Source organism: Nannobrachium achirus, assembly GCF_963921795.1.
Source record: "Nannobrachium achirus genome assembly, chromosome: 19".
Taxonomy (NCBI): Eukaryota; Metazoa; Chordata; class Actinopteri; order Myctophiformes; family Myctophidae; genus Nannobrachium; species Nannobrachium achirus.
The window spans coordinates 29822192-29894280 of record NC_137826.1 but is presented as its reverse complement, the minus strand read 5'-3'; the positions used below and the strand labels follow the sequence as shown (position 1 = coordinate 29894280).

The window sequence follows — 72089 nt, the reverse complement described above, 5'->3', positions numbered from 1 at the left end:
CTCCCTTTAAAAAAAGAATCCGCAAATCATGAACACCACATGCCTTTTCTTTGCAATTAGCCATGCACATTCCCTCAACACATAAGCATACATGCCACTTAAAATCTTCACATTTACCTGCACATAGGCCTCTTCTAGCGCCACCATGTGGCAGATTCTTGCAAAACACCCCGTTACAGCTAAATCTAATTTTCAGGCCCTATACCTAAGCAATACATTTGCCAAGCACATCCAGGCCAATTTGTGTATACATGCGACCTGGCAGTCGCTTATCTCCCGATTAGGGAGTCTTACTGGTAATGAACCACTTAACCCTCACCTATGGTCATGAGTGTGGGTCATGACCGAAAGTAAGGTCGCGGGTGCAAGCGGCCGAAATGGGTTTCCTCAGACGGGTGGCTGGTATCTCCCTTAGAGATAGGGTGAGAAGTTCAGTCACCCGAGAGAGACTTGGAGTAGAACCGCTGCTCCTACACTTGCAAAGGAGTCAGCTTAGGTGGTTCGGGCATCTACGGATGCCCCTCGAGCGCCTTCCTAGGAAGGTCCTCGATGCACGTCCCACTGGGAGGAGACCCCGTGGCAGACCAGGTGGAAGGATTACATCTCCAAACTGACTTGGGAAGCCTCAGTATACTCCCTGAGGGAGTGGAGGAAGTTGCTCGAGATAAGGAAATCTGGAAGTCTCAGTTGGAGACTTCAACAAGCTCACAGATGCAATTGTTGCTGACTTTTGTGTGTGTGTGTGTGTGTGTGTGTGTGTGTGTGTGTGTGTGTGTGTGTGTGTGTGTGTGTGTGTGTGTGTGTGTGTGTGTGTGTGTGTGGCTCATGCCGCGTGCATGCCGTGCGTGCGTGCATGCATGCAGTGTGCGTGCGTTCGTGCATACGGTAAATGTTCACCTACTCAAAATAGGGAGGGGTTACAGGGGTTAATAAATCATGAAAGTACTCATTTAAACAAAATAAATCACAATGAAGTCAATATTACATCACAAATAACACCAATTTACCGTAACACCATGTTGTTGACTTAACGTATGCCAAACCTATAATGAAAGGACTTGTGACATGATGACACACTGTCTGTGGTGCTATGGCTGCACCAAGTCAAGCCTTCAAAGCCATATAGTTTATGTGTTTGCATTGTTGAGAACCACCGCTAATTTATAAATGAGAGTAGTTCCTGCCAGGCACTTTTATTGAACAAACAGATGTTTCATCCATGTTTTATGAGCCCGTAAAAGCATACCTATCATCTTTATTTGCCTTGTAAAGTATGTGCGGAGAAATTTGACCCCATGTGCTTACATGGCCCTGCCATTACACGGACCTCAGTACGTTACATGGTTGGACATCAGCTCATATGAAAAGCATAGAGCGATGAATTTGCACATTCCTATAGCCTCTGCCATGCAGGCCAAATACTTTGACGTACGACGGTGTCACATGTGTTGTTTTTTTGTAACCCTTTTAAATTATTATACCACGATTTTGTAACCCATTTTTCACCCAGTGCCAATTGTCTAATGTAATCCTGGGCGCTACTCTCCCTCTACCAACCGGGGGAGAGCAACGGACTGACCTCATGCTTCCTTCAATGCACGAGGAGTCCAAGCCGCTTCTTTTCACCTGGCAGAGGGGAGTTTCCTCAGCTGGACGTAGCGTGTGGAAGGAACACGCTATTCCAACCATCTCTTTTTCCCTCCATCAGCTGAGGCATTATTGAGACCATGGGATTACTGCATGTTTTTGTAAGGGTATACAGTACCTACCCTAGGGGACATGGGGAGAACATGCAAACTCCACACCTAAAGGCCCTTTCGCCAACCCCACAGTGCAGGGCACTGTGCAGGACCTTCTAGCTGTGAGTACAGCGCTACCGACTGCACTTTTGACTGCACCATTTTGACTTTTGACTGCGCCATTTTGAATTAGTTTTAGACAGTCTTTTGAATACATTTCTGTTTAGTTTTAGACATATTTTAGTCATCTAGAAAGTGTTAGTCTAGTCTAGATTTTAGATTTTACTAAAATGTATTTTGGCAGGCCTTGATGGCTTTGTAATGACTGACAACACTCGAGCACAACCAAACATAAAATAACTTCTCCGCTAGTCCCTCCTTAACATTTTAGTAGAAATTGCCAATATATTTAGTTTTAGTCATCATAGGCTTAGCGTAGTTTTTATTTAGTTTTTATTCCATTTTCGCAAGTGAAAAAAGAAAAAACTTTAATAATTTCGTCATAGTTTTAGTCAACAGAATCAACACTGGTGTCACGTGCAGAAAACAGAATCCAGTGTGCGACTCCGACTTAGACAGTAGAAAATGAAAATGAGCACAGCTTTGCACACAGGACTGTTGTGTTTTTTCCGTTTGCTGCATGATTAAAACGCATTGGATTTGGTGTGCAAGGCTGTGCGGAATCCACACTGCGGATGCGAAAAGGAGTCATAAAAGGAGTCAATGAGTTTTTACCGCATGCGACAAGACGCACAAATCGTACTGGGTTAGATCGGGAAAAAAACGCACTGCCACATGGCAAATTTGGAGCCGGTGTGCATGAGGTCATAGAGAATCATTGTTTTCTTAAAAAAAACAAAATTGTACGTTTTTTCCGTGCGGGAAAAGAAAAACGTGTCTCTGTGCAAAGCCCTTTAGTCTGTATATGACGCAGTTTGCCGGGTGCTCCGATGTCCTTGTGGTACTATTAATTCATAGATGCACGGACACCATACACAAATGCGTTTTGTGCGTCAAGCCTTCCTCAGTGTGTGCAATGACTCGTACGACATCTGGGTGGCATGAAGGGAGAACATGTGAACGCCACCTGGGTTCAATTTGCAGCAGCGATACCTCCAGCTTGGCCGGGCACTCCCAACAAACACAATTGGCAGTGTTAGTGGGCAGGGATACATTATTGTGTCCATGTTGCTGCTCAATACTGACTCCTACAGGTTGGTCAGTGAGCGCACAGTGTAGGGGGGGGGGGGGTACATGGTGTTACAATACATGGTTCTCTACGCCCTCCCCAGACTAACAGTGCTCTGTTAGTAGCAACAGAGCCCAAAGTACACATGGGGGAATAGGCTACCGGTATATGCATATACGCCATTTTGTTCTACTTCCGGGCCTCTTTCGACTTCCTTCACAGGTGTTACCGATGATACTACTAATGAAGGGTCTGTTCCATTCTGCTCAAACAGGTCAGGGTGGTGATATTGTGCATGTTGGCTCACTGGAAACACTCACTGGAAACACTCAGCCTTAATTAGTATCACCACCAGTAACACCTGTGAAGGAAGTCGAAAGAGGCCCGGAAGTAGAACAAAATGCCGCATATGCATATAGCCTATTGGTAAACGACTAAATTGGGAGACAATTTGAAATAATTTCTATTTTATTTTATTTTATTTTATTACAGAGCAACAGTGCATGAGATTATGAGGGTTTCTCTAGTCGGTTTGCAATAATCAAAAGTGAAAACTGTTGCGATTGTGTAATAATCAGACAAAAGAGAGGCAGACACAATAATACAGCAACGTTGTTTGAATACAGCACTGGACATTCTTTTCCCAGTGGCTAATAAAACTGAATGCTCTCTCTCTCTCCCTCTCACACACACACGCACGCGCATGCACGCACGCACGCACGCACGCACGCACACACACACACACACACACACACACACACACACACACACACCCCTAATTCTACGCAAGGGTGTCCTGTGGTGTTTGGTGGTTACTTAGTCATGTTGAGGGAGAGCTAAGTAAACTATGTGTTTTCCTGTCGTACGTTAGCTCCCCGCAGACGTCTGTCATCGCCTGAGACGATGTGTCTTAACCTTGCCTGTTTGTCTCCCGACACTTCACTCCTCACAGGATGTGCATGGGAAAGCCATGTGGGTCAGGGCAGCCCCGCCGCAGGCTCGTTGTGTATTTTCCATCGCTAAAGTTAGTTCTGTCGGTGGATCAACTGCAGCTAAACACACATGTTCTGTATTCATTTACCACACGTACTGTCTGTGGCTGTGAAAGGAATTTGAGAATGTGTCATCATGAGCTGGACTAGATGTTACTGTGTGGAGTAATACAGACGCATGGAACAACACACTAACCTTTCCTTCAATCACTCTCTTTTGTTCCTTTGTGGCACTTCCTCTATCAGCAACCACATGAACCCTACCTAGCGTAGGCCTATTCTGGGCATGTCATGATAGGCGAAAATAGGTGAAAAATAGACTATTGCACTGTGAGCAGACCGGCTATTGTTGCAAAGAGATTTGTTGTGGAGGACGACATGAGCCACGGCCGCTTCACATTTTGGCCTACAATATAACTCTTAAACCATAGGTCGTACAACAAAAAAAAAACATATTCCCTGGATTCTTTGGATCAACTTTTGCTACACTCCCACATAATTTAAAAACTTACATAAATCAGAGTACATTATTTCTGGAGTCATGTGATGAGCATAAATCATTTTAGATTTTGGATCATATTCCATTCCGTTATGATTGTGGGCCGGGCCCATTTTACAGACATTTTTTATCACACAGTCATTAACACATTGGATGCCCTGTCTTGCATCTTCATTTTGGTGTGCTGCTTTTTCCACTTCTGTGGATCCTTGAGTTCAGTTGTACCTTCAGTAGAGCCGAGCACCCACTGCCCAAATCAGTGGCAGCAATCAGAGGAAGCGCACCTGTTCTCTTCTCCTTAAGTATTTTCTTTCACTCAGAAAATAAAAATGACAATCTCGGCCATCAGTGCTTTTGTAACGGCTGGTAGAGATTAGAGAAGGGCTCGATTTAAACATGAACGTGATCTGGAGTTTGATTACGAGATAAATCCACTTTTGTGAATCTCATAACACTGGCTTGTATTAGGAAACCGGATTTCCTGATCATGTTATCTCCCGCTATCTCCCGCATTCTGGGAAGAGTGTTTCTCTTCAGCCGCGGCTGCCCCAATCAGTAAGCTACGGTTTAATATAAAACCCTATCAGACGCGTCAAACGCGCCGTGGGCATCCAGAGACATTGACGAGTTTGACGTGTGTAGGCGCGTGGGCATCCGGAGTGTTTAAGGGGCCTCTAAACAACAGAAAGCCAAAGGTCAAACGCAGTCTCACTTCACAAAGGCTACAAATGTCAATGTTTGTTGCTAAAATATGATTTTCTTTTCACTGGGTTTTGATACTCATACTGTTTTGCCTGTAATTGCCTTAAAACTGTGTGGGCGGGGCCTATTTCTAACAAAAAGAAAGCTTGTAGATGTGCTGTTTTAAAGGTTAATATGCAATTTTTACTTGTAAAATGTTTAGCATGTGGTCTAAATAAACAGTCAATTGGTCATTACTTGAGGACAAATATTAACAATTATGCATAGGAATATTAGCAATCTGAGGAATAACTTAATTATAAATAGTGTGAAACCTGCAGGGAGGTTTACTCATACGAAAGTGTAGCATGTCGTGCAGCAACGCGTTGTGAGCTTGAAGATCTGCTATTTTTGGCACGTGACACCAGCGTAAGATGGAAGTGCAAATGTGGCTTCAGGCTAAGGAAGTCAGACAACCCATGCACAATACCGTGAAATTCCACCGGCTACAATGGGTCACCTGCAGTGCATCGCCCCAGGGGATACTTGACACAAGTCATAAAACTCTCTTGGACATGTGCAGCGTTGCCTTTTGTTTTTGGCTGAAGGCAGTGCACAGGTCACGGGGTCAGTCTCAACTGAACATGCTCTGTGGATGAATCAGACAACACAGGTCAGAGCTTCAGAGGGTCATTCAGGTGATCACTTCCATGCGTGGGAGGAATGACTGCCGTTTCGTTTACCACCTTCAACATTCAACATTCAACAGGGTTTATTTGTCTCTCACTTATAGTTCAAGCAGTGATGTTGGTGTGGCAGTGTGTACAGAAATTTAAATTGGGGATTCGAAAAAGCAGCCCATCGGAATAGCGGAATATCGAGATTTTGCCCTGACGGGCGACATCCAGAACCCAGGCAATGGCAGGCATACACCGCACGGTTCAGTCCCAGGTCAGACAGTTTGACAGCAAACCTGGTGGGGACTAAGGTGTTAAAAGCTGAGCTATAGTCAATAAACAACAGCTTAACATAGCCTGCTTGCCTTTTGCTGTCGAGGTGGGAGAGGGTGGCATGCAAAACCTGGGAGACGGCTACGCAAACTACAGAGGGTCCTATATTCTGGGAAGAGATGTGGCTATATATTTTGTCCATGTCTTACCCCTTCTTTGCCCTTTTTTAATATTTTGGAAAACATTTTTAAATACTTCAAATAACCAAACCACATCGACACATTGTGAGCTTGTAGATCAGCTATTTGAAATATTTAAAAATGTTTTTCAAAATAGTAAAAAAAAGGTCAAAGAAGTTTAGGGATAAGGGGTAAGGCATGGACAAAAATAGAGCCTGTATAATCTTTAACTAGCCTCTTAAAGCACTTCCAACCCACCTTAGCTCAATTAATAATAACTAGAAGCTCGACCGCCCGCGAGCGTCTAGTTGGCGCCCTGGCCAACTCGGGAACAATGTAAATAGGGGATGAATGCCCCGCCCTTTAATGCAAACCCCATTATACCTGTTGTCATAGGATCTGTTTTGACCATCTGTTTGCGTGTGTCCATTTATGCCCATATATGGGGATATCTATCTGTCTACGTCCATTTTATGTCCATATATGGAGATCTCTGTAGGACCCGTTTTGACCATCTGTTTGCCTGTGTCCATTTATGCCCATATATGGAGTTATCTGTCTGTCTGCGTCCATTTTATGCCCATATATGGAGATCTCTGTAGGACCTGTATTGACCATCTGTTTGCCTGTGTCCATTTATGCTCATATATGGAGATATCTGTATCTGTCTATCTGCATCCATTTCATGCCCATATATGGAGATCTCTGTATCTGTTTGTCTGTGTCCCTCTATGCCCATTATGGAGATCTCTGTATCTGTCTGTGCCTCCGACTGTGTTGCAGACACAGTGCTGGTTCCCCCTTTAATGCAAACCCCATTATACCTGTTGTCATAGGACCCGTTTTGACCATCTGTTTGCCTGTGTCCATTTATGCTCATATATGGAGATATCTGTATCTGTCTGTCTGCATCCATTTTATGCCCATAAATGGAGATCTATGCAGACAGACATCAGAATCCGAACATGTCGTGCTGGTTCCAGAAAATCGTGTATCGGATCGGGTCGAGGCCGGGCACTGCACTACCTGCTGCGGCGGGGAACGCGCGTGCCGAATTTGAAATAGGGAATGAATGCCCCACCCTTTAATGCAAACCCCATTATACCTGTTGTCATAAGAGCCGTTTTGACCATATGTTTGCCTGTGTCCTTTTATGCCCATATAGGAACATCAGAATACGTAACCATGGCATTTTTTGTTGACTCATGTGGCGTACGTGATCTCAGAGCCTTTTATGATGTGATGTCACAATGAGTCAGCGCTTGCGCCCATTTCCTCCGGAACAGCCTGATGTCAACAATCAGCCCCGCATAAGGAGATTCTGAACGTTTCGCGCCGGTTCGGGAAAACCGCGCGTCGGGTCGGGTCGAGGCCCGGCACTGCACTCCGCGCCGCGGCGGGGAAAGCGCGTGCCGAATCTGAAGCCGGTGGGACGAACAGTTCTCGAGATACGCGGATTACAGACAGACACGCAGAGACTTCTCGCATTTATAGATAGATTCAGATTGATTCCTTGATCAAACGGATGTTGTTTACTTTGTATTTGAGTAATGACGTAATTGTATAATGTGTGTTTGCAATCATGAGCGTACCATATAATTTATATTGGACATGTTTTGCTTGGATTCCATCATATTGGTTCCTTACAGACAGTTTTGATTAACATCATGTGATACTTCTACTTGTAAGCAATGGAAACAACTCCAAAGCTCAGTCGTGTTTCACGGAAATAGACAATTATCATCTGTAATTTATGTGTGTGTGTGTGTGTGTGTGTGTGTGTGTGTGTGTGTGTGTGTGTGTGTGTGTGCGTGTGTGCGTGTGTGCGTGTGTGTGTGTGTGTGTGTGTGTGTTAGGGCATTCACGAATAGTGATTTTTAGTATTCGAATTATTCAACCTCAAAGTATTAGAATAGTCGAATATTCGACAGGACTAGCCAAACTGTCAAATATTAAGTCAGCAAGAGGCGAACATTGTAAAAATAGCCGATCTACATGCTCACGACGCCTCGCGTTGCGAGGCGTTGTGAGCATGTAGATCTGCTATTTTCACAACATTTATCTGCAGAACCAAGTCACATTAAATGTAATACCTACAATTCCAAGTCCTTGTCAGGGTGGGGGTTCCCAGTTCAAATATGTTTATTTTGGGGGTCACGGCCTAAAAAGGTTTGAGAACCCCTATAGAGCATTAACAAATTCATCCACCAGGGGCAAAACTATATATTTTTTAAAGAGAAAACAATAAAAAAAAATAAAACAAGCAAATATTCTACTTCAGTGAACAATGTCGAATAGTGACTTTGATATTCGAATATTCGAATATTTGGTGAATGCCCTAGTGTGTGTGTGTGTGTGTGTGTGTGTGTGTGTGTGTGTGTGTGTGTGTGTGTGTGTGTGTGTGTGTGTGTGTGTGTGTGTGTGTGTGTGTGTGTGTGTGTGTGTGTGTGTGTTTGCGCGCGCGCGTGCGTGTGTGTGTGCGTGCGTGCATGCCTGCGCGTGTGTGTGTGTGCGTGCGTATATGCACGCATAATGTTTCAGTGCGTGCGTGTGCCCCCAGTGTACGTTTAATGAGACAGCAGACTTTCTGGGTGAAATGTGCAGGGGCATTCAAGTGTCTCAACCAGTTAATATACCAACCAATTGAAAGTGCAAAGTCTTGGTTTTGACACCTGCCTCGGGACCTGTGCTACACGTTTTCTGCTTTTACTGACCTGCTTGTCTTCACTGTCCTGGCTGAATAAATCCAAACTCTGACTCTGAGAGTGCATAAATGTAACCATTGGACCTCAGTCTGAGGCCTAATTTGCACACCGAAAAAGGCATGGTGCTTCCATTGGTGCTTCCCTGTCTTCTATGGTGCTTCCTATGGTGATTACCTGTCTTAAGGGTTAACCCTAATATTGTCATATAACCTACAAGCTCACCATCGGGCTAGACACTGGCAGCGTCACCTTTGGCGGTAATTATATCATAAATATGCATTGGGAGCATGATCCAGTGTGGAGACACTATTTTTCTGTTTTCATAGGCAGTTTCAACCGTGTGAGTGCACAATGCAACCACAGTACTCTGTTTAAGCATGGCTGAAGCAGCGTTCTTTGCATTTAAAGAGATAAATTGAAGACATGTGTTAGTGTCACCCTAAGGGTTGAACAAGCACAAATAAAATGGTGTTTGCCCTTCATGCACAACACATGGCTGTATGATGTATGTAGGCCAACCTAAAAGGGGGAACCTCAACTTTACAGGCAGAGTAAATTACTATCTTAACACGCTTCCCCAATCACCACCCTAATTATGCACTGTAAACTCCAGAGTCTTCATTTTATTCTGAATGTACAAACATTTGTACACTTAAATTAAACACAGTGTTTGTGGACACGGCAGTAAATGAAAGTCCTTTATAAGTTTGCAAGCTAACGTTCTCTGTTGGCAGCAGTATCTCATAGCTCGCAGGGCTGTAACCATGGCGACGAATTCCGAATCTCCGGATACATAAAAACACTAATAAACAGATTATATTTTGTGAAAGTGAAAAACTTCCTTCGTTATTTTGTGCATAATGCTAATGGTCAATTCCTGTGTGCACATTTAGATCAATTGCTCCAGCCACTGAGGAGAGCCGGGGAGAACAGAGAGATTTTGAGGACAGATTTGTAGAATTATAAGTAGGATGTACAGTAGGATATATAGCCTACGTCACATACTATTTCGATATTAACTATTAATGCAAACTGAAATGGGAATTATCATTATACATCTATAGTTCTATTCAATAAAAAGCCTTTGGCTTAATCTCTGTGACTTGTCAACCCAACTTTTGAATATGAAGTATAGCTCTTCCAAACCAGCAATTATTTATATGGCACTGCTTGAACCAATGTTATTCATTTTGCTGTTGGTGCAGATGAAACACAAATTGCAGGCTTTGCTGCAGAGCTCCCAGGCGCCAAGGTTTGGCCAGGCCGAAGTTTATAAAACTGGCAGCCTTCATGACTGTTGGTTCTAATTAAAGCTGTTCTTCACACCCTATGACAGAACCGCATAGCATGGTGTCAAAGCTTTGATGTCAGCAGTCATTAAGACAATCTCTTATTATACTGGCTTGTAGTTCAAGTGTAGAGATGAATATTAGAAGTAATCACATCATAATTTGGTAATAAGAGGTTGATAAAAGATGCTCATTGTTGGAATGTGTAGACCAGGTGATGGATTTCACTTAAACCACTTAAACCCTATATACTTAAGTTGAACGGATTCCCAAGGACTCTATGCTAGGCCCCTTCCTGCCCCGTCAGCTTGTAGATCTGCTATTTTTACAGAATGCTTGTGCTACATTAGGGATTACAGGGTTAAGTGATGCTTCAGTGTGAAGGGCTGCTATCCTCAAAATGTATCCCATTTTCCAACCCAGGTAATCTTTACTATCACACAAGATACAGTATGCGTTTATTAAATGCAATTTAAAATCCTCTTTATCGACCTTTATATTTTCCGCTCAAAGTCGTTTTCTACGTATATGTCTGCAGTGCAGCCGACGTCTCTTGATTTATTGCTCGTCACAAGTTATGACCTGTAATCCACATTGTCAGTGGTATGCAAAGGATATGAAAGATTCATGACCCTCTATCTACTGTCCTCGCCAACTCTCTAATCCTCCTTAAATCAGAGTGGGTTATGTAATTTCACATGGAGAGGACATCGGCCAAAGTAAAGAAGCTTGTTTTGTTTCAGTGTTATACTCATAAGAAATGTATGTTGGTGTCTTGTGAAAAATGTTTGGTTATTATCAAAAGGCCGCAATTGTTATGTTTTATATGAGATATTCAAGACTAATATATAACTAGTCCTTACCCGTTCAAAGATATGAGCTCCGAAATGATGTGCAGTGTGCACACGGTATATGAGGGATGGAAAGTAACTTTAACTGGTACTTGCATGATAATATGTAGGAGCATCAATGTAAGAAATACCCGTTTCGTTTAATGGCTATGTGTGTGTGTGTGTGTGTGTGTGTGTGTGTGTGTGTGTGTGTGTGTGTGTGTGTGTGTGTGTGTGTGTGTGTGCGTGCAGCGGTTTGGACCGTGAGACCATCCGCAGAGTAGTCTGTGTTTCTTTTTGAGAGGGTCGGTCCGCCTGAAAAACGCGTTTTGGAACGAAACGGTTACGTTTTGCGCGTTTGTGACGCCCTCTACGGGTGGAATTGGAAATGCTTCTGGGGATTCGTTGAGTAAGCCACCCGCAACCTGTGGCAGAAAATCAGTGTTGACTCGACGTTTTGTTTGTGATTTATGGCTATTGTTTGCAAAACGGGCCCCTCCCGCTAACTTTGGAAGCCCGTTACGAACGAACGGTATGGACTATCAAAATATCCCTTGACTATGTTCATTGCATGGGTTCAGAGATCATGTGTACCCATTCTCGTGACATTTGAAGAAAATATGTAGGAAAAGGAGCAAAAAGTGTGTTTTGGAGAAAATTCAAAATGGCGGAAAATCTATCCTGACGCAAATGGGCGGGGCCTATATGGGGAGATGCGTATTGACCCAAGGAATCCAGGGAAAAAAGAATTTTAATTTTTCGACCTACGGTTCAAGAGTTACAGGCCGAAACGTAAAGTGGACTGTTATAGCGCCACCATTAGGCCAACTGACAAAGTTATTTTTTATTTAATCCTTGATATCATTATAAATCTCCTCTCAGAGTTTTGTAACTGTAGCCCTTATGGTTTGCGAGAAAAAAAATATTGAATGTGAGTTTTTGCGATTCCCATTATAAGTCAATGGGAAAAATTAATTCACTAATAAATTAATATCAATTAAACGATTTGTGAAAGTGAAAAAAGGGCTTCACAGTTGTGCCAGGTGTGTTCATATGCTAATGGTGATGCGATTTCAGATCAATTGCTCCAGCCACTGAGGAGAAACGCTGTTTCAGACACTCACTCAGACACTCACTCAGACATTTGGTGAATTATATGTTAGATGGTTATAATGGTCTTATAATCACTATTAGTTATGTCCATCATCATCCAAGCTGAATTATGCAGATGAGCAATAACCATTGGATGTCTGATGCCTGATGTTGCTCTATTGAAAATTATTCGTTAAGGTTTTTATACAGGGGCGTCAATTGGGTATGGCAGGGGTATGCAGCGGCCATACCCTGGGTCCAGGGGGGAGAATACAAGTTACTTTAAATATAAATCCATGAATGTGTCATTGTCTATCTGTGATGGTTATTATGTTGTTAAATTACAGTAAAATAACTACAAATGCAAAATGTAACAAGGTATTATAATGATATTCTCCCCATCTTTACAGAATGGTATATTCCCAGGTTCCGCAGGTCAGCTGCACAGGTGCAATTCATTATTGTTAATCGTGGCACGTTTACTAACATGACTAGTTTAGCTGCACTTGAACAACTGTTCCAGGCTGCCATATCCAGCCCAAGAAACCATAGACATTTTGGGGGAAAAAAATAGAATGTACTTCTTAAAATAAATGTAAATCATACCTGTTGCAAGGTATGGCAACATGACAGTCATGTTGCCATACCTTAGCTTTTTCTGAACTGACGCCACTGTTTTTATACCTATTCAAAATAGTGAATATTGTGATGATGAGAGAGCGTGTTGACGTAACCAAAAGGTGCAGAACAATGGCAGTATCCATTAAAGACAGTCACCATCAGTACAAGAGAGTTTTTTTCCTCTATGACGCCAGTAGCCACAATCCTGTTGAGCTCTTCCTTGACAGGTCTAATGGGATGGTAAGCCATCTCTAATGCTTTAAAAATAGCGCATACAACCTCACAATACTGAGCCTGTACTGTAGATCAGTTATTTGTGGCGCAACGTGTCATAAGACGAAGTAAATCAGGCTCTACTGTGCTGTGCGGATTGCACAGGGCTGTACAAGTATAGTAAACTGTTTACACTGCATTCTCCGACTATGTAATGTAGGTATTGAATGAAAACAGCTTATAAATAGGGAAAGCGAGAATTTCTATAACATCTCAAATAACCCCCAGGGCCACCAAGTGTAGTCCTGACATTCTGCCCCTTTCCCCTCTGTAATCAGTAGGTTGAAAATGACCTCCACTCCTAACACTAACTTCAGGTTACTCTGTAAATTTTGAAAGTAATTGGTGCGTTTGCGTGAGTAATGAAAAGCTACATGATGCCTCACTCATCATGTGGGTCTGTGTCAGTAACTGACTCCCTCAGTATTAAAACTCCTGCTCACTATACTTAGTATTTGATTTGTAGGACCCTTTCTCAGAAACAAACAGCACGTGGGGGGCACACATCAGTCCCACGTCTCATTACTCAGACTACGTGGCTATAGGGTTAGATAGGGTTAGTATGTGCACAGGGACTTATTATGAGCAGAATGTGCCGTTTTACATCATTAGGGTTAGAGATAGGGTTAGATAGGGTTAGTATGTGCACAGGGACTTATTTTGAGCAGAATGTGCCGTTTTACATCATGCCCAGGCAACCTGTAAATCTAGCATTAAAGTATGTATGGAAATATACAAGAACTTCACAGGAATTGAGGCTAAATATTTCCACATGTTGATAGCTCACTCATTACTACAGTACGATAGCTTGCGGACAAAGCAACCCTCATTCTTTTTCATCACAATATCACAGGAAGTAAACACATTTTCTCTGCTTCACTACTCACAGCAGGAATACGTATTTGGCAGCTGTCTTATACGTGTGTATGTTATAAAATGTGCTTTCCATTTCATTGATGATGCTGTATTATCAAATCAAACCTTCTGAAGTTTATCTTGCAATTTTTCTCAGCTAATTGTGCTATTTTAGGTATTATACAATTCTGTAATTAACATAAATCACCACTCATCTGTTATCATTCATTTTCTCGGCAACAATCCCAGTAGCAATATGGTAGAATGTTTAAAAAACCATGCAGGGCAATCATGCATCCATCCTATGATATGGTTTGCCCTTAAAAACTATTATGTCAAAATAATGCTGATTGCTACATGTTATCAAGTGTTCACAATCTATTACTTGAATACAGTGAGTGAGCTTTTCTCTCTTTTGATTCATCATCTATCCCAATCATGTCAGCTATTACAAGTTTGAGAATATATTACACTAGTCCTTTGAAGATAATGTGTTACGTATTATGTGCAGTTTGGGTGGAAACCTCGTATCTCCAAGTTTCAAATGTGTACGTTCTTTCGCAAGTAAAGCCCTGCTTCATCATACAAGGCCGTCGCACAAAAGTAGTGAAAACAGCAGATCTACAAGCACACAACGCCTCGCACCGCGTCACTAGTTTAAGTCATTTTTAAAAGGATGAATGCAAAACGAACGGCTTTGGACATACAAGATTTTCACCCGACAACGACGATATGAGGGTTTGAATGTAGGAGTGTCAGAAGTAATGTTGGAGAACCCAGACGTATCAGTGATGTCATTCATCTCCAAATTTGGGCACTGTTTGAGAAGTAAGGGCGAGTGCCAAAGCCCTCTCTCTGTTTGAGCATGTTACCATGGCGGTGACGCATGCGCAGTACAGGCGGCGGTATCAGTGATGTCAGTATATCTCCAAATGTGGGCACTGTAACAGTGATGTCAGATATCAGACAGACATTGGACAGACAGACATTCGGTCGTTTATTAGTAGGATAACTAGGATTGATAACTTATTTGACAATGTATTGACTGTGCTGTACTTTTGTATCACATTTACTTCCCAAATCTTCAACTTGATTGCTCATTCTCTGCCCAGAACGCTGATGACCATGTAGGTCAGATTATGAAGACAAGTGCATCATTGGCAGTGAAGGTAATGAACATACCATTAGGCAACAGGCAGAGGAGAGCACTGTTTATGCAGCTGTTGTCATTACAGTTGTGGTCAATGACTACGTTGTCCGGAAAAATGTTTTGGATGTGGGGACTGAGTCAAGATTGATGGGAAAGACTTGTTTTAATCACTGGATTTGTGTTGTTAACGTCTAGAAAACTCGGAACCCCCGAGGTTAATGTTAATAATGTGCCTCTAGCCGAGCAGGATACAATGTCACATCATCTTGGCGGGAGGAATCAAAAACATAAACATGAGGTACTGCTATTGCCAATGCCATTTGTACAGTTTGGAGGAATTGACAGGTGCTTATAATTCTTTCTTTTTCCAGGTTATTTATGTCCGAAATAATGATAATAATTATTCACAGCCAGGAGCTCAAGCCAGCACCGGTTTTAGGCCTTAGGGTGCATTCAGTTACTTTAGCACTGCACATGAAGCCTGTTAGAGTTTCCCAGGTGAAGAGAGTTTATTTCATTGTTTTTAAAGTTCAATGTTTTTTTTTATTCATTGTAAATTAGCTTGTAAAGTGTAGTTGGGCTAGGTTTATCAGATGTACCCTGCTGGTATAGTGGTTTCCATATGGTGTAAAAGACTTCCACTCACACATAGCCTACAATATAGCATGATACGCGCGCACTCGCGCACGCGCGCACGCACGCACGCACGCACGCACGCACGCACGCACACACGCACGCACGCACGCACACACACACACACACACTGAGAGATACTCTACACTCCCATCTCTTATACAACCCTCTCAAGTGCTTAAACTGATCCTTTTTTTACGTCTTCCTAACTGGCTGTTTCCCTAAAAGAACGGATATAAGGATATAAACTATAAAACAAGCATACATTAACATATCAGACTCTCTGCTGGGCTCCGTAAGACTATAGGAGCACAGTTTGAAAAAAGTAAAAAGAGGAGGATGAAGGAAATACAGTTTGGTCAAGGAAATATTTCTATTGGATATTTGAGATTTATGCTCCTCAGAAGGGAGATTCAGGGTTTATTTTTCATATAATTTGAAATGATACAGACTCACAATATAAAAAAACACTCTGGAAGAGTTTAAGTAGTTATTTCTAGGTTGTGAATGTGGAAATAATGCTAAGTTTTGTACATAGATTGCGCACAGACATAGCTTTGTACTTGTACTGGATTAATGGCCTATAATTCATACAGTAGACCTTACATTTTCTGTAAGACACCTACAGTATAAATGAGATTTTAATATTCATTAAACAAACATCACCCTTCCACATCATAACTTCAACGTTATTGTCACATCATGGGTTTACAGGTGTAAAGAAGTGGGTGAAATTATTTTTCGTACAAGCTCTCGTACACACTTTTCGTTAAATTCTGTCTGATTCTTAATCATCTCTCGGCATCTGTGTTAGTGTATCTGTACACAATACACAATGTGTGCATGTATTCATATTGTCAATGGACTTGAGCTGTGAGCAGGGAGCCCGCCCCAATCAGATGGAGTGAGCATGTGACTGATCATCTGATCAGGAATTGGTGCTCCTTTGAGTTGTCTTCCTGAACTAGCTCTGCAGACTTCGCATCATTAGTTTGCATTTATGAGCTTGCAGATCAGGCATTTTCACCAAAGATATTTGCCTAATTTCGCAGGAATGTTTGCCTCTCATGACATACCCAGAAGACCAGAATAGTGAGGCTGGGTTCATGTAGTTAAGGCATACTGCGGTACGAATTAGGGGTTCACTTTAAATAGGATGAACCACTTGCTGAAAGGCATTCTTTTTCTTTTTTTCCCCGAAAAGAAATTAGGATTATATTTTTACAAGAGGGCCTGTGAAACTGTGTGGAACTTTGATGATGTTTAGACACTTACAAATGAAACCTCAGAATAATTTTGTAATGATTTCACACCATTTTATTTGAACCTCATTGATCCATGAATCTATAGGGTTGGTGGAGCCACCAACCAACCCCTATCAACCCCTATTTGGACAACATAGTGTGCATGGCATTTCAAAAACATATTTGTACATTGGACGACATGGTGTACTGTAACTACTGTGTTGCATAATATTTTGTTTTAATTAGAAAACATAGTGCAGCATGGCATGTTTTTTATATTGAATGACATAGTGTGGCATGGCATTTCCTTTATGTTTTTGACATTGATGGTTGGTAGATACTGTAAATACCCTAAAAACCTTGTGTCGTGCGCCATTTCCCCCCGACATCTCTGTAGAGAAGGCCCAAAGAAAGAAACAACGTGAGCAGTTGATTTCATTGTGCCACTGTCAAACAGTTTATCTCACAGAATTTCATCGCTTTCTTCACACAATTTCATGCCAAGACTTCCATTTTATGGGACACACCATTTGTGGGAGTGTGCATCTCTGCATGTGGAAGCAATCTGCTGCAGTGAATGGCTTTTGCAGGTGGTTGGCGTGGTTGCGTGCTACACTGTAGTCTGAGAACCAGAGCAACGTTGCTGCAGAGACCTCTTATCGCCATTTTCAGCTAATGTATTTTTTCCTCCCATAAACTAATGCCCTACTTTTTGCAATACTATAATTTCAATTTTCAAGTATAGCAAAAGGTATAGCAAAAATAACAGATCGACAAGCTCTAAACGCTCTTTGCGTCTTCGTGGTTTTTATGAATATTGAACCGATAAAATGTATTACAAGAGTTTGAGACAAAATAATAACTACACTTGATCCATTGGAAAACTTTTTATTTTTTTCATTTCCTTAAAAGTAAAGTAAATAAGTTTGAACATACAAGGTTTCCACCCGACAGCAACACAGCATCTTTACACAGTCAAATCCTTGAGAGTATCCGTATTTTGGCCATGGCATAGGCAAAGTGTTTCAAACGCATCGCCATGCAGCGCATTCTGAGCTTGTAGATCGGCTCTTTTCAAACATATTTTAGGTTATACAGTACACATGTATGAATGAACACCAAGGATTTCACTCTCTGGATTTCACCTTTTGTCATTTCTCTTTGCATCGTAACCTTACCAATAACAACCGACATATAACAGTGTTTATGCATCACCTTCCGTGGACCAGACCTGCACAGCTGTCAGATCTCCCATCATCACCCCGACTGGCCAATCACTATAACTGGTCCACCCTGACCACTACCTCCATGCAATGATGCTCAAACCCCCAGTGCAATAGGCATTATTGGCCTATTGCACTATTGCATTATTGGCCTTTTTGAGCGGTGGTCACACCGTCTCCATAGCGTGGCCGTGTGTGTAGGTATGTTTGTTTGTGGGTGGGTGGGTGGGTCTGTATGTAGCCTCAAGCCTGTGGTGTAGTACCTTTTATGACCACACATGTTAAGGGAGGGGCGCTGTTTTCAGGCCAGGCCAGGCACACACACACACGCACACACACACACACACACACACACACACACAGGGGGGAAGGGGGGGGGGGGGGTTGGTGGTCACACCGTCTCCATAGCGTGGCCGTGTGTGTATCCGTGTGTGTCTGTCTGTCTGTCTGTCTGTAGCCTGAAGTACCTTTTTTGACCACACATGTTAAGGGAGGGGCGCTGTTGTTCAGGCCACCGAGGCCAGGCACACTCACATTCACATTCACGCACACACACACACACACACACACAGCCTCCACCGCTCAGTTCACACGAGTGTGATTTTTTTTTTACATTAACCGCTTAAACCAGGGGTCTTCAACGTTTTCAGGCCAAGGACCCCCTAGTTGAGAGAGAGATGAAGCAGGGACCCCCCACAACCGGTTCATAGATTCCGTATTGTTTCATTGTTTGACACCACAATCATCAGTGTATTTTGCATTCATGTCAATTTGTGTTTTCAGATATTTAACCACTTGAACCGTCAATGCTTAATAAACCTGACCTTTCACTCTGTACTTAGTCTGCTCTTTTCCCCCTCTACACCAAACCTCTTTGCCAAAAATAGCCGATCCACAAGCTCACAACGCCTCACAGCGCGAGGCGTTGTGAGCTTGTAGATCTGCTATTTTTGGCTAAAGTTCTCAGAATATGGACGTTAACGTTCAAGTGGTTCATATGAAAAAGGAGACAAAAAAAGTTTCTATCATACAAAGATTTGGAGGACGCCCTGTATTCACTCAGGGGACCCCCTGTTGAAGACCCCTGGCTTAAACCCTAATCAGAAGGGAACATTAACCAAAATGATACTGTAGGTGTAGAGGGAATAAATAACAGACCAAGTACAATTTTTGAGATTTCAAATGGTTAGCTGTCTAAAAATATACATTAACATGAATGCAACACAATGCTACATGAATCTATCTATGAAATCTATGAAAAAGTTTAATCTGCAACACAATTTGATACAATACGCAGTGGGGGTCCCTGCTTCATATGATATCTCTCTTAGCTCCGTGGTCCTTAGGCTGAATAACGTTGAAGACCCCTGATATAAAATGTTTGGCTTATCAATATTTTAAAGATAAAGATAAACATGGGGGTGCAGTTATTTTTTTGTTGTTGTTCTTAACCGTTAAATGGCTAGATCCTATAATGACAGACAATTGCTGTCTGTCTGTCACACAAAAAGGAATTCAATATTTAAGCTTTCCAAGCTTTCACCTGGTATTTCTCATAAATGTCACGCCTGCTGTCATGTGACTTTCCTTTCTAAAGAAATATGCGTTTGCACCACTGGAGCGCTTAGCTGTTTAAAACGCACGTTGCAAAATGAAATGGATGGCGTAGCCTTGGAAAAAACGACGGGGGAAAATAGAATATTCTGTGAATGAGTCACCATGGATGAAGGGAGGAGGGAACTGGGGCCAGTCTAACATAGCTCAGAGAGAGAGAGTCAGTGTGTGTGTGTGTGTGTGTGTGTGTGTGTGTGTGTGTGTGTGTGTGTGTGTGAGAGAGAGTGTGCGTGTGTGCGTGTGTGCGTGTGTGTGTGTGCGTGTGTGTGTGTGTGTGTGTGTGTGTGTGTGTGTGTGTGTGTGTGTGTGTGTTCGTGTGTGTGCGTGCGTGCGTGCGTGCGTGCGTGCGTGCGTGCGTGCGTGCGTGGGGAGGGGGGGGGGGTGGCACCACTGGGATCGCTAGGTCCTCCTGGACCCCAGCTGTTGTTGTGAACACACCAACAGACAGATATGCATCTACAGGCAAACACACTATAAAACCCGGTCAATGAATGTGCACGGTGCAGTGCCTGTGATGGATGCTTAGCGATGCAGTCAGACCGTCTTTGAAGAGCCCGGCGAGCTCAGATGTCCTCAGACTGCGGGTTCATGCATTAACAATGACCAGAGGTAGTGGATTGCATGGTTACAGTATGTGATACTGTAGAATTACCTATATGATACTGTAAATAATGATGGGCTATGTGGGAATAATACTGTATGGCAATTGTGTGCGTCATCAACAAACTGGATGGTAAATATGTACATGGCAATGTTAATATTTCACAAAGTTTATCTGTTAAACCCTCTAGTACTGGGAATGAGTTTCCTTTATTCAAGGTCACAATGTGTTGTATTGCGACTTGCTGTTCTTGTAGATCAGCTATTTTTGGCGAATGTGCCCCCCAGTCACCCCAGAATAGGGGTACTGGGGTTCACGTGGTTCATTCATTGCCCTGTTGATGTTGTTGAAAGCCCTTGAGATACACCCATACATATTGAAGCCTATAATTTATGCTCTGTTCCATGACGCACCGTAACCTCACCAGTGTGCTGCACAGTTCTACAGCAGGTTGCCGTAACCTCACCAGTGTATTGCACAGTTAGACAGGTTACTGCAGGGTTCCCCAATAGGCGGCCCGCAGGCCATTTGTGGCCCGAGGGGGGCTACTGTCAGGCCCCCACCAACCCCAGTAATAATGGTGGTATAAGAGCAGCAACAACACTATATCGTCGCTGTCAGGTGAAAACCTCGTATCTCCAAATTTGTACGTTCTTTCGCAAAGTAAAGCCCTGCTTCACCGTTCAAGGCCGTCTCACAAAAGTAGTGAAAACAGCAGATCTACAAGCACACAACGCCTCGCGATGCAAGGCATTGTGTGCTTGTAGATCGGCTGTTTTCACTAGTTTAAATCATTTTTAAAATGATAAATGCAAAACGAACGGTTTTGGACATACAAGATTTTCACCCGACAACGGCGATATCTGAACTGTTGCTGGAGTAGCGGGAACGCCACCGTCGTCCCCTGCAATGCTGTGGCCCTCGGCTTGGTACCCTAGACACGATTCGGCCTTGGGGAAAACTAATTGGGGAACCCTGGGTTACTGTAACCTCACCATTGCACCGCAGAGGGTTACAGTAGGGGCTCATCCTACTGTGAAAGATAAGGAGAGACTGCATGTGGGAAGGTCATACCGTGGAGCAGGGAGGGAGGATGAGCCTTGGTGGAGGAATGAGCGGGTCATCATGGGAAAGGGAGAGCCAGCACTAACAGAGTACAGATACAGTCAGTGTGTGGGGCTGGACCACGTCCTGGTGTTCTGCTGATCTACTCCAGCAACAGGATTATCTCAGGATTAATTAAATCTAAATAGAAACAAACAGAGAGTGGACAGAAGCCAGGACATCAGTTAAATGAAAGAATTTGGGTGATTAAAAAAAGAAAGAAAAAAGTCTGAATTGGAGAATGGAAGCACTTCAAGACCCTGGTAATGACAGAGGACATGCTATTCATGTCCACATTTTGCAATCGCTATTCATGATCCATTATTGCACTGGCAGTAAAGCACAGATTAATCTAACATCCACATCCGCCTGTATGTTAGTAGAAGTATGGTGGAGAACAGGGACGTGCTGGCCATTGGGAAAATCAGGACAACTCCCGAACGGCCGGTTCATTCCCGGCCGGTCCAGGCCGGCCATTAGGAAAAAATCAAACTGTTTGCACAAAAGTAAAAATTAAACTGTTTGCACAAAAGTAGTGAAAACAGCAGATCTACAAGCACACACCGCCTTGCGGTGCGAGGCGTTGTGTGCTTGTAGATCGGCTGTTTTCACTAGTTTAAATCATTTTTAAAATGATAAATGCAAAACAAACGGTTTTGGACATACAAGGTTTCCACCCGACAACGACGAAATATAACTCATGTAATTGGCCCACTGGCTTGTCACTTGGCTTGATCTGAAAAGGCAAATCTTTGAGTAGCAGCAGCGCTATAGAGAGAGATCTCTCTCTATAGCGCGCTCTGAGGGCCTCTCCAACTCTTTTTCCCAGGCTGAATCAGGGGCCCAGCAAGTCCCTGGTGGAGAATCGTCATTTCGGTTCAGTAAAGAAACAGCTCTCCTGCGTGGTCTTGACTTGACCTGTAACACCTAGTCCAGTTAAGTGATAGGGTATGTTGCTGTTGTGTCTGGAGGGTGTCCATCTGCTGTAACACGATATATAAACCTTCAGAGTGCCTTAGTGCTTCAGAGAGCCCCACAACACTCACTGAAGCAAGCACTTACAGGAGACTATGATCTGCAAACATTGGATTTGACTCAAAAATCACTCGGTGGGAACTTATCCTAAGTTATCCTCAACCACATTTCAGAATTATTTACTTTACAAAATGTCCTCCTTCAATTCATTCACCACAGTGTACTGTAGACAATATAGTGAGCCCTTGATACTAAGCTATACTCTTTGGATTGCTATTACAACACCAAATCCCTTAAGCACCAAACCTAAGAAAAACTATGAGATATGCTTGTATGAGAAAACAAACCATATAACTCCAAAATTCCTTTCGCTGTTTGTTGGATTTAACTGATAATATTTAAAAACACTAATCCATGATTAGACCTAATCAAAAACACTTGATAAATCGTACTTAGTCTGTTGCCTGCCAAGTCAGTATAAACTATCAGTAATATAATGCCAGAGTAATAATGCCAAGATTAGTCAAGGAAAGGCATTTGCGCAGGCCCTGAGCAGTCGTTCTGAGACCCCCCTGCAACACGCCTTGTGTTTCGAGGCCATCATCGCTGAACATCCAGATTTACAGTGCTGGCTCGTGCTGACACAAACTAACCCAGGGATATCACCCCCTAGTCTGGCACACTGGCCGAGACCCAACATCACACACCTGCATGAAGAGAAGCCAAGCTCCCTTGGTGTGCTGAGAGGGCCCTGAGCTGCAGTGACAGTCATAATGAAGACGTACATACAGGGGCGTCACAACAAATTCTGGGCCCTGGGTACAAGGATTCACTGCGGGCCCCCCATGAATGTTAACTATTGAAAAATAGCAGATATACAAGCTCACAGCGCGGCACCGAGTGCCGCGCTGCGAGCTTGTAGATCTGCTATTTTTGAAAAATCGTGAAAATGTGTGCCAAGAAACCTATGTTTCCATGTCAGTGATGCTCAAACTTTTTCATGTGAAGGACCCACCATCTCAAAATATTTAGTTCCAGGGAACCCCCAGAAGCAAAATTTGAGTTACAAATGTTCACTTAAAAAATACATATATTCAAAGATTTGCGCACATTTTCATGACTTTTCAAAAATAGCAGATCTACAAGCTCGCAGCGCGGCACTCGGTGCCGCGCTGTGAGCTTGTATATCTGCTATTTTTCAATAGCTAAAGTTACTAGGGCCCCTCCACCTTGGGCCCTGGTAACTCAGTCCCACTTTCCTACCCCTTGTGACGCCCCTGCGTACATATCCGCTGTGGATGAACTTGACTCCGCCTCGCCGGCTCCTGGCAGCCAGCCAGACCCTGACTGTGGGTCACAGCACTGCTAGAGTGTAGAGTGAAGGACAGTGAGGAGGTTCTTTGTCTCCTTCAAGGCGTGTGTGCACTTGCAGAGCTATTTGGTCCAAAGTAACTCAAATCTAAAACTCAGCAGAATGCATCATTGCAGCTATTAATCAATATTTGTCAGAGGCTTTGTGTTGTTTTTTTTATTTATTTTTTAATAAAGAGACAGAGCTGTTATTACGGGTGAAGCGCGTGTGATGATTAATGAATGATCCAGTAAACTGAGTAAATGCACCACCCACCAGGCCACCACCTAACCTACTCATATGATGCTACTCTAAAGAAGTTATCTCTAAAGGAGTTTGGATTTTTCTGATAACTTCTAAGTGCTAAGTCATTGAGGGGAGCATATTTTGTGGGAAATAATAGCCGACATTTATGTGGAAATATGAGTAAAGGAATTGGCCAGTTGGATGTCAAAGGCTGCATACAGTAAACAAGTTTAAAGGAATCACGATATCGGCAGGCATTCTCATGTGCACATGGAAGGATTTAGTAATGTGTAATAACGTAGAATTCCCCCTGACTATTTTTGCCAGACACAGCCTCACACATATGCAATATAATAACATGATGTTGACAAGACTTTATAGTCACAAAAACTAATAAAGAAAAATAGGCTCATATCAATGATAACATATAGTCATGCCTTCAATAAAAAGCTGAAATAATTGTCAAACGGAAAGACACAGACCGCACGCATGCACAAATACAAATAAAGCCTGTTCCTGAGGAACAGAGAGAGTGTGTATATATTCTATGGATTCCAGAATCCATAGAATAGGGACCTGCTTAGAGAAAGCCCTGCCAACTGTTCTGACCTTTTATTTTTGGTCATCAGTGTTAGGAGAGACTTGAGGTAATAAGCAGGATGGTGTAAGTCTAAGTTACTGTAAAAGTACAATCTTTAAGTCAGATCTAGCATGTACAGGCATTCAATATAATAGTTTATAATACATTACAAGTTGTAATCTGATAATGGTTGATTGCCTAGATAAGATGATACATGAACAAGTATTGGTATCAGCAATTGCAATCTATGTATAGATTCCACTACTATCTACTACCTTCCTCTTTCTGGGATGCTGAAATAAAAAATAAAACAAAATGAAAAAAGTTTGAAATCTTGCTTGAAATCACTGATGATATCACTGGAAGGCAGGTTTCTGAGCTGAAAATGGGTCCTTTAAAGGTGATACACCATGAAATTTCACTTTTCCTATTTTAAAACCTTTTTTTGGGGTCCCACTAGCACCTTCTATCCTCACAAAGTACCATTTCTGACCGTTGTGTCTTTCTCTAGTTTTGAGAAGGCGAAGGTTAAAAGTATCCCACAGGTTCTGAAAACAGGCTATCCAGATTTGCTGCCGATTGTGACGTCATCATCGGCCGTTTTTTTTTTTTTTTTTCAATTATTTTTTTCAAAAAAACTTTTTTTTCAAAAAAAAAATTTTTCAAAAAGATTTTTGGGGGGTGGCGCAGTTCAGGCCAAAGGTGGTACTGCAGCTGAAAATGCTCTGAGAGCCACTCAAAAATGAGAGGGCTCTCTATTCAGGAGTGGTAATTAAGCCTCAAACCTTTTGAAAAACGTTTTTGGGACATAAACAATATGACATAAATACTTTTTAAATGCATGGTGTATCACCTTTAAGTAAAGCTAAGTATCATCATAGAGCAGCGGTTCTCAAAACCAGTGGTCCCAGGAACACAAGTGGTCCTTGACGGGGCTCCAGGTGGTCCCCAGCTAAACGGAGAGTTGGTAGCTAAATGGACTATTAGCCCTTTAACTCTTCTATAAGATGGAACCAAATGGACCCTTACGAGTCCATTTGTTTTTATCTTACACTCTCAAGAGTTACATTATTGTTAAACACATGCATTACTTAATTTAAAAGAAGTCTAATAGAGAATGTAGAAGAATTGTTATTTTGATCAACCTTTGCCTGTTATGTCTCTTAATGGTACAGTACCACATCAATACAGCACAGAATTGGGATCTTATCCAACGCTAACAAAATAGTCAAAGTTTTGGGTCTGAGAGGCGAAATCTCATCAAATGGTGGTCCGTGGCTCAATTGCAAAGTAAATAATGGACCTTGATATGAAAAAGTATGAGAACCACTCTCATAGAGTTCTGAAGATTTGAAAATAAGCTTAGCGAGGAGCATATTACTGTTTTGTATCTGTCTGTCCATTAATCTTAGTCATCCACCATCAGTCTTACATTCCAGCATGACTGGAGTGGGAGGAGGAGGAAGAGAGGGACATTGATCATGACGAACCAGGTGTCCCCCAGCAATCTGACACTTCATCATCAAATCAGGTTCCCGAGGTCTCGTTGAAAGCCAGAGAGCCATTATAAGAAGCCATTAAATGTTGCCCGCCCACACATTCTCACCATGGAAACTTGAAATTTACTGTAACACTGGAAACTCATATATCACGCTCCGTGGTCCCCCTGTTTGTGTCTGTCTGTGTGTGGTGTAAAGGACGATTGAAGCTCTACGCTCGTTTCCTAGGACGACTCTCCCCTCATAATGGAGCTGCTCATAAGGGAAAGTCAGAAAGGGCAAATCAGGGCAAATTACCATAAACCAAATAAAGAACAGAAGGAGAGAAGATGTTCAAGGGAGACAATATATGAATGAAGTCATTGTGGTTCATTTTGCTTCGATGAGCATTTTGCAGATATTTCTAAACAGTCATAGACTGCTTAGCAGTATGGACTGCTTTCCAAGAAAATGAAACTGTTTCACTGTACCTACTTAAATTAGCATGTGTAATGCAATGGAAGAACAAGAAAGGAATGCAAAGCAATCATGAACCCTGGATATAATTCAGGAGGGGCAAATATGTGATAGTGTCATCACCTGGGCAAACAAAATGTCTGACCTCCCCAATACACATCATAACAAAGAACTTGCTTTAAATGGTTAATTTCATGCATTTACAGTTAATTATTTACAAAGACAAAGGTAGCATTACCAATGCACATTGAGAGATTTTGATTCGTAATCAGCAAATATAAATAATGGGATCACAAATCACTTTTCTGTGTTGTTTATTAGAAAAGACTGAAATAGCATAATTCATAATATTCAGCATGCAGTTAATATTTGTATATATTACTAGGATCCAGTGACATCACCAACATATCAATTGACAGTAATGAGATGCTAACCATGTACATGATGGCAGACATTCTTGGTACAATCCCCAGAACCTCTGCTTGTACAAGAGAGTGTTGGCCTTTATGGCAAGCCAGACCATGTAGCTGGAATGTTGTTTATTGGAATTCAAAGACTTCTGAGCAGACCCATTCTCTACAAAACCCCATGGTATTATTCCCAGGTTCACAGCTTAAACTTGAACATCAATCATAATTTATACTTCGAAAAGTAAATGTCCGAAGGTTGAAGAAACATTGGCTGTAGAAGTGAGGCTTTGGAAAGTTGGACTAGGGAACTACCTCCCCTGGGACTTTGATCAGTGAGAGGTAGTGCAAGCAGACATGGAGATTTGCCAGGACAGGCTAAGTTCCAAACCGTAATGTGACCAAAATACATTTCTTGAGGCGGCTGAGGCAGTGTCACTAACACAGACAGCATGTCAAATCTTCAATAAAACAAAAAGAAAAACTTAACTCATATTATAGGAGTACTATCGCCATGGTTTGACATGACATTCCCCCGTAGGCCGTAACTAATGGATTCTTCATTTCTGACAGCAAAGATACGTTAATAATGGTGAGATAGGTTTATCTGTGTTATGTTTTTATTATCACCACGCTAGACTAATACTAAAAGAAAACATTCTCTCATGTGAGTCAAAAACAGTCAATGTTGGACTATGTTTATTTCACGTCTATCAGATAACAAATCCAAATGTTAAAAGCCCCATGGTTCAAGACATTTTTCATGGGTGAAACAGAACATATGTCCAATAATATGTATAATATGTAAGATGACAGCCAAAAACAATAGCAGCATTCAAACACCATTTTGCCTGGAGTGGGTTTGGGATGGAGGGATAAAACTGTATCCATGCAATACTTGGACAATCCCTCGTGGAGCTCTGTCTGCAGCTCCTCCTCCCCACAAGAGATAAGCACACTACAGCTGTGCTCTCTTGCATGTCATTTCTATAATGAATTGTGCACTGTGCAGCCAGAGGAATGTGGTTTGATGATTGTTGGTTATGGCAAAACAACACGTTTGGGGTTGATTTGCTGCTGTATTTTTATTGCTAAGCAGAAGTACAATGTGTTGCTATTTAATGTTGCAACTTTAATGTGGCCACCAGCAAAACATCATGGCCACACGTTGGGTTTGGACTTGACAGTTCTTTTGCTTTTGATTTATGGAATTTCAAGAGAGAGCGGAATGTAATAATTTCACCAATTGGACTGATTCAGACCAAAAGGTTATCTGTTTCTGTTCTGTGAAAGTAGGCTGCAATCAAAGGTTTCAATCAAGTAGATGGATACTGATGAGATAATGATTGTATGCAGCCGTCATCAATTGATCATTCATCCATAGCCAGAATATGGGCAACAGGTCTTTCAGATGTGGTTTCAAACAATAGAACAATATACAAAATGGGTGAAACACTCTTTATTAAAAAAAATAAGTGTGTTCTGTAATGAGAGGTCACGAAGCAGCTGTGTGACCCACACCTCTGGATTAGTTCAAATTCAAACCACCTGTACATGAAGCAGCAGTACCAGGAAAACTGTATAGTTAATTAATTTGTCAAATATTTCTATACTCTTCCCCGGATATCTTTCATAGTTTGTGTAAGAGCTTCACAAAGTGTACATTTCGTGCTAAACTCAGTGCAGCATAACATTCTGTGGTTTGTCGCTTTGTCCTTACTACGTTGTTTTTTGAGCGGTGGTCACAACGCTCCTATACGTGGCCGTGTGTGTGGGTCTGTCTGTCTGTCTGTTTGTCTGTTTGTCTGTCTGTATGTCTGTCTGTCTCCGGGTATGTAGCCTGGCCCTGCAGTAACCTTTTCTGACCACACATGTTAAGGGAGGGGCGCTGTTGTTCAGGATAGGCCAGGCATAGGCCAGGCACAAACACACACAGGGGGCACACACACACACACACACAGGGGGCACACACACACACACACACACACACACACACACACACACACACACACACACACACACACACACACCACCGCTCAGTTCACACGAGTGTGATTTTTTATTTTATAATTGTATTATGATTTATGGGTTTTAGTCTTGCTTTTGTGCATTATGATTTATTAAGGTTATTTTTTGTCTTAGGTCATCCTTGATTGGAAAGCACTGTGGGTCTGTTATTTTTAAGCGTAGCTAAACCGCTCCTACGTCTGGCTTTGTGTATATGTACAGTAGCATCAATTCATGCGTTTGTGTAACGTGTTTACAATGTTGGCCTACCTCTAGCTCTGTTCCATAGCGCTAGTGGAGTTCTCCCTAACGCTATGTTCCTCTACCTCCCTATAAGGGCGTGCATGTGACTTGGAAGTCACATGCATGGATTCGGCCCAGTTGCATGCAGTCCTCTGTGGGACTGGAGACAGCAGATTGTACTTGCTTTCCCAGTTTAGTAGAGTTAACCAGTTTTTGCTCCTCGTAGCTGCTGTGCACTACTATTCTTTGTGGATTTGTTACTAACTCTGCCTTTTTCTCTCCTCCTCAGTTTCCCGGGTTCCGTGCTGAGTTGGAGCAGCGCTGCAGAGCCCATTTTTCCCTTTTTGCCCCCCTTGTGCATTTAACTCAGAGTTCCATTGTTAATAAACACGCCCGGGCGGGCTTCAACCTTCTTCTGCCTCCTCCTTGCTGTGCGTTTTGGCCAGAGGATCCGTTTTCTGGTCATCAAATCAAATCCTTTAGCCGGGATCTAATTGCACCTCGCTATAACCACCCTCCTCTTCCTCCATGCCACTGCCACCTTGCAAGGGTGATGGACATGGACGGCGCAGCTTCTTTCTCGTTAGGTTTGCGTTGGTGAGTAGCGGGTCTGTTTGAGAGTTCTGATTTTGTTTTATCCGGCTGTTTCTTTGCCCAGTAGCGTTCAAGATTCATCGTATCTTAATTGAAAATGTTAAATCCATGATGGGTGCACGGAGCTTCCCAAAAACCTGACGACTCCGTCCGCCATCATGGAAAGATTATCGTCCCATCCTTAGTCTCCGTCTTTTAGTTGTGCTGGTCCGCTGTTCACGAAGGCTGCCTTACAAGGATAGGAATTAACCCAGTAGGGCTTACACAGAAGATCCTGTTTCACCAACTTGCAGTCCGTCTTAGCGGCCAACAGCTTGACCTTTGGGTCCGTCGATGCCAATCAAAGGCGACGGACGTCCTCGGAATCTGTGTGACCATTCGAGGTGATCATCTGGTTGTAAACGGCTAATGAATCCTTCGTTGCCCCACGTCTGTCTGATGATATTCCTTTTTATGAAGAGCAGGGTGCCTGTGGCACTTCTCAGGGTGGTTCAAGACGTGGCTGTGGTTATTAAATGCCAGGGCCTCCTGGCGTGTGATCATCAAGGCCTCTTTTACAGCTTTTTCATCCTTCCAGCACCACATCACCAAAGGTAGCTGCATCAATAACATGGCCACAAGCACTACACAGCAGGATAACATTGGGACAGGGATCTCCATATATGGGCATAAAACATATGTTAATTAGTAAAGCCAAGCAGGGCCTTGGTGAGTTAGGGCCTGGTATCTCCATACAGTATGAGTGTCCCTATGAGCACGGTATGTCCGTATGAGCCCGGAACGCCATGGAGACAGACATCCCAAGTCTCCCGGGAGTTGCGGGAGTCTCCCGGAAATTAGCATCTGCTCCTGTACACTGGCAGAAAGGCTCCCGAAAATGCCGACCGCTCTCGCAAATGTGACCATATGCGGCAAAATAGCAGCGAATAAGAACAAAGAAATTGCATGGCGGGTTGCAGATCTGATGTATGCCTCAAGACCGGATCTACCTGCAATTTCTTTGTTCTCATTTGTCGTTGAACTGTCAATCTGGCAAATGAATGATTGTCATTCGCTTCTGGAGATGTGGGCTAAAAGTGACCAACCACTGGTCTCAGATGCAGAGACTGGTCTCAAGCGCAAAGGCGGGGATATAATCAGCTGATAACAGTAAACAGACAGGTTTCTTGCGTGATGACTGATCGTCTTGCTTAATATGAATAAAATAGCAGGTCGGTTCTTTTTCGCTCCGAGTGGTGATGGACAACTAATAGTTGTGTCAGCCTGCGCGACGCACGGCTGCCTGGTTGCACACTACTCAGTGCTCCTGTTGTGTTGAGTCAAGTGAGAGTGAGAGAACTTTCCCCAAATAGGTAAGCCATACTTTATTATTATATTAAGCCTAAAATGGTTCTGCCGCCGCCCAGAACCGTTTTTAACCGAAACAAAAACTAATAATTTACAGGAAAAATGATTGTGCACGCTGCACACACGCGCACATGGGCCCACCAGGACTTCCCCGCAAATGAGAATCTCCTGTCTGTGGAGATAACTAACATCGCAGATTTTGTTTGTATGGACCACCATTTGTTGAGATTAAGCCCAAAACGTTGAATATTTTGTTATCGTTGGGTGATTTTGTCCACAATTCCATGCTGTATTGATTGTGACAGTATGAGAAATGTCACATATTGACCATATCTGTCTGTCTGTCTGTCTGTCTGTCTGTCTGTCTGTCTGTCTGTCTGTCTGTCTCTGTAACTCTTGCTTTGATCTTTTATTGTTGATTGACTGTCACGCTCATGTCACATAACCTACTGTATAGACTATACTGTACAGTCTAACCAGTGGCTGGTTCCACACGAATCCACAGACAGGGATCTCCATAATATATGGGCATAAAGGGGATCAAACGTTGATCAAAATAATAGAATGCATGGCCATCTGTTCATGCAATACCTGTTGCTGTGCTGTACCCCAACACAACATGTACCCACAACCGGACAACGGACACACTGATGTTCTTTGAAAGGTGGAAGTGGAGCTATATTATTGAAGATCAGAGAAAGTCCTTGGTCTGACTTTTGAATGTGTGATCCCATTCTTTTGAAAGAACAAATAACTCTGAAATGAAACACTTTTCAAATCAAATAAACTCTCGCCAATAAATCAGCACTTCAACACTCATGATGTACACACTTAAAATGTACTTTATGGAATAGTTACTTTCAACAAGTCAACATTTCCTCGTGTGTAAGAGACATCATTTAATAATCTTTTCTTTATCCATTGATTACATTTTGATTGCATTTTGACTGATGTGTTGATTTCCATCGCTGTGCTTAAATAATTGGATTGTTTTGCTTTCTTTCTTTGCAGATGCATTTGGCATTTCAATCCTTATTCCATGACAGCTCTTTGAGCAACAGAGCTGTAATGTGTGATGATGTTTGGGCCCACTTTCAGTCAGCTGTCTCACTTTGGATTTCAGACTGCACAGCAGAATCTCAACAACATGTGGGGGTGACTGACAAATGAACATAGCTGAGTGTTGTTTTGGCAATAAGGTCAGAGGATAACAACTAGATTAATGTCACATCGCGCTGTTATGGGATTCCAGATTTTCTGTTTGTCTCTATCATTTGTCACATACATCTGATCAATGCAGATTATGATTTGGTGCTTATTATTTGCTTGATATGCACATTCCAGTCTGGATTTGTAGTCTCATCTAGTCATCTGTTAGTCATATGCTACTAGATTTGAGGTGATGATAGTTGCTATGCAATGGCTTCATCATTCGGGTAGCACTGGGTGGCATTGGCTCAGAAGGTAGAGCAGCTTCAGAGAAACGGAAGGTCCACTGCACACTGCAACTTCACACTGCACACTATAAACTGCACAATGTCCACTGCACACTGTAAACGGCACACTTTGCACTGCACACAGCTGCGCCCTGGGGAAATCTCGCTCTTTCGAACGACCGTCACCCTAACCCTAACCCTAACCCTAACCCGGGAGGAAAGATAGAAGAGGGGGAGAGAGAGAGAGAGAGAGAGAGAGAGAGAGAGAGAGAGAGAGAGAGAGAGAGAGAGAGAGAGAGAGAGAGAGAGAGAGAGAGAGAGAGAGAGAGAGAGAAGCCCTCTGTGGTTCAAATCAGAACTTGGCAAACCAAATACTTGACTCATATAAAACTAATTATTCTCTGTATTGAGTGGTGATAGGTCTTTGGGAGCCTGTTGTACTCAAACATCCAGTTTACAAAGAAAGGTTATTGGGTTGGTTCAACTCTGCAGCGTCAGCATTTTGTTAAGCATTTTAATTTTGTCTATGCAATCTTCTTGTGTCCCTTGACACAGTATTGTGCCAGCAGTGTTTAAATTAATGGTTTGTAAATTAAAGGACCATGGTTTGTGAAAGAGGTTTGCTCTGGGAATAGCTATTCTCAGAGCAGACATAATGCTAAAATAGGGCAGATATTGAGTCTTCAGTCCCTGTACATCCCTAAAAACAACAATACTGAAATTTCTATAAACTATGTTTGCTTTCACAACCGCAAGCACTCAATGGGGCAATGGCATATGAGTGTTGCACAACTTTATCAAACAAGTCATATGTAATGAGGAAAATTAAATGAAGAAGGGAGAATTCCAACTATCATTAACACAAGCTATTTTGTGCTGTTCTTTTAGTCATAAACCTATTGATGCTTCCATGGAAATTAGGAGTAAGATACATGTTTTCAGTGGTTTACTTGGAACATTTCAGTAATAGCAGGGAACACACTTGCTTTACAATGAATTGCAATGCCTCCACTTTTATCCTTTAACTACTGACACATTTTGAATTTAGGATATTTTCACCAGAACATGAAATGAGAATTTACTGGCTCATGTTTGGTCTACCACCAAAACAGTCATCTACAGAGGTTCCCTTTTTCTAATATCCAAACTTTACATAAATATCAGAGAAACATTCATGTCATGATAGCTCTTTGATCTCCATCGCAGGAGAATGACGATTTAGGGCTGGTTGGACTAAGTCAGACCTGTGTTAAAATGCTTTTATCCATGCTTCCACAGAGCCAAGTCTAGCTAGCCTGAAATTATCAAAGAGATTGGAAATCCTATTCAAGCTCCAGAGAGGAGCACATGGAAATGGTTATATGTTAGGGAAAGAATTGACAACAGAGGAAAAAAATCACTTTTAATTTCTCTCAGAGTTAAATGTATTTTGCAGTGTACCCGGTATATTTGCTACTGTATGTGAAAAGGGCCAACTACATTGAAAGTCATTTTAGTCCATCCAAATACTTTTGACCCAAAACAAAACATAAAATGCTGCTTTGCTGTCCAAAATACTTGTGTGGAGTTCATGGATGATTAAACTTTCTCTTTGTCTTGAGCTTTACCAAAAAACATTCACAGAAATATGCTTGAGCTTCGTATGATGGAAGCTCAAAATAATATGGTGAGCTTGTAGATCTGTAGCTATTTTCAGGACCCTGTCGTACAACAGAGCATAATTTCGGCATTAGCAAGACACGAAGACCTGAAGGAACATGCAAAGTATGCCCTCACAAGATTAATGACAATACCTACAGTGCACTCTCCCTCTGTTATGAATGTTTGCTCATAACTCAAAGTACAGATTTCCTCATGGTTAGCAACCTTAGAAACTAATAGAGAAACATAATCTGTGTTGTTCCTTCAAGTCGCCCTGCTTTAAACATTCATCATCCAATTTCTTTGATTGCAGCAGCGTTTATTTATGCTTTCTTTGTCATTCTAGACAGGGAGGGTATCTCTTAGTTAGGAAATCTCCAGTTGATGTTGTATTTCTAACCCAATTTGGGACTTCTATGACTAACATAATGTAAACCATTGTGTATTCTGTCAAGTTTTCCATAGATGCCAATAAGAAACGCCTGCTTCAAGTTCAACCACACGCGCGCACGCACGCACGCACGCACGCACACACGCACACACAGACAGAAGGAAGTAAATGAAACCAGAGCTTGTGCTGTTGTCTCTTCTTAATTTCACTTAGGGGTTTCTGACGCTGGTGAGTAGCTAACCTGCCGACTCCCGTAGTTGAAGTAATGACACGTAGAAATAGCAAGATTTCATCTTCTGGCTCAACTTCACCTAATTCCAAGGTACATGGGACAAATTAAGTCATCAAAACTCCAGCAACATTTGTAGAATATAGAATAACCTTTCTTGTTAGACCAAAACGATACAATTATTATATATAAGTTCTGCAAGAGATTTGACCTCTATACTGTAACTATAGGCTACTGTAAATATACAGTATACCAGTAGTTTTAAATATCATTCTAATTCAAGTGGTTGGCACAGTCCACACAATTATAACGACAACTGTGATGAACAACATAGTTATATATAGCTTATTCTGGAGAAAACATTCTGTGAAAATAGCAAGAAAGGAGCAGACCAAGTATCAAGTCCTGGGGGACCTCGGCCAATGAAAGGGTTTTAAAATGGTATTAAACAAGCTTCCAAGACGAATCCTTTTGATATTTTGTATGAGGCTAATGGACAGTAAAGCAAATAACAGCCTTGTGAGGAATAACTGTGGCCCAAGGTAAATTCTAAACATGTCTGCCTATTAAAAATAACATTACTATACAGTTAAATCAAATCAAGCATGTTACACTTTCAAGCACGTCACCTCAACATACAGTATGTTTAATGCATGCACACACGCACGCACGCACGCACGCACACAGCGAATAGAACGTGAATGTCTGCTTTTTGCATGGAAGCATTGGTAATGTATTTTCCAGGCTTGATTCAGAGTGTTTGGCCACAGCCGGTTTCGATTAGTGGGATCCTAACCTTGATTGCTCGTGTTTATAAATCATGACTTATTAACTCCTATAATTAGAACTCTCAACTACTCATTTAAGGATTAAATGCTTAAGGATGAGAACCTTTTTTTCATTGTGTCACATTGTCAGTAAGCATTGCACTTAACACAATGACTTTTGCATACTATTATATCTAACACAGCATGAAAACATATAATAATAGAGCCTTAATCGTAAGATTTTGTAGACATTGTAGAAAGTATAGCGTAACTATGACTTCATCCTCTCACTGCTCACTTTGGGATTGTTTTGCCTGTTGAGTATTGTGTTTGGGGATTTGCAGGGCCAGACCGATGTGGCAGCATTCCAAATACACATGCATGCACACATGCACACATGCTTGCACATACTGTACGCATGCTCTCTCTCTCTCTCTCTCTCTCTCTTCCTCTCTTCCTCTCTCTTTCTCTCTCTCTCACGCACGCACGCACGCACGCGCGCACGCACGCACGCACGCACACACACACACAGGCAACAGCACAGCACTCTATTTTTCATCTGGGCCAAGGTTAAAGGGATACCTTGACATCTTTTTTGCCGGATACTTTACAAAATGTGGGAAAACATTTCAACATTTGGCCCTCGGGTTCCTTAAAATGGTTTGTTGAATTTTTAGCATTCCTTATTGAAAAAAAGGTGTACATCTAACCCCAAGATTCACAATTGCAGAGAGCTAGAGTGAGAGAAAGACAGAGAGAGGGAGGGATCGTTTTGTCTTCATTTTGCAAGCTGATTTGAGAGCAATCATATTGAGAATAGTGGAGAACTGTTAAAGCGGAGTTCTGCATTGTTATTTAATCCAAATTAAGCTCCTGTGAATATAATTGCTATTTTCTCCATACTAAGCTATATTGTACAAAACAACACTGAAACATGAGCAACGTAAATCCAGATTGTATTTTGAAGGAAGCCAACTCTTGTAATGCTCTGGCCCAATTCCAAAGGGCTTCCACTGAGCACAATATGTGGACAATGGTGGTCCTGGACATCTTGGAGCGCTAGGTGACATCATCAACAAGGCATCAGATATATTATTATTATACACTTAATTGCTAACTGACACCACAAAAACCGTCTGGCTGTGACAATGTCAATAAAACATGACCACAATACTGACACCAGGATACTGACACCATTATACTGACAACAGGATGTTGATACCAGCTGGCCTGGCACCAGGATACTGAGCTGGATACTGACACCAGGACCATGATATTGATGCCAGGATATTGACCAGGATACTGACACCAGGATACTGACACCAGGATACTGACCAGGATACTGACACCAGGACCATGATATTGATGCCAGGATACTGAGCAGGTACTGACACCAGGATATTGATACCAGGACTGACAACAGGATACTGACTCCAGGATACAGACACACAGCATCCCAAATAATCCCATATCAGACTAGTCTGACCATGTATGGGTTATTATGCAGTCATTTGGTTATCACAAAAGTAAACTATCTTTATTGCATAGTAAGGCTTCATTCACTATAGTGGAGGCAAGGTGATATGAAGTTTGCCTTAAGACCCGCCCTACTCTGCCTATCATTTGGTTGAATTTGTTCTGAGGGTGGATAAGCCAATCAGTAACAGCCAAATTCAAAATTACAAACAAGTATTTGAACTACTATTTAAAAAAGAACTACCTATCTCTGACTGTCTACAGTATGTGTGGTCAAAGTAGCTGCTCTGCTTCTACCGAATATAAACACTCTGAAACTTTGATCACAACTACATGATTAATGCCATATTTTGGCATTTGTTTTTCCCCCCCTTTGTGATCCAAATTATAGCCTAGCGTAGAGAATAAATGTAAGATCTCCAAACCACTCCCCCCACTCCGTACTTAACATATCCCCTCTCATAAAGACACACATGGTTCTAGTTTATCTTTCTCTTCATTCTGAGACCTTGATTAGAGTAAATGGATATGAAACCCCAGATAGAATTCTGATGCTCTATGGTTGACGTGCCTGTGGAGGGGGACTTTAAATGAAACATTAAATTATTTCTCATACAGCTGCACTGAAGCAACAGTTCTTTGCCTTCAAGCATCTGCATTACTGTGCATTCTGGCAAATGTATTGTGTTTTGAACACTGACACTGCTACATTTTTGTCTAAACGTTGTCTATATTCTGTCTAGACTTGCATATATTTTATCTCGACACTATAAACAATGGCTAAATTGTGAAGCCAGTTCATGCATTACTGTTCTTCTGGGATTGTCCTACATTTTTGAGCGGTGGTCACATCGTCCTCCTATACGTGGCCGTGTGTGTATGCGTGTCTGTGTGTCTTTATGTAGCCTGAGTACCGCTGGGTGACCTTGAAATGTACATGCATGCATGCACACACACTCACACTCACACACACGCACACACACACACACACATACACACACACGCACAAACACACACACGCACGCACGCACGCACGCACGCACGCACGCACGCGCGTACGCACACACACATGCAACACCGCTCACTTCAAACTTGGGTTTGATTTTAAATCCTGAATGCAATTCTTACTGTTGGCCTTCCTACTGTGTGCATTCATTGTTCCATTTTCCTTTTATTTGACTAAATATTGTCTTGACTTTCAACCAGGCATGTCATTAAAGGTGAGAGAAAAAAGGAAACGTTTGTAATTTAAAAAGGAATACAAAATCTATACTAAATCTCTTAAGTGGTTAAGGTGCAAGATATGTTCAAACCACATCAAATCCACACCATGTGGGCCCTGTCTATGTCTCTGACCCATTTTATGTATGCTTCCTCTCCTATTAAGCCCACCAAGCTAGGTCAAGGACACATCTCCATATCACAGGTGTTCAGGGCTTGGAGTGGTGCCAGATTACTGAGCTAATATTGTGTTACTTTTGCAGTGGCTCTACTGTACTGCATATCAATATTTGTGTTGATATACTACCCATAGATATCCCTAGGACCTCATTATGAACATTTATACGTACATTTAAATGTTACAGGATAACTGAGGGTCCCCATGTCACAAAACCTTTGATGCGTTAGATGTGATCTGATAGTGTTTGGGCCGTGATCAGGAGTGTCACAGATCTCCAAATTAGGTCAAGGTTTCAGCCCTTTGACTTCCATTATAAAACATATGTGAAAATAATGGACGTCCATTTTTGGCCTACTGGCAGTGTGCATATGAAGTTTGGCGCTGATCGGTCCAGAGGTTTGCCATTAGCTCTAAGAGAGAGAGAGACAGACCCTCTTAATCCAGCAGAGGCATACCATACAAATCAGAAAAATAAAGAAAGGTAAATGTATGTCCACTACAGCAGACCAGTATGTAAAAAAAAAAAAAAAAAAAAACAATGTTAGATGTCAGGTCAAAGGTATGAGAGTTGGATGAAACAAATATTAACCACTTGAATGAACCCCAACATCCATATTCTGGGGGAACATTAGCTTGTAGTTTTTTGGCAAAGCGATTTGGTGTAGAGAAGACGGTAAAAAGTAAACGGATGGGTTGAAAATAACCCGATCTGGGTTGTATTATAACCCACCCCTGGGTAACTATTGGACCTACCCAACAGTAGTAAATCTTACACAGAAAAATGGGTAGGTCCTTTCTACCCAGCACGTAGTAAAATATTCTACCACATCCTGGGTAGAATTTTTTACTCAGCTCTGGTATTATTTAGTATATATTTTACCCACATGTGGGTAGTATATTTTACTTATCGTAAATGACCATGCTAATATTATTTGACATTAACATAAGATAAAATTTGTTTCAGGGTTTTTTTCTCAGATAATTTGTTCCAAGTATAGCAATATCAACATAAAGTTACATAATTGTAAATATATGCAATAATGTTGAAAAGCTATAATCAGAGTAGTTTAGAGTAAATCAACATAATAATATCAAATGTATCATGAGTTCTTCTCTTTCAGAACAGTAGTGGGAGGGAGCTCAAGCATAAGCTAGCAGCCTAGCAGTTACGGTTAGGGGTTTGTCTCAAATACTGACAAATGAAATTCTGACATATGACAGTCAGCTTGCCAAGGCAGACACATGGATATGATACATTTAGCATTTTTAGCTACCAAAAGCTTAGAAATATCCCTGAAAACCTTGAGAAATGCTTTTCCCAGCATGCTTTGCATACCAGGTGACCAACTTTAGTTTAAAACTACCCAATACTGAGTAAAACAATTTTACCCAGCAGTTGGGTAATGTATGAGCTGTACAAAACAACCCATTATACATACAATCACCATTATAATAACCCATAATGGGTAAACCATTTTTTACCCAGATTTTGGGTAGATGAATCTACCCAGCAGTTTTTAGTGTGTACAGAGCGAACTCAGGTCCATTTTGCAAAGTCTAGACTAAAGGGTTTAAGTGGAAAAGAAAACATAATAATAATAAAGGAGGTCACATGTTTACATTGTGAACTTATTAGACCACACAGCCCCACTTTGATGAATCAGTTTGGAGGAAGTCAGCCGGGAATCTGTCATCAGTGTTGTTTGCAGACTGATCGTGTTCCTGCTGCACAGTCAGCAGACCTCCTCAGAGCTGTAGTGCATTAATGAGGACGCCCATTGGGTCCTGCAGTGACATTGTACCCACTCAGCATCCCATCAACTTCACACAAAGTGCTTCTTTCAGCGTTTTGAACATCTTTCAAATGGTTTTTCGTGGCCCACAGACGATCTGACTCAGCAAGAACCACAAAAACAGGAATCTGCCATTGATCAGACAGAAGAACCCACAATCTAGTCTTTGGCTTCCTGACCCTAATTATCTCCAGAAAGCCCTCAGCTGTTGACTATTTTTCGGTGGTTTCGACAATTAAGGCTAAGGGTTTTTTGGCGAGGAGGCGGGGGTGTAAATAAGGGAGGAAAATCTGGATCTGTGGGTCAGTTCCTTTAAACAGTTCCTTTAAACAGGAAACATGGATTCTCTAATGAGGTCAAAATGTCCCTCTGTTCCAACGGTTTGGCCTCTTCTCATTCCATCCTCTCATCCTCTTATGCCTAATTTATGCTCAGTATGACGGGCTTAAAAATTGCACTGAAAATAGCCGATCTATAAACTCACCATTTGTTGCATCCTTGACACATTGTGAGCTTGTAGATTGTCTTTTTCCAGTGCATATCATTCGTCAATTTCAATCATCATGATTTGGGCACAAACCTCAGGGATCCAAAATTACATGTTGTTGCAGCCTATTGTATGAAGGAGACAAAGAAGAGGCATGTGATTAATGCACCAGGATGGTATCAGGGATCTTAGTAAAGAAGGTCTTCTCCTTTAAAGGCAAAACTGTTTCTGTAGTGGTGGAGCCAGTTGGCAGTTACTATGGGGTACAGTAAGGAGTTCAAGAGACATGCACGCTTTGTATATTAGGAAGGCTGAACACTGTTTTGGGACTGAGAACATTTAATTTAATTAAGTTTAAAGTTTGCATGTAGCGGTAACTGGGCCTCACAGAAGTATCAGATTTATTTCTCTGGATCAAAAACATAATGTGAAAGGAGCCAAAACGTTCGTCTTGATAAGGAGTCTGGCATTCTGAAATCTATCAGGCCTGCAACTAGATACCACCATGAGCCTGAGCACAAGCCAACTTGGGGAGCAAATAAACACTATCACTGCCTGCCTTTATTCCAGGTTTGCCTCATTCGACTCTTATGTAGGTCAGACAAGTCCTTGTCACTGACATGTCAGTGTCTGCCGTTTGCAGTGGCGTAAAGTAGCTAGTACATTTACTAGTACTGTACTTAAATCTTCTACTCCACTCCAACTAAGGCAAATATTGCATTTTTACTCCACTACATACAGTATTTGAAAACTTTACTTTGTTACTTTGTAAGGTAATCCAATGTTACTTTGTAGATTTAGCTTATTAAAACATACATTAACCAATTAAGCCCTATTTCACACTTAAGTCTATTTGAAAATAGATGATGTCCAACTCACAATGTGTCACGATGCGACGCGTCGTGAGCATGTAGATCAGATTTTTTTGTGCTTTCACTGTGGTACTGTAATTATATTTTATGCAATACTTTTGTACTTTTACTCATGTCAAATTTTGAATTCAAGACTTTTACTTTTTACTTCTGTTATTTCTGCCACCACTGACTGTTGGTTTTAGAAAATACCTCCAAGTAAGTACTTCTTATCTGTGCTCACAGAGCTGTCATACTGTGCTGACTCGTGTTGGATTTGTGCCTCAACATTGCACACACTTGCACAGAAGAACTTGTAACAGAAAATTTGGGGATGAAAAAAAAGGGGGCTGGGACATAGTTGCAGGTGCATTTTTTTTTGACCTACTTCTAAACTGTTTAGATAACTTTGAAAGTTTGATTGAAAGCATGGAGAAATAAAGACTGGAACGCTGCAAAACCAACACATGCTGACAAATCATATCACCTTTGTGCCAAGATTTTATAATTGTTTTATTTATTTTTCTTTCATTTCTCTTAAGCCAAGGAATGCTGAATACGCATAGAATTCATTTGAATAATATAATATTATCATGGCATATCCTCATAAAAAAGTCCAGACACACTGTATCAATTCATTTTGTTCATTTATTATTTTATTTGGAATAAATATACCAAAGACAACTGCAAATGCCAGCGTAGACAAAAATATGAAAAAAGTATTTACATTGCTTATTTGCACACAGCTGATTGAATGTATACATGGTATACAAGGCAGCCCGTGCTGGTCATTGGATTCTTTTGCTGTACAAAGTGCAAAAGCTGATGAAAAATATTCCAAGTAATACAGGAACTATCTTTTAGTTGCACAATGTGGCCCCATTAAGAACCAAAACAAGAATATAATGGATTACAGGGATTTCACCAAGTGTGCAGAAAGAACAGTTTGGCTCAGGCTGTGGGGCCATGAACGAGGTGGTCCAGTGAAACACACATTCTGTACAACCTTGCCAATTCCCCCCTCCACTTTATCGTTTCATCGGTAATAAATGATCTCTGTCGACTGTGCCTGACAAGCACAGCTTAATGGAACTGCAGCCCTGGCTGAACATTATGAACCGAGGAGACGATCATTCTGGTCAAATGATGCAGGCACCAAAAGAAGAGAAGCTATTGGATCTTTTCGACTACAAGAACTAAGAAAACTGTGAAGTATTTCACAGGTTCTGGGTTTATTTCCATATACACTACGGCTTGGTTTCAGATAAGGTTCTCGGAACCTAATTTGGGACCTGCTCAGGAGGTACATTGGTACTACTACTAACGCTGAGTTCTTGGAACCCAGAACATAAACATTTAAAAAAATAACTGAAATCTACAAGAAAAGAAAAGAGCTGCGTTGCGATGCAGTGTGTTGTGCGCTCTTTCTGGTTAGTTCTGGTTATAATGGCAACGTAAACAAAAAAACTATCACGGAACTTGACAGGTTCTGTAAAGTTTCAGGTGATGGAAGGTTCTGGGTTACCTTTCGTGGTCGAAAAGAGCCTAAAGACAGCGGTTGAATGTGTCAAAAGAGTCACAAAGAATCACATTACAGATGGAGTCATATCTTAGCTGAGCAGTCCAACATGGGGTGTAGCCTGTTGACATCACTCTGTGAGCTATAGCTAGCATGCCAGCTGACACACTGCAAGCCACTGGAGCAGTCAGTGTTTCCTGCCCTGTTTTGTGTCCAGCTTGTTCGAAAGCCACCAGTGTGATTTCAGATTTCTATTTTTAACTGTTTCCATGACTGTTTCAGAGCAACGTCTGCAGAAAGTCACCATCTACACAGCACAGGTGATTTCTCCCTCATTTGGAGAGTACTGTACAAGAGAAGAAACACAAGGGTCCATTGTACCATTTTGTTATTGTTAAAAAATTATAACGCTCATGTTAAAATTCTTGGAGTGAAATGTTTGATGCTGTAGTAGCTCTCTCTCTCCCCTAGTCCCTGACCTCATTTGGATCGATACAAAGAAGAAAGAAAACATGGGGTAGCAGCAGTGCAGAAAGTATGAATAAAAAATCGGTGACCTCTACAGCAAGGAAAACACTGCTATGTGTATTATAGAATACATGCTGTGTTCATTTGAGTATTTAGAGATTTCAAGAGGCACCATGGATATTCAGCAGTGACATTTTCATTGTCGACTTTCAGCACAACCTATTTTCACTGTTTCCTTTAAAACCAACTCCCCGGATCAAAAATAGGGAAACTAGACAATCTACAAGCTCACAATGGGGGCGTAGAGCTTGTAGAATTGTTATTTTCACTCTTTTTAAAATTGTTGAAACCACCACCAGGCTTAAAGTGGTTAAATTTAAATTATCATTTAAAAAGATCTTGCCATATCAAGGAAATTATATTTTTTTGAGTTGTTAAATACTGTCAATTCTGTTTTCCTTTCCCCAACATCTTTCTTTTTTAATTAACAATTGAATGGTCAGCCTGCTCTCAAGTTCCTTAATATAACGCTGCACTGATCTTGCACAACCCGAGTCAAACTAGAAATCTGCATTCAATGGTATGTGCTGTCTAGTGAGAGTAATTGCATCGAGGGACCTGCAACTTTTACTCCCTGTGTGTGTGTTATCATCTCTGCTCTTCCAAGCAAGTGCTCGTCCAGGCTCTTTCACCAGCCCCCATGTTGCAAATGGAAACACTTGCCTCAAACGGACAGATTTCAGTGTGTGAATCTTATTGGTAGGTGGTGGTTTTCCTGTTGGTCCAATCAAAAGGGGTTACTACAGTACATGGTCAGAGGTCTTAGTCACTAGCAAGGCCTTAGGTTACAGAAGTCCAGCTCCTGTGGTTTGCGAGTGCCAGTGCAATGGTCCCTGGGGAGCAGCAGTCCAGTTTGCGTGCTGCAGCGCAATGGCCGCCTCTTGAAGCCCTTCCCACAGGTTCTGGAACAGGGCGTCCACTGGCCGATATTCCACTCAGGACACGGGTCTCCGCAAGCCCTCGTGGCTGACAGCCTTTTTGCCGGATCGCAGTCTAACCCCGGCTTCCCGTCCGGCTGCAGACACTGCACCATCCTCCTCTGGATGCCGTTTGTACCGCAGGTCACGGAGCACTGGTCCCACCCAGTGGATATCCACTTCCCAGGTTCAAGCCTGTCCTTGCTGAAGGCGGGCTTCTTCAGGATGTCTTCCTCGCCCGTTTCCTTGACGCCGTCCTCAGCCAGGACGCTGTTAGAGGAGCGCGCGCGGCCCTCCTTTCTCAGAGTCTTGTCCTCCTTGCTTTCGCGGGCCAGGTAGAAGGAGTAGCGGATGCGAGGCGGGGTCATCTTGCCCACCGACAGCACCTCCACTGTCAGGAACTCTCCCAGGGGCTTGACGGCCTGCAGAGTCTCCGAGACGCCCGCTGTGCCACTGTAGCGCAGCAGGCTGTTCTTCACGATGATGTCCCGCTCCACTGCAGACACCACGTAGTTCCCGTTCAGCAGGTACTCTCCGTAGCTGTTCTTCACCGCTAGGTAGTTGTCGTCTCTCACCATGCTTTTGTAGCCCCGCTGACGAATGTCGATGTTGGCGGCACCCACTGGCAACATGACCACAAAGTTGTAGCCGTTTCTGCGTGACAAAACATACAGTATTCAGGTGCATTCACACCGACAGTGATGCTGTTAATTACTGAATTATCCATTCATTTGATGTTCATTCTATGATTTAATTATTTCTAAAGAGTAGCATCAGTACCCATGCTCATCGAAAAGGACAAAATTACTTTCTTCTGGCTCTTTAATGCGAAAGATTTCATTATGATTTCAACTTATATGGTGATGAAAGTGAAGGTTAAAAATAGATTGTCCCATACAGTATATTCAGAGTAATTCATCAAGTGTGTGGCAAGTTCTGGCAACGTCAGAGGGTGCCCATGGCCCGACCCAACAATGCTGTGTCTGCATCCCCCAGATCATACATGGGCAACTGGCGGCCCGGGGGCCACATGCGGCCCTCATCTTCACTTAATGCGGCCCGCAGGAATACTGATATATTATTGGTTTCAGCTGTTAGAATTCCAAACGTGCTAACATGACCAGCTTTAATTATTTCAGTCTACTGTATATTAGTATCTTGATGACTAATAGCCCACTACTAGTCTTTGTTTTATGTCCAATACATTTGTATTTAAGTTCATAAATTAAGAAGTAACATACGTAACATAAGAACCTGTACATGCATTTGAAAATTACTTTTCAGGATTTTAATAAATAAAATAGCAAAAATAGCAGATCTACAAGCTCAAAACGCGTTTTGAGCTTGTAGATCTGCTATTCTTGACTGTATAGGCATTGTAGCCCTCTGGAGTGTGTAGGAAAATATAGTGGCCCTCTCCAGCATCAAAGTTGCCCACCCCTGCCCTAGATTTACACCACTGAGAAGCATTCTGCTAAGACCCCTGGTCTATTGCATCTCAACAAAGTGAGGGATTCACTTACATAGGTCTGGTGAAGAGGCCGGACACCTTCTTACAGCCCTTGGTGTCACCTCCACAGATTCCACACTTGTTAAACTTCTTATTGGAGCCCAGTTTCCCATCGCAGCCAGCTTTGATGCACTTCCCTTGGACACACACCCCCGGCGAGTCTGGAGAGCAGGATGTCCCATCCACCACCTTTAGTACACAAATGTACTTTTATTAACACTCTATACTTTGTGAACATGACCTGTGTTGTCTCTACACAGTGGCGTCAGTTCAGAAAAAGCTACGGTATGGTAACATGACTGGTGTCTTGCACGCGCACGAAGGCGCGCGTGCAAGACACCAGTCATGTTGCCATACCTTAGCAACAAGCATGATACATTTATTTTAAGAAGTACATTCTATTTTTCCCCCCGTTTCTACGGTTTCTTGGGCTGGATATGGCAGCCTGGAATGGTTGTTCAAGTGCAGCTAAACTTGGCATGTTAGTAAACGTGCCACAATTAACAATAATGAATTGTACCTGTGCAGCTGACCTGTGGAACCTGGGGATATACCATTTTGACAAGATGGGGAGAATACAAGTGTGGAGAATATAATTATAATACCTTGTTAAAGTGACCATTTTGTTAAATTTTGCACTTTATTTTACTGTAATTTAACAACATAGACTAATAACCAGCACAGAAAGACAAAAAAGACATTCATGGATTTATATTTAAAACGTAACTTTTATTTTCTCCCCTGGACCCAGGGTATGGCAGCTGCATACCCCTGCCATACCCAATTGACGACCCTGTCTCTATATTTGGTCCGCAATTAGACAGTTTTTGAAAACATGGTCATGATGCGTTTGTTTGATATGAAGATGTGTTGCTTCTGGTAATCATAGCAGTAAAGTCTGATTCATTGTTTTCCGCACTGTGGCGTCGCATGCCGAACATTGCAGAGCTACAACCTCACAACAAGTTGCTGCTTTGTGAGGTTGGTAACGTAGGTGCAAAGTGGTCAGTAAAGTAGGTGGCTGTGTGTAATTACTGAACAGTACACACACAGCACTGTAGTGGGCTTCAAACCATTCTATCGTCATTGTCGGGTGGAAACCTTGTATGTCCAAGACCGTTCGTTTTGTATTTATCATTTAAAAAATGAACTAAACTAGTGAAAATAGAACTGTTTTCACTACTTTTGTGCGACAGCCTTGAATGATGAAGCAGGGCTTTACTTGGTGAAAAAAACGTACAAACTTGAAACTTGGAGATACGAGGTTTCTGCCCGACAGTGATGCTATACTACTTTATATCTATTTTATGTCAGGGCGTGACAAAGCACGTGACAAAGCAGAATTGGATAAGTTAGCTAAACATGCACATGTAATTGAGCATGTTGAGCCTGACATCCTCATACCACACTCCCACCACATGCCATAAATAATAGAAGAGAGCAAGAGGCCCAAATGAAAGCATGTCATACAGTAAGATCTACAGTATGATAAACTGCATAGAATATAATGGCCAGTGAATAGTATCCTATCAGCTCTCTCCAGATGACATAATGGTGTGAAAAGGGGACCGTGGGTTGATTCTATGCATGCAATGCCTGCTCAGGCTCACTCTACACAGAGATAAGCCCTCTCTCCTCCCCCTCTTCATTCCTGTCTAGCTCTCCTCTTTTTCACTGATCCCGGGGGCTGACAGATGATGTACAAGTACTGCATGTACTTGGCTTCAGTATCGTTCTCCATTCCTAAATTCTCTACGTCTGTATGAGGTTCTTATAGATGAAAATTAATTAATGAATGAATTCCACAAGACTACTGTATGTCTGAAATAGATTAATATGAATATTAACTTCAACGATAGAACTTGGGGGCAAACTAACCAAGTAATGAATTTGATCAACGCTGACGTACCGTTGCTGTCGGGCAGAACCACATACAGTATCTCCAAACACTTTCACCTCCAAGGACGACTTAAGTTAAGTTATCGTTCAGCTTTTACAACGCATTGTGAGCTTGTACAACTATTTGAAACATTTTGAAAGTGAAAGTAGAAGTGGGTTTAATAAATATTGAACCAATAAAACGTATTAATGATAGCTTATGACCAAATAATAACTACATTGGATCCATTGAAACACGGATTTCCTGCAAAGAAATCGTTTTTGGAGACACAAGGTTTCCATCCGACAGCAACGACATTCAAGCTTAATTCATGGGTGCAACTTATTTACAAAACGCATACGCAAAGACAGCTTCGGTGGACCTGCTCACCTTGGGTGCCAGGACGTAGAAATACCCGGTTCCGTTGGCCCGGCAGATGAGCTTACACTTATCCTCGTGGGACACGCCAGAGTACTTTGGTACCCACTCCACGGAGGGAGTGAGACGATTGGTGTTGAGGTTGTAGCCGTTGAAGACCTCACATTGCTCCTCGCGGTAGCTCTTACCTGCAAACACAGCGGTGAAAGGAAGGTGCAGGAGGTCAGGAGGTGAAACAACCCCCCAGGGGTGAAACATAACATACTTGTCTGTTTTCAGCAACTCGTACCTGTGTCAGGGCAGGGGTTTAGGTTGCACGATCGGTATTTGACCCGCACCCCTTGGCAGTATTTACCCCCGTTTGATGGAACTGGGTTATTGCACTCCCTTTTGGCCAACTGTACACCTCCTCCACATGTGCGTGAGCAGGATCCAAACGAACCCCACTTCCCCCAACGCCCATCCACCTAAGGTAGGGAGACAGGGAACAGTGGGGTGATACAGTATAGGCCTTGCTTCATTACACTATTTTCATACAGGTGACACATTTTACACCACTCAGACAGCTTTTGGAACGATATGATAGGTTTTAGTTGATACCTGATAACTGTGTGTGTGTGTGTGTGTGTGTGTGTGTGTGTGTGTGTGTGTGTGTGTGTGTGTGTGTGTGTGTGTGTGTGTGTGTGTGTGTGTGTGTGTGTGTGCATGTGGTTGAACTTGAAGCAGGCGTATGAACATGTGTATGCTTGCGTGCGTGTGTGCATACATGCACAGACATTTCGAAGTTATAAAGCTTACCCTAGCATCATAGACCCCCTGCTTGTCAGAACAGACCCCCCTGATGCAGACCTGGCCGTCCCCACAGTTTGTACCGTCTGCCCAGGGGAAGTGTCGCGTCTGGCACACCAGTTGGCCATTGTTTTTTCCTGTGCACCACAGACGGCCACACGGTGGCTGCATGAAGGGGCAAGGCTTTGAACCGTCTCCGAACGCCAGCTCACACTGACGTTCAAGGCTGTATGCAACTCCGGGCAGAATATCAGGCAGGGCCAAGGGCTTCTGTGGCTGGTCCAGCAAACACTCACCTGGATAGTAGAGACTAAGTGTGACTATTGTCCAATATAATGTATACTTTGTTAAGTTAAATAACCAAAGCATACAGCAACACTGAGAGTTTTGCTATTAAACTGTCTGAGATCAGTGAAGTTGATTGCCTTCAGTCCCAGACCTTTAATGTCATTGTACGTTTAGACAACGGTATTTTGTGTCAGTGTAATGTGTGTTTTTGGGGGTCCGAATTAAACATCAGCAACACCGTGTAACGTGATGTAATGTGTAATAAAATGTAATAATAAAAAATAAGTTATTATTAGTTATTATTAGTATAATAGTAAAGTTCTGCAGGTTCAGTATACCAAACAGAATGGAGAAACATCAATCAGTCTAAATGCACCCCCAAGCTCTCTTGTTTAACTCCTCTCTTGTTGGGTGACAGTCACCAGTCTTGTGTTTGAGGTTTTGAGGTGCAAGGGTTAACATTACAATAAAAGAGACACAGTCCTTTCCAGGAACAGCCTAATATAGTGGTTAGGGTTTGACGAGCAGGTGTTTGGGGAAACATGAAAGACCAGCATCAGAGAAAGAGCGGGGTTGTAGGTGGTGGTATTTTAACACTTAGAACTCCCAACTTCTTCTCACCCTTAAGGGGAATTCGCACTTCAGAAATAAGTGGTTTTCCTTGCTGTTGCTTTCTTTCAGCTCATTATACTGTAACCTACTTATTTTGTTGTTGTGTATTGGTTTGGCAGGAGGCAGCACAAGTCAGTGTGCTGTCAAATGTGTGATAGAAAATGAAAAGGAAAATGAACACACAGCAAGCAGAATGAAATGAAAACAAACTCTGCTCTCCCACTCTAATGACAAATCATCAGACCATGCCTGTGTTTATTGGTGGTTTATGTGCACTGGCAGAAAGTTTGTTGCAAAAACTAACATCTCATACTGCAGCAAAGTGTGGTGACATGTCTTTTCCCCAAAACAGCCACTCCTTTTTTAAGTATTTGCGGCTTTACTTCTATAAGGAAAGGCCACTTTATGATATTAAATCTTGATTTCATGACATAAGAAAACATTCGCTGGACGTGAACAATGTCCTGACAGTCAAATCAAGTGTTTTATATCAGGGGTCTTCAATAGGGCGTCCGGGACCCCTAGGGGGTCCTCAGAGTTACTACAGGGGGTCCTCCAAATCTTTGTGTGATAGGAACTTGTTTTTTCTCCCTTTCTTATATTAACAACTTGAACCCTAGCGTCTATATTCTGAGAACTTTAGCCAAAAATAGCAGATCTACAAGCTCACAACGCCTCGCGCTGCGAGGTGTTGTGAGCTTGTAGATCTGCTATTTTCGGTAAAGAGCTTTGGAGGGGGAAAAGAGCAGACAGTGAAAGGTCAAGTTTATTAAGTATTGACCGTTCAAGTGGTTAAATATCTGAAAACACACATTAACATGAATCCAAAATACACTGTTGATCGTGCTGTCAAACAATGAAACTATATCTATGAACAGATTGTGGGGATCCCTGCTTCATCTCTCTCCAAACTAAGGGGTCCTTGACCTGAAAACGTTGAAGACCACTGTTTTATATAATGCATCAGTGTGTGTTTTTCTTTCCTGAAGGATTCTCTGAAAGAGACAGCAGACAGTCCTTCTATTTTGAGTAAACCTGCATGGGAAATGTTGGGCACTGCACCTCGCTGTCCAAACCACTGTGGTGGCTCTCCCTGGAACAAGCCCTCTAATTTGGGACAGATGCAGAACAGATTTAAATAAAAGTTAGCAGGGTTCTGAGGCCAGGTCCAGTGGTTTGCACTGCTTGGCAATCCTTCTGCAACCCACAGAATGCATTTCTACAGATACCTCGGTCCTTCTCCACTATATTCTTTGAGGAAATGTAAACTATCGTGCAGCAGGTTACACAGATGTCACATTTTAGGCACTGATGTAGTATGTACGGTATAGTGTATGTACTAATGAAAGGATGAACAACGCTCTTGATCACATTATTTCAATTGATTATTAAGAAACAGACAGCTCTGAGAAAATTAATACTTTGAAAAATGGTAATGTCAATGCAAGGTCAATAGGTCATTCAAGTTCATTCTAAGCCAGCCATGTATGAACAGGTATAATACTCCTTCCTAAGTGGGTGCTGTCACCCCAGTTCTCGCTAAAGTCCTATTACCAGTTTTGCTAGATCTCACGAGTGTGAGACTGACACAGACAGGTCTCGCACAAGGATAATTTCCTTCTTTATTTGTCAGCCTTATGAAGAACAGGTCCAGAATGTTCTTCATTGACTGAAAAGTATCAGTCATAATCTGTGCTCACGTTCACTTTCTTCATGGCAATTAAGAGATTTATTAGCACAAACATTTGGATCAACTTCTGCTCCTCCCCCGAGTGACGATAATCTAACGCATAACTGGGGATTTTCGGAAAAGGTCATAAAGCTTCTCGTATTAATCTTTTCTTTTAGAGCACTCAAATAAAAAAAACAGCCTCTGCTCTCAGACTGACATGAGAGGCTGATCTGGGTGTCTCATTCACGGAGGTTGAGTGGAATCGGCTTCTAAAAATGTCCAGAAAACTTTAAACCAGGCTCGTTCAATTCAAGATCTTGAATGGAGTTTATTGGACCCCTACCGAATTACATGAACTAATTTGACTGCCCTTTAATACGCATTTATTGCGGGAAGATTCACAATCACATTGAGCGTATCTTGGGATGAGAGATACCATTCTCCCCAAATGTGTGCGTTTTGGGTGACCCTATTTCCCTTGCCGTGCTGTCACCCTATGACGGGTTCAAACGACACTAATCTTGGAACGTAAACGTAATATATGTGAGTGGAGAACTCCTTCTGCCCCCTCCGTGAATGTTTGGTTTAGTCAACTTGGTCAGGTAGCAGCTCTGGAAAAGCTCTATTTCAGACTTATTAACAAAGTGGACAGCTACCTGTTAAAAAGGGAAGCGCACACTGGGGACACAGTCTACAGTAAATGTGAACTGAGTAGACTCTTGTCTGAACTGTACTTTTCTTCGTTTGAATAACGCATCGCCTTGTTATTTCCATGTTGTTTCTTTGTTTTAGTTTTTTGTCCCTTTTGTTATAGTATGTTTCTTTATTTTCTACTTTATTTGTTTTTGCTTCTTCTACATGGTTGCAAATGTCCATATTAATCTTTTATTTTTTTAAGAGAGTGACTCATGACCTGCTTCTGGTCTTCTAAAGGGGAATGACACAAATACAGGAAACAATGCAATGTTGAGAGCTAACACTAAGAAGAATTTCACCCACTCTTTTAATTGTAAATATTTTTACAGTAAATGTGACAATAAAGTTTGATTTATCGAAATCAGTGGAGGTGGGTCTGTCTTGGTTATGTCCTAACATCTTTGCAGAGTTCACTTAACTCTGAGTGTGCAAACGTAACAAAATGGACCCGTAATAGATGAATTAACACTGAGTATTTATTTACTTGTGCAGAGGTCGATGACTCACCGTGTCCACTGTCTAGAAAGTCTGTGATGATGGCAGCACTACAAGGGGACCAGGGAGTGGTGCGGTTGATCTGAATAAGCGTGGGGGACATCATGTGGTTGTCCTGAAGCTTCCCAAACACATCCTCACAGGCCTTCACGTTGTCGTGTGGCATGTTGAACACATGGCCTGCCGAGGAAAAGCAGATGGACAGGACGGGGTTGTCAGACACCATGTCTTTCAACACCGAACGGACACTTTCCACAAACTACATGATTAGAATAGATGGGATTATGATTATCAGTACATTGGGGAAAAGGAGTATTTACTGGTTCCCGGAGTAGGGGAATTTCTTTTTGTGCATTTGCCCAGCAGACTGCAGCTCAGATGGCTCAGGTGAGCACACAGGGGGAGCTGTTACTGTTTAAATATTTAAATATTGCCTGTTGGAACGGTTATTAATATACAGTATAATTATAGTTACATTTATTTTATTTTATGTTTTGTTTGATCTATTCTAGTTTTGTTTCTTTCATTGTTGTCAATGTGTGATTTCTTGTTTTGTGGATTGTCCCTTTTTTGTTGTTTGTGAGAGGACCGAAATCGAAATAAGACCTGTCCTGGACCTTTATTGTGTTTTATCCAAAATATTAATTTTATCCAAGTGTATGATTTGCGATTTGTGGGTTATTTACAGTTCAACTAAACTAAACTACGGTAAGTGAAACACACACTACACTGGGTGAGCCAAGGGTCCAACTCCCAGATAGCCACTCTACCTGTAAGTCCACGAGAGCATCGTAGATATGTGCTGTATGATAGTGTTGAATGACTGCACTCACCAAGCTCATGAGCAGTAGTGAAGGCAGAAGGCAGACCGTCATCTTCAATCACAGAACAACTCCTTTTGGGATCACACATGGTGCCGACATCAGCCATGCCCAGAGTGTCACAGGTGGAGGCTCCACATAGGTCCTGGAGAGGGGACGAAACATATATACTGTACTGCTATTCTGCATCAAAACCTCTGCTCAACTAATCACAATGTTGACTTCCCATGCTTGCTGCACTTAGAGCGGTGTGCTTGCTGCTCTTAAGAGCGGCGTGATAATTGATTGTGAAACTCTTTTATGGTGCTAGGGCCAGGCACTTTGCCACCCAGTCCGTAATTATTTTTAGTGGACAAGTATGTTTGGGCTCACCTTCTAATATGAGGTAATGTAACTGTCTCCAATCATAACATTTCCACACCGAGAGAGATGTTTCCAAATGACCTATTTCTCCACCGCAACGTTTTAAACACAACGATTTAAACACAAATTTAGTGTGTATGCATTTGGAGCAGTTGACTGCACCTCCTAATCACAGGGCTCACTGACAACTGTTGGAGTAACCACCATGCTGCAACGCCCTTCTGTCTCAATCCCTAAACAGAACTGTGCCTCTAGCCCCAGACACAGGACAGTAACGGCTAGCCACTGAGGAGAACACACAGATTTTCTCAATCTCACTTCAACACTAAATCACTCAAACCCCAAGATGATTTGTTCCTCTTGATCACACATTTAAGGCACCATGCAAAGTGAAGACCTAAAGTACTATGACAAATTATTTACAGTATAAAGCACAGTTGCTGGCCAGTGAAAATCCAGTCCAGATGTGTTCATGTGTGCAGATGACGTATGCAGGACCATTTATTGACTAAAAAAACCAAAAAGAAAGGAACAGCCATGTCAATGAGTTTGTTCTCTGCAATGACCTACTTCCCACATCTGTCATCTATCTTTTTCTTTTGGTGTTGATGTTGCCATTTGATACAAAAGATGTCTGTTAAATATCTCTCAGCAAAGTAAAGCACCACTGTGGATTTCTATACATTTTGTGCACAGTTAAGTATGCACGTAATGGTGGACCCTGTATTGGTGAGTTTGACAGTGGCTTTATACTAGGGCTTTGAGTCTTTTCAAAACGAATAATTAATTGAGTCCTTGAGCAGTAACAATACAACAAATGTTATGTGGACTACTGGACAATGCCTCTGCAACACCAATATCACAAGTTTATGACATCTGGAAATGTTTAGTTGTGTTCTATTTTTCTCTTAAGCCCAGGTCTGTTGTGTACATTAATAAGAAACGAATAGAGTTAAAGTATTACCACCAGCCACCTCCGTCTGGGGAAATATAAATGTGCCAGGTTTATGGCTACTAATGCTTTGGAGAAAGAAAGGCTATTCGCATACAATGCACATATTGTGTAGCTTAGTTAAGAAAATAAATGTGCAACAAACTTCATAGAACAATCGCACAAGCTGCCGAGTTTAAAGGAAACCATAACTGCCTGAGGACAAAGCCGAGTTGGTCTTCATAAAAACTACAAATTACACTGTGGGCTGGTAAACAGTAGACAGAGGTTGTGCCTCTGACTAATGTAAGTCAGATTAGAAAACCACTGCATACAAAAACAATACCACTGACTAAAACTCTGTCATCACATCATGAATCTGCATAGAAAACTATGATCAGCATATGTTCAATCAACAACACATCACAGGTGAGGTCAAACCTGACAAAGGACAGGTTTTTCTCAAAGGTTTGATGATTGCAGTATCTAATTAATCCATGTTCAATATTGATACCATGGGACTGGAAGGTGTGCATGCAACACCTATCGTAGATAGGAGAATGTCTGTTTTGGAGTACTGCTTCTGAGTGTTTTATTTCACAAATAATGCTCCACTCATTATTTTAATGAGATCATTGTGTCCAATACTAGATATATAATGTGTAGGCTAAATAAAAAAATGCAACACCTATCGTAGATAGGAGAATGTCTGTTTTGGAGTACTGCTTCTGAGTGTTTTATTTCACAAATAATGCTCCACTCATTATTTTAATGAGATCATTGTGTCCAATACTAGATATATAATGTGTAGGCTAAATAAAAAAATGCAGTTGTTTATTAAGTATTTTCACAGGATTGTATTCAGCCTGTCCTGTCAATTTCCAGTGTTAGTGAACATCATGAAAGGGCGCTCGGGTGGCGCAGTGGTAAAGTCCCTGACCCACCACCACAGAGATTGTGGGTTAGAATCCATGTGGTGCAACCAGCTTTGTTGGGCGTCTATGCAAATTCAAAAATCAAAAACATGACACTGGCTGACAAAACTAGCAATTTAAGCTGTTGTTTCATGCCGCCGTGTATGTTTTATATACTGATGGATGGAAAATCATACTCTGGGAGCGTGGAACTACCTTTACTTTTTGGACAACATTTTGGGAAAAGGGTGATCTACCTCGGCGTGGAGGCATTCTACTGCAGCCCTGTGATATCCCCGTAGGACCTCATCTCGGAGCACAACAGTATGCAGCGGAGGGTGAGGTTCTATATGGGGCTAGTTTGTCTCCAGAGATAATGTGTACCGATTCATGTGAGTTTTGGAAAAGGGAAAGTCGATTTAGCCAAAAATGGGTGTTCCCTATGTGGGAACGATCCAAGGAATCCAGGGAAACATGTTTTTTTATTATACAAACTAAGGGTCAAGAGTTATAGGCCAAAGCTCAAAGCGGCTTGGTCTACACAATCATGAGACTGATTTTAAAAGTTTGGGGTGGAGTGTCTTCCTTGGTCTGCTGTTTTCTGTTGCAGTTGTTGTTGTTTTTTCCGTTTCTTTTTTTTTAAGACAGGAACTGGTCATTCCTTTCACAATGTGGATGATGGTGTGCTTACAGTGTCACATTATAGCTGGGACAGAACAGACACTCAGCTTACACCCAAAAGCCACTTTTCTTTTCCCTCACATCTGTGTCACCATCTAATGTTCCATTACTTGTGTGTTTGTTGTGCCCCTGTTGTTAACAGCATTAACCCTGGCATCCATCTGTTAGGCAAATGTTCAGTCTTCGTTTTCTTTTCTGTTTTTGAGCGGTGGTCACAACGCTCCTATACGTGGCCGTGTGTGTGGGTCTGTCTGTCTGTCTGTCTCCGTGTCTGTCTGTCTGTCTGTAGCCTGCAGTAACCTTTTCTGACCACACATGTTAAGGGAGGGGCGCTGTTGCACACACACACACACACACACACACACACACACACACACACACACACACACCACCGCTCAGTTCACACGAGTGTGATTTTTTCATTAATAGTGGAAAGAAATAGCAGATCTGTGTCACGATCATAGACTGTAAAAAAACATGGACGGTGCGAAGCCATTGCTTTCTATGCTGTGAAAATGACGCTTTTTTGTCCCTTGTATGGTTGTCGCCATCATTGTTTTAATGGTACCCAAGGAATCATAAGGAATGCTATTGGCTGCCAACGGTCACGTGGAACCGCAGGGATACATGGGAGAATGTGGTGTTGAGCCTCCCGAAATAAAGCACACGAAGAAGAACACAGCCGGCTGGTATCAGTTTAGTTGTAAACGCTCCCCTGCAACTTTATCATCAATTTTAACATACCGGTAAATGGGACCATATTGCACAAAACACATATCATGGTGATTGAAAGGCAGTTTTTTACTAGCGACAGGAACCATAAAGTATTTATGACGATGTTTATTAAGGTTAGAAAATCAAAGGGGGAAATGACTGGGGTCCAATGGAGAAATATTCTTTTTGGTACCTCGCGGGGGGAAAACAGCGCAACTAGCGGCCGATCATGGGATCTTTCTGTTCCGGGAATGCTTCATGAATAATCCAGGCAACAACCCTCCTGGTCACGATGTGTTATAAGCTTGTAGATCGCAATTTTGAGCTATTTGTCACACGACAAAGTCTATGGGACTTAACCGGTTAACTTTCACAGTCCTCATATTCATTTTCCCCATAAACATCCAGAAACTGTTTTCACACACAAAGTAGAAAGTAGTACTGCTTTTGACAGAATCTTTTGTTTACCATGCCCATTTGGAAAACTCACACACTTCATGAGAGTTTACGTTCCACAGCAAAGCTGTATTCTTATACTGACAAACCTACAATGTTGAAAGAGGCTAGGCCAATAATTCTATTAAAAATAACCATCACGTGAATAACAGCTGCCAGGTGTCAGACTGATTCATACCGCAACAAGTCATGACTCACTGCCTGTAAACTGACCACAACATCCACACTGCTCCATGTGACCCTAAAGATTGGTATTAACACCCATTTTTTTTATATCAGCTAAAACGGCCTTTACTAATCCCTTGAAGGAAATGGGTCCAGCTATGTTTATATTCACGTCATTTTCTAGACAAACAATCTGAGGTGTCATGAGTAAAATAAATGTGGCTTGGGAGAATTTGGGAACATGAACAGGAAATACAACAACAACCTGCCAACCAGAGGAGAAAACTGAAGAATGTGGTGTAGAGAGAGCAGGGACGTGCAGATAATTTTAGAGAAGCAGGGGCTGAAATATCTAAAAGTGCCTTTTGGTGAAAATATAGAAAATAGCAGACCACACTAAACTAAGCATGAAAAAGGCAAGCATGGATGTCTAAAGAGAGGGCAATTCTTTCAATATCAGGAAAGTTTGGACAGGGCAATTATCTTGAATGCTGCCTTCAGGTATGGCATGGAAAGCGGGTCATTTGCATTTCTTTCACCATAGTAAAAACTGCATTCATGGTCTGGAGAGGGCACTTTTTACAGATGGGTAAAAGGGCAGGGGCTCAAGCCCCCTTTGATGTCTATGTGTGCACGTGCCAGAGAGAGAGGCAAGACTGCAGAACTAATGCAGCTGTGAAGACATTCTGCTCTGGAGTGGCTAGTTGAAGACAGCCAACAACAGATGAGGCAGAGACACAGAGAGGGAGAGGACATCACTAACATGCATGTAGGATTCCCCCCCCCCCCCCCTTCCCCCCCCCCCCACCTCCCTCAGGGGTCTGTTTAATAGGGAGCAGGCAAGGAGGTGGGACGGCCTGGAAAGCCCACAGCTGGAGGAAGAATGGGAAGGTTGAGAGAAGTAAGACTTCCTACTAGAGCATCCCTCAGGGCAGTGACACTCAAAAAGTTGGATACAGATTAGATAACACACCGTGCTACACAATTAGCTGTGTGATTTGATGTTTGTATGTAATGTGTAATAATGTGTAATAAGTTTGATGACCCAAAAAGTCATCCTGTTATATTTTAGTCTTACATTTTGACTGGAGAAATCTCTGAAACTCCAATAAGTGCATCTGCAGCTGTTCCTTTTATGCTTGCCAGCTCTAACAGCTTCCTGAACCATGGAAGTTGGAACAACCTCTTAATCCAGGTACAGAAGAGTTAATAAACCTGTGAGCTGTATCAGCTGGTTCTCCAGCTGTAAACTCCCCTGTTACAGTTGAATGAAATCTAGGCCAGAGGACAAAAGGCTAATGGATGATCATTTATCATAGAGTTGTACATTGATCAATGACCAATAACAGTGATTTTGTCTTGCACCTGCTTGTCATGCATGGGTCAAATATCTAAAGGTACACAAAATAACAGTGTTTTCTTAAATTACCCCTCTAAGAATCTTTAGAATACATGTTTTTTCAGGACATTGCCATCTGTGACCTTGAAAACTATTAGTCAATTTGTAGTTGCATCTGAGGTTTTCAGTATAGTATAGGCCAGTATTTCTGACAGCAAGGTATTTAACTAGATACTGTCCAGATAAACATCTTCACTGTAGACAATCTCACATTGATCCAAAGCCTACCCTTACCTGCAGGGGCGTCACAAGGGGGGGGGGGGGGGGGGTGTTACTAGGGCCCAAGGTGGAGGTAGCCTAGCTGGAGCTAGACATCCCAGCCATGTTAAAACAAGGTAGGGATAGATACTGCAGTTAGTTAGCTAGATGCATTAGTATCTAGCCTGGCCCCAGGCTAAGGTGGAGGGGCCTTCATTATTTTATATACTTTAACCACTGAAAACATTGTAGATATACAAGCTCACAGTGCGCTGCTTTTAAGCGAATATGCATATTATATTATATAATATGCATAAATATATGCATATTTTTGGCATGAAACAGTTTGAGCACTACTGACATAGAAACGTTTTTTTTTCTTTTCACAAATAGCAGATCTACAAGCTTGCAGCTATAGAGCACAAAATAATTGAAGTGAATCCTTCCTTGTACCCAGGGCCCAGAATTTGGTGCGACACCCCTGCTTACCTGCTTAGTGAACAGGATAGCTGTATCCCAGTACTCTGGATGCTTGTCATTATACTTGTTCATCTTTTTCTGCCAAGTGCAAAAGTTCCTCAGTGTCATTGCTGCGTTGCCAGACACCTTGGGTCCCTTTTCAACCTCGCTTAGCACCACGAACTTCACGACTACGATACTTATGGAGTTAAGAATACTGGGATGTTTGTAGAGTTTAGCTGCCACGGACATCAAGGTCAATAGGTAATGTTTTAGGTCATCTCCATGGAACTCAGCCATGGCTTCATCGGCGACCACAAGCGTCTCCACGTATCTGGGAATAGATGCGAATCGTTTTGATCTCCCCATGCCTTTCAGCAGCGTTTCAGTCACATTGTCATTGTTTTTGAGGTGCTTATATTTCTCCAAGGACCGCGCAACCTCGGGATTTATGCCACTGTCCACTGCGCACCTGGAGGTTGAGTTGGCATTGAGGTTACTTTTGATCCGGCGCTGGATTATGTGTGCGCTCCCGTCCACCGCGCTGGTGTCATTTTGGACCGGTCTGATGAAATATTCCCACTGTTGGTAACCAAATGCGCCTTGCACCCCCTTGCACACGCTCAATGCTGCGTATGAATATTGGTCTGAGTTTACATAGCCTGAATAAAAACACCGGCTCAGATCAGTGGCAACATCGTTAACCAAGACTGTGTCTTGCGCAGAGACAGATGGAGCAAGAAAATTTGAATCTTGATGTAACTCGAGCACTAAATCCTGCTGGAACGCATGTAATTTCAGAACACAGCTTCCCTTGAAGATATCCGCAGCGTTGTCAAAATCCCCCTTCTCATAATTTTGGTTATCCAGTCTAAGTGGAAAGCAGAGCTCACTTTCCATGCAATGAATGGTTTTCGGGAGTGAGGCTACAAAATAGAGGAGAAAGGCTGTCCTGATAAACATGACGATGTTTGCATTCAGGAGAGAATGCAAAAATGACCCACAACACAAGGAAAATGCAAACTGACAAAGAAATCGATGAGAGAGCCGCAGATCAAAATGAGCGGGTAATCCCAAACACAGTAGCCTATATTCTAGCCTTCTACAACACTGCAGCTCTAATCCCACTCAGTGCAAACTCCTCCTGGTCATGACCCATTCCCATCCTCCACCTGTGTGTTGAGTCTTATTCTGCCTTCTGAGTGTGGACTTTATGCATGTGTCTTTTGAGGGGTGTGTGTTTGGGAAAGCTCATTGGATGTGCGTCTTGTTTCGTTCAAGGTTACCCTGCGGCCACTTGAAACTTTTGCAAATCCTAACAGCCTACACGAATTGAGACTTCCTCCCACCGGGGTGTGTGGTGTGGTGCCTGGCTCGGGCTGCTGCCACACAGCACACTCCTCACATCTGGATAGCTTATTCTCATCTGGACCAATTGATTTAGACTCAGATATAGTAGTCAATAATCTCAATATATAAATGGTGGAAAATGTTTATCAATACTATTTTATGTTATTGCTGACCAGGCCCCTGGTAACACAATGCCTATAGGGGACTGGGGTTCAAGCTTTTCTGAGCACTCAACCCCTGAGGTTCAATTTAAGTTCCCCCTAAGACATAACTTTTTTCCCCTGTTTTTCGAAGGCTATTAATTAATACATGTAAACAATTACAACTCTGTCTCACTTTTTAGACTCAGTTTTTATTGCATGCTATACTGATAATATTGTGTGTTCATGAAAATGCTCTATATGTATTTGTTTAGGGCCACAACTGATATGGGGGGCACAGTTTTTCTTCTTTATCTCTGCCAGTCCGGAATGGCCAGAAGGCGGCATTTTGTTTTTGTCCCTGTCCATCTGTGTGTCTGCTTGTTTGTCTGTCTCTGACCTGCAGCTAATCTCTGCTGCTGGACAGAACACATGAAACCCCACCACAGATAACCTGCACCCCAAATTTTGGTACTAACAGGCAGCTGTATGCCCTTTATATCATGTAATGACAGATGGTTATCATAGCCCATATTGTTTACCTGCATGTAATTAGTGCCATAACATTGTGGTCGGGACCTGTTTCTTAGAAAAACTGCATATATTTTCAACATAAAATCCAATCAAAAGTGAAAAGTCTGTCATACAAGCTGATTGAACTCTATTTCCTCCATAGCTTCTTTGTGTCCTGGTGGCTTCACCCATGCACACACAGCCCACAGCCATATGCAAGCAGGCCTGGCGGAGATCTGTGTTTTGAGGAGTAGATATAGGCCTATAAAATGTTTTATGGAATGAAAAGAGAATAATGTAGGAAGCTAGGCTTTTATAATATTTACTTATGAACGCAATGTCATATTGAAGGCAATATGACTATCCTATTGTAGGACACACACGCACGCACGCACGCACGCACGCACGCACACACACATGCATTTGCACATTTGTCTGTTACCTAGGCCAGTGGTTCTCAACCTTTTCAGGCCACAACCCCCAAAATAATCATATTTCAACTGGGGACACCCCCCCCCCCCCCCCCCCCTGACGAGCACTAAGAGTTGAGGCATTACATTTTGTAGATCTTCTAATTTCACAATTTCTGCCTAATATTTGACAATTTGGCCAATGTTCAATTTGTCATTTTATAGAGGTATTAAAAAGTCCTTAAATTGTCACTTTGGAAATGTGCAGATATAGTCTACTCTATAGGCCTACACTTAAACTGTATGCTGGTTTATTTACTCTGTTGAACGAGAAAACAATGTTGCACATTAAGTTAATCATCTGGGGACCCCCCAAAATAATTTGGGGACCCCCCTGGGGGTCCCGACTCACAGGTTGAGAACCACTGGCCTAGGCTACATCATGAACGGTAACATGTTTCACTATGAAGCAGGACTGACATCTTGCGGTCACAATAGGTGTTGCACACTCAGTTGTGTGTGTGTTGGGGGGGGGGGGAGTTTATTTAGTAATTGGTTACTAAATAAACTAGTTCTAGTTGTAACCTATTGTTAACGAAGAGGAAATGTTTCGTAGAGAGTGACTGTACAAGTTTCTGCTGGTTGCCAGCATAGGGTTGCCAGCCAGCCCATGAGCCAGCCAACTGCTCCTCAGTTACTAGCATGGGGTTACTAGGAACGCAAACGTGGTTGCTAGGCTGAAGGACCCGTGCATACTGCTGTCCATTGAAAAGCCAGCCCAGAGTTTTACATTACAAGGGGAATAAAATATGAATAAAATATATATTCGTGTGAAGTTAGAGTATCGCATGTATCAAAAAAATAAATAAGCTGACGTCTTGGTAATTAGAGAGCGTTTGTAAGTATTTTTTATATGATTGTAAATTGGCAGATAATCCTGCTCCGTAATACGGCGTTGTTTTGTTGTTTTTGTTGTACTTTGGAAAGTATCGTAGTACAATTATAGAGTCTGTTACGAACTTGATGTTGTCTGTATTAAACCGTGCAGTAGGCCTACACATTGAGAGTTGCAGTCCAAGTTATATAAGTCTAGAAGAAGTATCGAAAAAGAAACTTTATAACAAACCCGGGGGAGAAGAACAACGTTAGTTTGAATGTTCATTGGGTTGTCAAATATGAATTCCTATCACGTTTTGGAACTGGTAGGAGAAGGTTCGTATGGGCGCGTTTACAAGGGAAGGAAAAAGTTTACTGGTCAGGTAAGTCTAGCCCTCCTAATGGCCGTTATATACATCTTCATGCATTCCACATAGTGTCACTGTCACTATCAGTCATCAAAAGTTGTGGAGCTGCCCTGCGTGTGTTGGCCTACTACTGTGTAGTGTTTTTTTGATTGATTGAATATTTTATTAACAGTTTGCAAATGAGGTACAGGATGCAGGTGTATGATTTTACAATGTTAAAGTGTTAAGGAATATTTCCATTGTCGTGTATAGGAGTCAGTCAGCAGAGTGGGCACTAGGGAAATGTGATCACTTCAGGAGGGAAGAGTGAGCACTTAGAATTATTTCTAGGATTAGTGTCCTCAGAAAGTGTTTTGCATGACTGTTGCCCCATCCATGCCAAACTTTGCGCATACACTCCTTGGCTGCCAAACCACAACCACCACCCCTCATGTCTCACATGGCCCTCTTCTAGACAGACGTCTGGTCACCCTAGTTATAGCTGCTCAAAAGCACCGCTCCACTTCAAACTGATGGGTTTGATTTTTGGAGCGGTGAAAGCGCTCCCAATAGACAGGTATGTCCGTGGGTATGTCTGTGGGTGGGTGGCTGGCCGTGTCCGTAGCCTGGCAATACCTTGAGTGGCCACACACAACACACTAGTTAAAGGAGGGCCGCTGTTTTGTGCAGGCCAGGCACACTCCACACACACACACACACACACACACACACACACACACACACACACACACACACACACACACACACACACACACACACACACACACACACACACACACACACACACAGGGTATAGCTGCTCAGATTCACCGCTCCACTTCGAACCGAGGTTTGATTTTTTAACACTGTGGCACTGGCAGTTGCTGGGGTGCTGTTATTTACAACCTGGCACTCCGGTTTCCCACATTTCCCTAGTGCCCACTCTTCCTGGTTTTCCACTTTTTTAGACTGACAGGAAATGGGGAGAGAGAGTTTTGATTGATTGTATTAGAGGTTTGCATAGGAAACGGTACAGTACTGTTTAGAGATGGTGAGTGACACGCAGCAAAGGTCGTCGGGACCGGGATTTGAACCTGCGACACGCTCTCAGGCTGGCATTGCAGCCTAGGGTGCCCGGACCACCACGCCGGTGGCCTGGGCCAGCAATTGCTTATTTTCACAATCCTGATTATTGGTCAACAGCCTAACTGGGAAAAATATATATATTGTTCAGTAGGATACTGTGTTTGACTTTCTTGAAGTGGACTGGTAAGTGTTAAAAAAGTAACATTTATCTATCCATCTGTCTCTATAAGGTGGTGGCCCTGAAGTTTATTCCAAAGGTGGGGCGCACTGATAAGGAGCTCCACAATCTCAAGAGGGAGATTGAAATAATGAGAGGACTTAAGCATCCTAATATCGTGCAAATGTTTGACAGCTTTGAGACTGAAAGAGAGGTATGTTTATCTATCGTCATGTCGGCTCTGATTATTTGTTGTCATAAAAAATAAAATAAAAATCTAAACCCATTATGTTGACCAATTTAAATGGCATAAAACCACCCAAATAACTTAAATAATAGCTTTCTTACTTACTGGATGACCTATTATATTTATGGTAATAACACTATCCTGTATTTGTTTATTTGTTGCTGATAGGTTGTGGTTGTAACTGAATATGCAGAAGGGGACTTGTTCCATATTCTTGAGGATGATGGAAACCTACCAGAAAATCAAGTAATAATTCACAGTAATGTTAAGGACTTTAGCCAAAAGCATTATGTGAGAGATTCTCTTTTGTTTTATCTAAATGATGCTAATTGTTCTTCTCTTCCATCCAAGGTACATGAGATTGCCTGCCAGCTGGTCTCAGCTCTGTATTATTTACATTCACATAGAATTCTTCATCGTGACATGAAACCACAAAACATTCTTTTGGGAAAAGGTGGGGTGGTGAAACTGTGTGATTTTGGGTGAGTGGAAAAAGTAAATCAACAATAAATGACAATGACATTTTATAATATTTTCTATAAACATGCTGTGTGTAACATTATTACCCTTTAGTTTTGCTAGAGCGATGAGTGTCTCCACATTGGTCCTGACATCTATCAAGGGAACACCACTGTACATGTCTCCTGAGCTGGTGGAGGAGAAGCCATATGACCATACTGCTGATCTGTGGTCTCTGGGCTGCATTCTCTATGAGCTCCACACGGGGGCGCCTCCGTTCTACACCAACTCCATCTTCCACCTTGTGCAGCTTATTGTGAGAGACCCAGTCAAATGGCCAGACACTATGAGCCAGAATTGCATGGTATGGCTTCAGTATCATACACTGTCTATACTGCTTAAAGTGAAGTTATACCACAGCTTGTTTGCCTTTATTCGTCTGCTGCACAAAATATGTACCGTCCGTAACTGAGAGAAGAATTAAAAACTGTCATTGTGTATATTTAGTTTTGTTATTCTTGTACATTTCTGTTATTGTTTTTCGTCTTTTTTACATTTTATGTGCTTTTGTAGAGTTTCCTGAAAGGCCTACTGACCAAAGACCCCCAGAAGAGGTTATCCTGGCCAGAACTATTGCATCATCCGTTTGTTGTTGATGGAGTTCTAGGTGAGGCTATATTGAGTTATAATATCAATCTTTGTGTACAGTGTTTGAGACTGCCCTTCATTTTAAAAGTGTGCTTGTTCCTTTGACTACCTTCCCCACGATGATGTGGGTCAGTTCTGTCGGACCGCAGTGCTTTCAGCCCACTCACAGTCACACCCAGCGCAGACATGCAAGCACTCAAGCTCCGGCAAGTAGCTGAAAAGACAGCGCCACTCTCTGGAGAGAGCAGGTTACTTCGTAAGGCCAGAGAACAGAGGGTCAACGTTAAAAAAAGCAAGCAGGTAAATATGAGAGTGAAAGAGTCGCCTATATGTTTATCTTACATGCAACATCAATCTCATAGAAATCCACTGAAGAGCTGTGAACTGTTCTGTTTATACCATCTAGACGGATAACACAAGAGACACTTCATTGCCTGCAAGAATATCTTCTGCAGCCAAACCTCTTACCAAAACCATCCCGGTTACTTCAAGTCACTTGGATGAAAATACTGTCCAGATACCAGCCTGCCTGAGCCTGAAGCCAAAGAATAAAGCCAATGAGTCATCACTAGAAAAGTATTTTATACTGTATATTCAGTATATGGCACCTCCATCACAGTTGATCTTTAACTCTGAAAGTGTAATATTTGACCTGCTCTGGATTTGTGTTTTTGATTCCTTGAAGGGGTCAGATCAGCACAGACTATGAGCGGGAGTTCCCCTCTGTGGAGGTCGGACCTCAGCTGTTGCGAAGGTGCATGGAGGAGACCCTGACTGCCACGCACAGAAAGGTCAGCATCTTCTCCCATAATAAACAGAACAATATTCAATGTAGAGAAGTTTATATCAAACTTGTTCATGTCAAGAACCCTCAGTTTGACACGCATTAGGACACAGACAACTTGTTTTATTATACAGTGGGTCCAGCAAAATGACTGATACTTAGGAACCAGATGGACCGTTGTAGGTACATGGTTGCATTTGTACACACTCGAGTTACATTTTGGCCATGGCCTAATCCTAATGCGTGTCAAACTGAGGGTCCTTGACATGAACAAGTTTGAGACAAGTTGTCTCTGTCATTAAAAAAAAAGGAATTGATGTTTAGGTTGTGTAGTGATGTGCTACTACATGAATGCATGTAACCACTTATTCTTGTGTCAGGATATTGACAGTGAATTGGAGTGGGAAAAGTTGGCCCACTACACAGACCCATGTCATCAGCCTGAAACGCCAAACCTCCAAATCATTATTCCTCTATTGAAAAACAAGTTCAATACAATTAAGAACCAGGTACTGATGAATATGTTCAATTCAGCATTTGTGATTATTTTACCATTCATTATGTCAGCAATGTAATTGATTTCTTTGTGATCAGCTAATAGATGGAGTTCTGGAAGGAGCATCGCAGATTCTTCAACCCCTGAAGATCTTACGCAACTTGATCCTGACCTCTGATGCTGAGAGCTCTTACCTTATTGGCTGTGAAGTTGGACTGCCCCAGCTCCTTTTTGATTTGGTCTACATTGCTGTTGAAAACCCAGTGTTTGTTGAGGTTACTACTCACGGGAATGGAAACATTTCTTTTTGTATTGCTGGTTGAATTCATAGTAAGCAACACAGTGCTGATAACCTTGTTGCTTTGTGTCCTCTTTTGCCCGCTCAGCAACCCTGGAGTGTTACAGCGCTGGGAGAAATGATGGTAGTTCTCTTGACCTACTGGGAGAGGCATTGTGATTGGGTAGAAACAGAGAAAAGGTCTGGATTTTCTCTCCATGCTTCATCTAATCTTGTATTCTTTGCTTTTATGCATTTGAAATATAATTTTAAACATGATATTGATATTGCTTACACACTCTTCTCTTGCTGTAGATTGGAAGAGTTCACCAAGGCCTTTATCAAAATTCTCAATCGACCAAAGCCCAACCCTTTGTTAGTAAGTACCCACTTGTTACAGCCAGCTATAGAACTGTGGTAGGGGTATTTCAAAGTTCCCTGACATTTAATTGTGTAAGTGTTATGGAAATATTTGTGGCTGAAGAGGTAGCCTGGTAGGTGGTTGTGTGGGCACAGGAGTGTGGTTCAATCTCAAAAGGCATTGAATTGTCTTCTTCTACCCTTGGCCAGCCCAGTTTATTATGGGGTGGTTTTTAATCTTCGTGGATGTGGACAACACATTTTATAATTCAAAGCAAAACCCCCAAAGTAACCTTGGATCCCAAGCTTGCCTTCTCCCAAAGAAAGCCTGGGGAACATTGGAAGTGAAAAGTGGATAGAAGGGGTTGTGCCATATTAAACGGTCTCTACTCAGTGAAACAAACATGGCAACTGCAGCATAGTGCACATACCAAAGGAATGTTTTTAATACATTTCTTCCAATTCTGCTGATAGATATAAATTGTTTTGGTTTGCACCCGGTCAGAAAAACAGACAGACTTTGCTCCATTCATTCTTTTCTTTATATTTATAGACATTTTTCAGATATATAAGTTGATCACTAGTGACTTCACTGCTTCCAGTTCCAATGTTTCATAATATGTGTGTGAATTATGAGGTGTTCATACATTTGTTTGCTAACCCCCATCTAGCCTCTGGCTGCCTCAGTTTTGTCCATGTTTACCCATCATGGGGTGTCTGTGGATGTTACCATGGATAATCTAATTGTCCTGGCGAAGAACCTCCTCTGTGACTCACATAAGGTAACCAATATATTGGGAATGTTAATTCTGTGCAATGTGCACCAGTGTGTTTAACAGTAACAATATATCTAGTCTAAACTGTAAAGTAATGCAACACTGTCTGTTTCACCCCCCTCAGCCCCAACTTTCATTACCTCCAGGATGGGGACAGTGTGATGGCCTCCTGTCTTTGGTTCTGCACGCACTCTCAGAGGTCAGACAGTAAAGCACAACTGCTAACAACCATTACTATAAAGTCGATTTAAACCCCTAAAGTCGTGTTCACTTTTCTTACTTCAGCAGGAAAATGGCCCGCTCCCATCATCTATAGATTCAGAAATTCTGTTCAACATGTGGTGTAGAATTGGTTCATCACTAGAAGAAACCTCACTCAACACCGAGTTCTGTTCAGCAAACGGTAAATCGTAATATGAAGTCTCCATTTGATCGAAAGCAACTACTATATGTTAATGATTTCACATGATTTGACATTACTTTCCCCCATCTCCTTTTTCATCAGGGCTATATGTCTTCCTGTCTGCCATGCTGTTTGTCTTTACCAAGGATCCCCAGTCCTGTGTCCCTCTGTTTTCAGAGAGTGCATCAAAGTGCACGTACACCCTTAGCCATCTGCTTGACGCTGATTGGTTAGTGTTGATGATCCCCCCCTTCCCCCCCTTTCTTTTGGTACTCTCTCTCACCTAGCCTACATATTCATCTGGGCCACCAGCCCTAAAGCAGAACGGTAACCATGTCTGTACAATGCTAAGAATAACCCCTCTTGTACCTTGCAGGATTCGTAAGTTGTCTAAAGGGACTCCTGGTACACTGGGGGAGGATTTGAGCCCCAGCAGCTTTACAGTGCTGGGCTGCCACTTGCTGTGTTTTCCATTTGCCCTGGATCTGCCGTCGAAGACCATGGCCAGGATTCTCCAGTTGTATGATAGCTGTGGCGTTGTGACAGGCCTACTGCAGGTTAAGATTTCGTTCTGGTTTAGCAAACACTACTGTGACGCAACAGAGGATAACTATTTCAACAGCCGCACATCAGGGCCATAGTAATTTCACTGTCTCGTGCCACAGGGAAAATGTTGTTGATTTTATGTCAGCTGTTTGATCTGTGATAACTTGACTGGGTGTTGTCTTTTGTGTTTGGGCAGGTGATCCAAACATTTCCTCTTGCCCTACTAGAGCTGCCTCTTCGACTAATGGGCCGTCTGCTCCTGTGTGACCCTGGCCGCTCTGTTCCCTGTCTCAGTGCAGCTGCCGGGGCCTGTGGCTTCTTTTCTCCACCCATGGCGAACCAGGTGATCGCCTCCAAAGGGCAGGTCCCACTATACAGATCAGCAAGCTCTCTGCTCTCTGCCTTGCTGGAGGCAGATGTCCTGTGGGACTCTGCTGTGGAGCTCTTAAACCTGTTGTCCCAAGTTGCCCGCTGCTCCCCAAGGCCTGCCAGCCTTCAGGTGCACCTGGAATCTGCAGGGCTGCAGCAGGCCCTGTCTCATCCTCGTGAGCGGATTAGGGCTGCCACCTGCAGCCTGCTCGGAAACATAAATCCATTCATGCCCACCACAGTGAAGGACACACCACCCACCCTGCAGCCGGAAATGTTCAAAGCCTTGACAGATCTTCTTCAAGATCCTTGTGTCCCTGTCCGCCGGATGGCCTGCAGGGCTGTTGGGAACTGGTTGGGATTGATTGGGCAGGTGGGCTTTAGCCCTGGAAGGGCCAGTGGAAAGGGCAATAATGCTACTGGGTGGAGCAAAGGGAATGGCAAAGGTAAAAATGTGCCCACATACATTGGTGCGGGGAGAGTGTTGTCTTCAATGCTGGAGCAAGGAGCAGATGAGGACGAGGAGAGTAGGTGGATAGAAGAGGCCAATAGGACGACAGCCAGGTTGACGCCACTTATCACTGACCAAGATGTCCTCACACGTCGCCATTGTTGCTCAGCCCTGGGAAACCTGCTAAATGTCCATGGAGGCGTGTCCCTGCTTTTGAAGGAAGATGTGCCCAGCCTACTTCTCACTGCTGCATGTACGGATAAGCATCATGCAGTGAGACAAGCGGCGATAGCAACCCTATGCATGTACAGCAGGGACGAGGCAATACGACAGGTAAACAGGATGGCATGTGACAGACGCGCGTATTTCAATGCCTCCAACTTTATGCTTGGCACCGTTTTTTATTTACTTTTTGGTTTTGTTCAACAAGCTATAAATAACGATGGGTTACATGTTTAAAGTAAATAATGAGGGGTGCCCGCTGGCCTACTGGTCCAGGCGCAATACTACTCAGGCATTGCCACATAGGCATGGATGCCTGGCGGTGTCGCCGGTTCGATTCACGATCCAGACGAGACGGCCTTTGCCGTGTGTCACTCCCCATCTCTCCCCCCATTTCCTGTCAATCTACTGTCCTATAAATAAAGGCATAAAAAACAAATCTTAAAAAAAAAGGAAAAAATTAATGTGAAAGAATTCATGTGAATAGAATATTGGCTTTCATTGAAGATTCATTATGGATGTGTTTAGTCAGCGTCTCTGTCTCTTTTGTCCAAATGTTGTTAAAGCTACGCTGTTAATGCAGCTGCACCAATTCTGCATTTACATGATGTTACATTATTTCTTCATTCAGGCATTCAACACAATACTGCAGAGTTTTCACTTAATCCTGAGAGTGTAAAATGATCCCCTTAAATTTGTATTTACACTCTCAGAGTTCAATTAACACTCTGGATTTTACAGTGTATGAAGGAGTGACCTTAAATCTAATTAAAGATGTATCTCTCTTCCCAACAATTTCTAGGTCCTGCTGGCCCTCGATGCCCATAAGTCACTGCTGCAGGCCTCTCATCATGCACCTCTACAACCTGACTATGGACAGCTCATTGCCCTGCTATAAATGATATGACACCATTTATCAACATGTCACTAGATGACATGATGTGTAGTTTTTTTTTATTATTATTGTTGGCGGGTGGGGGGTCCGTTTTCCTGTTTTTCTCTTTTTTTTTTTTTCTGTTGAAACTCTGTAAACCTGACAACATTTATAGGACTTGCCCAGATCCAAGTATGGGAAAGCAATTATTTTTAACACTTTTTTCCATTAAGAAACATGTCTTTTGTTTGGATTAAATATTTGCCTTTAGGA

At 42.3% G+C, this 72089-nt stretch overlaps 2 protein-coding genes across 2 annotated transcripts; one reads left to right on the top strand and one right to left on the bottom strand.

The window, feature by feature from the left end:
- Nucleotides 1–42340: 42340 nt before the first annotated feature.
- On the bottom strand, nt 42341–61182 carry LOC308304978 (A disintegrin and metalloproteinase with thrombospondin motifs 15-like). The gene is made up of 8 exons (XM_080749602.1): nt 60056–61182; nt 53758–53890; nt 52937–53104; nt 49171–49457; nt 48662–48839; nt 48385–48560; nt 46129–46304; nt 42341–45259 (listed from the first exon to the last, which is right to left on the bottom strand). The coding sequence occupies exons 1-8, from the start codon at nt 60986–60988 to the stop codon at nt 44458–44460; spliced, it is 2853 nt and encodes a 950-aa protein (XP_080605728.1). The 5' UTR covers nt 60989–61182; the 3' UTR covers nt 42341–44457.
- A 2396-nt stretch (nt 61183–63578) lies between these two features.
- Nucleotides 63579–71846, top strand: stk36 (serine/threonine kinase 36 (fused homolog, Drosophila)). Its single transcript, XM_080749373.1, has 19 exons — nt 63579–63697; nt 64978–65118; nt 65320–65397; nt 65503–65633; nt 65725–65974; nt 66184–66277; nt 66392–66558; nt 66665–66834; nt 66944–67049; nt 67423–67551; nt 67637–67813; nt 67925–68016; nt 68131–68194; nt 69076–69150; nt 69237–69354; nt 69457–69583; nt 69731–69911; nt 70097–71053; nt 71745–71846. Exons 1-19 carry the CDS (start codon nt 63593–63595, stop codon nt 71838–71840), a joined length of 3258 nt encoding a protein of 1085 aa, XP_080605499.1. The 5' UTR covers nt 63579–63592; the 3' UTR covers nt 71841–71846.
- Nucleotides 71847–72089: the final 243 nt, after the last annotated feature.

What these genes read in the sequence shown, in the direction of transcription:
- LOC308304978 (XM_080749602.1), bottom strand. Translation starts at nt 60,988, where the DNA reads ATGTTTATCAGGACAGCCTTTCTCCTCTATTTTGTAGCCTCACTCCCG. An exon ending in CACTACTGCTCATGAGCTTG is followed by an intron (nt 53,105 to 53,757) that starts GTGAGTGCAGTC and finishes TTTCCTCGGCAG; the next exon opens with GCCATGTGTTCAACATGCCA. An exon ending in AAACCCCTGCCCTGACACAG is followed by an intron (nt 48,561 to 48,661) that starts GTACGAGTTGCT and finishes CTGTGTTTGCAG; the next exon opens with GTAAGAGCTACCGCGAGGAG.
- stk36 (XM_080749373.1), top strand. Translation starts at nt 63,593, where the DNA reads ATGTTCATTGGGTTGTCAAATATGAATTCCTATCACGTTTTGGAACTG. An exon ending in AATGAGTCATCACTAGAAAA is followed by an intron (nt 66,835 to 66,943) that starts GTATTTTATACT and finishes GATTCCTTGAAG; the next exon opens with GGGTCAGATCAGCACAGACT. An exon ending in AAAACCCAGTGTTTGTTGAG is followed by an intron (nt 67,814 to 67,924) that starts GTTACTACTCAC and finishes TTGCCCGCTCAG; the next exon opens with CAACCCTGGAGTGTTACAGC.